This window comes from Pseudopodoces humilis, chromosome 2 (assembly GCF_049639895.1).
Source record: "Pseudopodoces humilis isolate 2021_Gansu_Grassland_sample_001 chromosome 2, ASM4963989v1, whole genome shotgun sequence".
NCBI classification, from domain to species: Eukaryota; Metazoa; Chordata; class Aves; order Passeriformes; family Paridae; genus Pseudopodoces; species Pseudopodoces humilis.
The window spans coordinates 97,407,108-97,463,836 of NC_142201.1; the positions used below are offsets into that span (position 1 = coordinate 97,407,108).

Sequence of the window (56,729 nt, forward strand, 5' to 3'; positions counted from 1 at the left end):
AGAGCTAATCTATAACAGTTTGTGTGTGTCAGTCATCTTTTAAGGGACCCTTTATGTTAGTCTGTGACCTTGTCTTGTGATACTAAAAACTGAACCTACTGAAGACAATGCAGTGTGTAATTAATACAGGCTTATGAGGCAGATTTCATGCTCTACGCAAACTTTTTCCTACCTTCCTACCAAAAGGCAAATTCTATCCCCTGATGTCAGTTAACTGATTGTTTTTAAGAAACACTGTATTTGAAGCATGAAGGTTGTTTTAAAAATTAAGTTTTTGTTTTAGAAACACATTGCAAGGATGAGAAAGTTTTGTTCCTAATTTGGAGAATTTAAAACTGTTAGATACTAGAGGCTGATTTATTTCCCATGAATTAGGCAATACATATTCACAAAGTGTATGACTGCATACAATTCAAGCAAAAAATGGAGGCACTTCAACAATGACACAGTGTGACATGTCATAGACACAGCTAGACACTTATTCAAGAAATCTAATGGAAAAAATTTTTATACATTTTCCTCCCACAATGACTCCTTTATTTGCAGCAATATGCTTTCACACTTGTCTAATAATGCTTGCTCCCGTTACTAAGCAAGAAACTTGATCTCAATGTTATCAGCTTCTTTGCCTTGCTGACACCTAGTGACCAGACCAGCTCATGTGAGCTGAGAAGTCAAAACTCTTTTAAGTCTTTATTCTTTCAAAGCACATTCTAATTTCAAATATTTTCTATCTTTATGTACTTTGTGTGTCTCACATATTCTTTTTAGCTTAAGATCCCAAAGAAATAATGCTTATAAATAATTCAGGACACACAATGTGCCTCCTTCCTCTGTACCTCACTTTTACCTAATGCAAGTCAAATTTGGTACAGACTTGACCAACGATGCCAAGTCCTACATTATGCAAACATACTGATATTGGCTCTTTCTCCAGAACTCTTGCAAGAATGTCATCAAGACAGCACATAAGATCAAAGACAGACACCGAAAGCATGGTATAATGCTAACAGAAACTAAGCATTGTTAGTTCTGTGTCTTAGACAACAATGCTCCCTTTTTATACAAAGTCTGCGCTATTTCCTGAACTGGACCTTCAGCACCTACAATTCAGTTCTCATTCCACTGAAAGCTGAATGTCAATATATTAATAAATTTAAGTATATTAAATGCAACATAAACTTGAGTTCCTGAATGACATAGGTTAACCTTATTGAAAAGCATATAGAAGAAACATGAAATTAACTTTTCACTTAAAAACATGACACAGCATGTAGTGTTGCTCTTCTAATGTGCCTAGCCCAGTAAAGGACATCATAACTCTTTTTAATGAAATAGGTGTTTAGAGATCCTACATGTCTTACCTCTGAAGAAGATCAAGAGATGATTTTTTTAGTACTTCATGCTCTTCAGCAACTGCCTGCAATTTCCTGTTGTGCTGAAAGAGCTGTTCAATATCAGTCTGTGCCTTTTCAGATTCTACCTGTTGAGCTTGCAGCAAATCATTTAGCTCTTCATTTTTTCGTTTTGCATCCTTCAGCATTGCAGCAAGAGCTCTTGCCTTTGAGTGGAAAGACAGCCCCAAATAAAAAGAAAAAACAAAGCCACATACATTAAAGGGAATTCTGTTTCTCAAGCTGTATTAGGCATGCTTGAGGCTATAGATCTAACACCAAAATGTCACCATCTACACTAAGAGAATAAATTCTCTCACCTACTATTAACTACAAATAATTTGGTTCTCTAAATTCCTTTAGCTCAATTTATAGATAAGGTGAGGGAAGAGGGAAGAATAAAGTAAAAGAGGATACATTTTAGCTACGGATTTAGTAACCAGTAGCACAATCTTTATTATAACCCTTAAAGAATATAAATTATTCTCACACTTTTCAATGTGCAGCTCAAATACAGACACCACAAAAGGAAACTTTATTTGAAAGTTCACCTCTGACCAGTGAATCAAAAGACACAAACAGGAAACAGTTTTTTATATACCAGCAAATTCTATAGAGAATTCTAGTAAGTGGGTTTATTAATTTTTAATATTGCTGAATTAATGCTAATGGTTAATAAACAATAATAAGCAGAGTAGGCTGGTTTTGTTGACTTCCTGTAAGGGAAAGGACACTAAAGAAAACTGTGCCAAAGAACAATCCAGAGGCAAACAGGATGTTCATGGTGAAAATTAAGACTGCCCTAACTTGCAAACGCAGCTAACAGATAAGCAGTATAGTTTCCACATGCATCACAGTTAAAGCTACCCAGGAAATCACTACTCAGTCCCACCTTGAAGCTCCTCTACTCACCTCAGATTCAGCCTGGGCTCTCTGACACCGGTACTGAGCCATCAGCCTCTCAGCCTGAGCCAGAGACACTGCCTTTACTTCCAGAAGATCCTGCAGCCTCGTTTCCTTAGACTGCATATAGGGAGAACATTTCTCATTAACACTTTCTGAAACTACCAACCACAGCATCCCCACACACATTAGGCTGTACTCACGGCTAATGCCAACAGCTTCTGCTCGTAGACATCCATTATGTCAGATATCCTCACATCAGCCAAGGGCTCCTTCATCTGTGGAAAACTTTTCCAATTACTGATACTGGAAATTTCTACTTATACATGTATGCCTAAAGAGCTCCACCTGCCACTAGGCTTTTTAAATTCTCATTTTTGTATCTGAGGCTATCTACCCAAAGATATCCATCTGACCCTTGAGAAAAGTTTGTGAGCAATTGAACCTGTTAGGCTTAATAGGAGTCATCTACAGAAGACTATCAGTCCAGCACTATAAAAAGGTAAAATCACCATTTGAAGATCATTCCCCTTGGTCTAGTCTTTGCTGGAGAATTAGCAGGCCCCTCATAGGACACCTAAAAAAATCTGCCCTAACATTAACAGCACAAAATGCATATGGCTAAAACTCCTTGTTCATACTCCATGGCCTTCTCAACACACAAATGAAGAGAAAAGGCCCAGGAAAGTTTTTCTAGGATACTCTAAAGGATACTATTGAGGACCTACAGAACCTACTGTGTTAACCCAGCAACTTACTAGAGGAAATGCACTGTGTGTGGCACAAGTCCTAAGTGTTTATTAAAGGATATGCCCAGTCAAGTGAGAATGCTACTTAATGATTTCAGGATATTTTCTCTTAGTCAGTGCTGCTGTAACAACAGTCCTGAGCAGCTGTTCACAGATGCTGACGCACAACCAAGTGCAAACTATGCCAGCTGTTCATACACTGAACACCTACAGAAAAGCCACCACCTCTGCACCATCCTGAACCACTATGTAAGAATGCTGTTTGCAAATTAACAGGTGATCCTGTGGAGCTCCAGTTCTCAGCTCGTTTTTCTGTCCCTAAAGTATAAAACAAAGTACTTGCAAACTTAAAATAGCCAAAGGACATAGAAATTACTCTAAGAAAAGCTCTAAGAATGAAATTCCCTTCATTCTCTCTGAACAGTGATACTGTTCACTATGAAAAGTGTTTTCTCAATTATATTTTTACAAGCATTTGAGCTTCACACAGCATACAGACAGAACTCAAGTACTGGATATTTTAAGTGAATGTGTATATTGATTTTGAATTACTAATTAGAAGGTCTAAGAAAAGAATTCATCAACTTTTTCCCTTAAAAAATACAATCAAAGTAGGTTTGCAATCTGTAGCATTACTGGAAGCTGCTGCATTAGTGCTGTGTAGGTACCTGTGGTTGCTTTGATTTACATCAATATAAACACAGCAATGCACCCACAGACTGTCATGTGCAGTCCTGAAAAAGATGATCAATGAGAGCATATAGTGGCAAAGTAAAAAGTAAGCCAAGGAAGACTCATCTGACCTTTTTCACTGTTATTCTGGCATCTGACTGGAACTGGTAGCTCTCTGAGTTTCACTTTTATCAGTTACAACAAAGAGATAAGAGTTGCAAAGCTAAGGCTGGAGGCAGTACCACCAATACAGATATCAAGCTGTTATCAAGAAGCTTTCTATTCCTTTTCCCAGTTTGCATACTGTTCTTTTAAGCCAAAAGAAAACAGAGTCAACAATCCACCTCTCAGTCTAAAGCAGCTACAAAGCAGCTAACTTGCTTTGAACAGAAAAGGGAGAGGAGATATATTCAGTATCTGCCAGGATGGCCCACAAAGCAGCAGCACATGGTATGTGGTGCCTGGTCGGGTGTCTCATTCACAATGCAAGATGCTGCAGAGAGAAGTAAAAACTGCCTTCTGAAATAATAACAGCACCTTTCCAAGAAGGCCACAAAAGCTGAATTGCAAATGCTAGAGTCAGCTATAGCCAACAAAAGGAGAATGTCAGTGTGTGTGTTTAGGCACACAAGAGATACACCACACTTTTCTAAAGCAGCTCAGCATCTCTATTTTATTACAGGCTATATCTTAGGAAGCAGAGGGAGGAGGTTCCTTGTATGTCCCAGCTTGTCTTGGCAGTTGGACTGTACCTGGCTCCTGCCTCCACATCTGACAGCTGAGGTGACTGGAACCCACTGGAGAGGGCCCTCAGTAAGGAGCTCTGCCTTCAGTAGTAGCTCAATATAGCATCTCTAAATTCTGCTCAGGAGCTCAGTAAAAATAGCACATTTCAAACAGGCAGGAATCTAAACAAAACTTAACTGTAACACATACAGTAGTCTGACACTTTGATTTTTATTTCCATCCCTCCCAGTAAAAAAAATGTCAAATGTTTCACAAGGGTATATAAATTCTACTAACCTCTAGTCCAGAATGAAGTTTTTGTATTAATTCCTCAATATTTGAAGCTTTGGATTCATTACTTGAAGGATAGGATGAAGAACACCTCACTGAAGTAGTGCTGATCACAGGTGATTGAATTTGGATTCTCTTTGCTGTGTGCTGCATTTCTTGTTGTCTGTAGGCATTATTTGCTGCAATGCTTTCACCCAGCCTGTATAAACATGAGGCTATTAATGACACAACCTGCTACAAATAGCATTACAAGGAGTGAAGAGAAGAACAACTTCATAACAAAATTAAGTCACATTTGCATTACCACACATTACAAAGATGTGTACTGGACATGGGCTCAAACTGGCCCAAGATACAGAAAAAGGAAAAAAAACCTGTGTATCATGGCTAACTTTTAGAGACAAATACAGAATCTCATCAAAAAGGTCATAGTGCTCAGCTCTTTTTGAGCAAGAGATCACGTCTCTTATGAACCTGAGAAACAGGTTATTTCACCTGTTATTATTCAACTTATCTAGGCCACTGTTTGTCTAAAAGAAGATTGAGGAAGTATTTAGTAATAATTTTTATTGAGCATAAAACTAAGATTGAATCAAGAAATGGCAGAATGCAACCAACAAACCTCAGTCTACAATTTTTCTTGTCTGCAATTCTATTTTACAATACTGTATTGAGTACAGCACATTTGATTTTGTAAAAGTAGGCAGTTAAAAGTGATATCTGTTTAAATCTGTATAGGGAAGAGAACTCAAAAGCTTAGAAAAAAGTAATTTCTGCACCTATATTCCAGTGTCTGTATGTAATTTGTGGCAGGTATTTTCAAGGCAGGTACCAATAACATGTTTCAAAAAAGAATGGTAAACAATAAGAGCTGATTTTAGAGGCACCAACTATAAAATTTTTGCTCTTGATAAATTCCTTAATTATTAAGCTATCCCAACCACTTCATTGAAGTGCTGTCTCAATTGCTTCCTAAGTGAGCATAGCCTATTTTTAACTTGCATTTATAGACATGTTATTTGGCTGTTCCATTGTACTATTCCAGACATATCTGATTGTACAGATCCTTCATTCCTTCAGCCAGACATTTCATTACAGGCCATTATAAAAATGTTTCTTATATCCACAAACCCATATAATTATAGAATAAAGGTTGAAAGGGACCCATCTACAGACCACCTAGTTCAACTCTCCTGCTCTTAGCAGGTTGCCCAGGACTATGCCTTGTAATTTTGACTCTCTCAAAGGCTGAAGTCTCCACAACTTCTCTGGGCAATGTTTTCCAGTTTGACCTCACCTTACTATAAAAGGGTTTCTTTTCTGATATTTAAAGAAATCAAAAAGTTTTTTTCTTTTAATTCAGTTTGTGCCTACATCTAGTGGATACCACTGAGAAGCCTGGCTCTATCTCTTTTGTTCCATTCTATCAGACATTTCAACCCACTGATAATAACCCTGCAAGTCTTGCCAAAAGTAAGCAAGCCTAACTCTTGCTGTCTCACCTTGTGTAATACATGCTCATACCTCAAACCCTTCACTAGAGTCACTCTAGGATGTCCATATAGCTCTTGCTCTGGAGAGCCCAGGCCTGAACACAATACTACAGGTGTGGTGTCACCACAGCTGAGCAGAGGGGAATGATCACCTCCTTTGCCCTGTCTTCAGGACTCTTCCAACAGCAGATCAGGGTGCTACTGATCATCTTTGCCATTCTTGAAGACGTAAGTTACATTTGTTTTCTTCTAGTCTTCAGGAACCTCTCCCAATCACCAGCAATTTTCCAAGACATTCTGGAGTGGCCTTGGAATGAAAACAGGCAACCCTCTAAGCACTCAAGGGCACATCCTGTCAGGTCTTCTGGACTTCTGTACACCCAGTTAGTTTAAATGTTCCATAACCTGACACTGTGCCACCCATAGTATGCCTTGCCTCCTGTAGGCTTTCCCATTGCTCTCAGGGACATTGCTCTGCCTTTGGGAATCCTTGTTAGTGAAGATCAAGCAAGGCATTCAGTTTGTCAACCTTATCAAAGTCTTGTCTACAGGTCCCCTGCCCCACTCAGCAGAAAGGCACACATTTTCATGTCTGGCTTTTGCTGCTGATGTAATGGTCTTTCTTGTTGCCTTGACATCTGTCAGGTTCAACTCCAGGTTGTGATACAATTTAAAATCTTTTTTTTTGGATTTTACTACATTTATGGGAGTAAGGATTCCATCAGAGTTCCTCAATACTTTTTCCATTGTTTAAACCACCTTAAATACTACCTGAACTGCCATCTGCCTGTGTCTTACCCTAGTCTGATCTTTCTTGGAAGCTACTGCAAAAGGGTGAGCAAAGCTTTAGGAACTGAAGAATGACACATCTGATAGAGTTCATTAGAGAGAAATCTGACAGAATATTAGATGCACCCCAAATTCCAAGCACAGACTTCAGACAAATAAGTACTTAGGGACAGGAGTCAATTGCTCCTCTGCTCTCTAGGAGCTGACATAAAATGAACACTATCAGCATTGTGAAGGCTTCCTCTGGCCTCCAGGATCACTGCTGTTTCATAAGTGCACATAAAACAGAAACAAAACAATTTTTCTAAATTTTCTGTCCCTGATGAGCTGAAAATAGTACTCCAAAAAACATGAATATCATTAAGCCCATAAAAATGTCAAATCTAACCAGAGTACCACAAAAATAATTACACTATGGCAGGAAAATCTGGTAAGGGTGCAGCCTCAAACAGTATTTTAAGCCCCACTTGGACTTGCTCTCCATGGTTTGATGTTAAAGCAAATGTCAAAGGCGTAATCAAGCGCTGATCCTAAAAAAGAAATTAATTTGGTCAAAAAAAGATACAGCAGACAACAATAACAACAACAATATCAAGGCCCATAAGCACAGAAATGTTTTATTCAAAACTTAAGTTACCTTCTTAAAGTTTGCCCTTCTAAGCAAACTTAAGTTACCTTCTAAGTTTGCCCTTTCTGAGCCTGAAGTCCACAGAAGACAAGTGATTTTAAAAATAGTCTATACTTCTGAGTATTTGAAATAATTTTTTACATTAAAGGCAACACAACAGGTAAAGAGGCTGGTTAATTCCTGCAAGTTTTCAAGTGCTTGATACTCAACATGAAAGGTCACTAGCTGAAATTATAAAGATTAATCATGGACTGTAAAGCTCATTGTTACCCATTAAATTACACAATTCCCATTCTAGATGGAAAAATCTCCAAAACAGCAAGAAGTGTTTGACTGTCTGGATTGCTTTTCCATCTATAATGTAAATTACTAGTAATTTACTGTAATTAAGGTATTATCTGACCAATAAGTACCAGAAACTGTTTTGGCCATGCAAAGTTCCAAATTAGATGTACATATTTAATAGTAACCACCCCACAAATAATTATATTGTTGTGGTAAATGTTTTCTGGTTTGCTGCCTTAAAACTGAAATCATAATGCAGTCTTAAAGTCTTACCAGGCAGCTAAAATATGATTTCATATGCATTACCAAAACAGATGACTGGAGTAAAAGCAAACTACTGTTTTAGAAGAATTAATAGTGAAACAACCTTTAGGAATTGTGCATAAGGGACTGTATTTTCTTAGAAGCTTTACCACTTCAGAGATAACCATGCAAAACAGTTATAAGTAAAACTACTGTAGTGCAGTGACACTTTATTTCACAGATACATTTCATAAAACATTTTAAAATCATACCTGTAACATTTTGTAGAAGCTGACCTTCATACCAGGTACATCCTGCTGCAATTTCCTCATAAGATCAAGCGTTTTCAAAATAATATCAGCAGCAAGTTTGCTTTTAAATATCCAAGTAGAAAAGCAAATTGGATGAGAAAAAGGTGAGATACATCAAATCAGTACTGACAAATTTAGTCAATTTAAAAAAAAATAATAAATACCTTCACAAAGAAAATAAATATATCTAGCAAGGCAACAATGCTAGAACCAAAGACATCATATTGAGCTCCCTGGACATGTGCCTGAGCTTCTCCAGCATGCCAAGGATGGCAACAATGAAGACCAAAAACACCACTTCCAAGTTGAAAGTGAGGAGGGTTTAATTATAGGTCCAATTATATTTCACTGGGTTTTGGCCATGTAACTTATAGCTATATTGACTTTTAGTTATAATGACTCTGAGCTGAAGGAATGTGTATTTAATTTTCAGTGCAACAACTGCCCTCCATAGTGATGTGTGATATTTTGGAACTATATAAAATCAAAATGATAAATTACGTGCCATGAGCAGTTCTAGTAAGCTTTAACTTGGATCAGCCTGAACTACTATATGAGGTATAAGGTCATTGTTCCAGATAAGTGGATCTCCAGCTTATGCCAAAAACATTATCTGAATGAACTGACCAGCAAGATTACTTCTTATTCCACAAAAATCCTGGGTTTGATTTAATATCGATATTGATTTATATGCATTTAAATGATACTTACAACTAGCATATTATTTCCATTTCAACTATATCATAACTCTCACACCAGTCATGCTTAATTAGATTTTGGATAAATATGTGTGCTCACCACATTTTAGAGTCCCCCAATTTTGTCCCAAAACCGGTATCAATCCCACTATAAGGAAACTGGTGTTCTATCAGACACGTGCATTGGGTGGCAGTCAGAACCTTTGAGACATGCATTTTCAGCGTGTCATCTCTGCAGAGCAGTAGGGAGAGTTAAGAATAAACTGGTATTGGCATTGGCACCAAAAGGCAACATTTTGTAAAAATACGGGACACACAAGTTAGGGCATCAAAGCACAAGAGCCTCTAAAAATGCTTTTAATACCCAACAACATCAAGAACTGAAATCATGCCTAACTGAGACGTCAAATAAGCTTCACTTTTCACACAATTGTTGGAAACAGACAGTGAAGGAAAACCTCAGTAAAACAGGTGTCATAAAGAAACACAGTGAACAAAAGGCAGGGACCAGGGAGTCCCTAATACAAGAACCAGGTACCTAGAAGTGATCTAGCAGGAACTTCTCCACAGAACTCAGCTTAGATGCAGGACTGTACCCTGCAGTCATGCCCTTCTTACAAAACTTACTGTGGACACTAAGGACTCAATGAGGAGTGTAAAATTGTATCATTCTAAATTATTTTGCTTTTTTTCTCTTACCTAAATTTGTATTGTATTTGGCTGGGAGTTTCACTTGACTTGACTAGGCAACAATACTACATGAATCAAGAAGATGGCCACCCAAATTCCCCACACAATTTACATAGAAAACACTCATCTTCATTTTTGATCTACAAAGTGCTTCTGTTCTGTTGAATAGCCACAACATTTTATCCTGCACCACTGTATTACAAAATAATTTCACAGCAATTAGAAAGCTACTCTAAATCTTGCAAGATGACACTTCTAAGTAAAATTAGGGCAGTTACTGTCATTAGAAGTTATTCAAGTGACCCAAGGTGGACATGTCTTTTAACATTAAGAGCAGATCACGGTGGAAGAATAATATATCAGCTGCCAATAAGTACATAAAAAGGATATTTGTCAGGACATTAATAGCCTTGACCATTCTTTCACACTTTTTCTTCACTAATAGCTCATCCACAATCTGCTCTGGCATCTGAAGATGATCAAGAAGAACAGGCAGCAAAAGATCCATAAAGTGTTCAGCTGATTTGCCATTCTTACTGTTAATAACATCCTGTAAAAAAGACATTTCATTTTACGTCAATATTTAAAAGTACAGCACAAGGAAGCCAAGCTTACTCTACCCCTTCCTGTACCGGTCTGTGTTCCTGCTTTCTCAGCCTCTTGCTATTTCAGGTTTAAGATGGCTGACCAGTATCATACCGGAGGAGGAAGTTTAAAGGGAACAGAAACAGCAGGAACTTCCTCATTTCTGAAAGTCCTAGAAAGGAATTCTGGTAGTTTTCTAGCAGCCTCATGAATTCATAAACTGCCATGTCTTCCACTTACAATGCAGACATATTTCTAAAATACTTCACGTCTTTAAAAGAACGGTTGTTGTATGAAGTACGTTTATTTCAATGTAACTATTTTACAGTGAACTTTATTATTATATTGTATTATATATATAAAATAATATCTATTATATTATTTATTTATTGTTTTGTATAAGCTATTTTTCAAGTCAAATTATAATAGTTGTTTAAAAATAAAAGCTAATAAGAAGCTTTTTAAACTCAGTTATCAGTCCTGGTACCTCAAAAATCTCTTTGAATAGCTGCAATGCTAGACCTGAACAGTCTTCAGAGCCTTCCAATGGTTGGTTTGACAAGTGCACCAATGCAACAGATGGTTCAAAACTCTTGGAGTGAGTGACAAGTCTGGTGTTTCCAGAGACTGGCAAGCCAGCTGGTTCCAGTATCGCCTGCCGCAGGGTGTGACGCAGTTCTAGCACAGAGCAGAAGGCAAGCAGCAGCTCTAAGATCTGTGTGAAGTGAAGAAGAGTTCAAATGCTTTTAAACCAAGAACTTATACAGAAACTGCAACTCCCATAACACAACTCTAAAGAGATATGCAAATTCTATTCAACTCCTTTTAGCACTTGAAAGTTTTCTGAGGAATAATTTTCTTTCTTTAAAGCCAAGTCAGCAGCAGAAACAGTTCATTGGAGTGGTGAAGGCTTGTGTCAGTATTCAGTGTATTGCTTTCTTCAGACATGACTGCTGGCTAATGATACAGTAAAAGTACAAACATGTATACACTCAGCATGAAGAAAGCTATCAAAGAGTAAACATTCTGAGACAGGAATGGATGCACACCCATTTTCTGAGCATGGAAAGAGAAAACCACCCTGGAGAGCTCCTTGTCAATATGCCTCTCTAAATAAACCAAATAAACAACAACAAAAATCACACAGAGAGAAACAGTAGCATCTATTAATAACTAGTATGTGTAACACATTCATAGAAAAGAGCCCCAGATCTGTTTCACAAATATATTTTCATTTTCACATTTCATATTTTAGCCTTTAGTGACAGATAGCAAATGTTTCATTCACGTAAGGTAGTAGTGAGACAAAGCTGAATGTAACAGTTCACTGCTTAAACAGAAGTGGCATCTATTCAGCTAAGGTGAGAACACTTATCTCTGCATGTTTGAAATTAGCATCAGGGTTCCCTGATCACCAATTGAAGTTTGAGTAGTATTAATTCAAGGTTTAGAGAGCAAAGGGGAATACACTGCATTCCTGGTAAATACCAAAATTTCTTATTAACCAAAGCACAAAAGGTGTTTATGTTGGCTTTTTGCCTTTATATCGGTTGCCTGAAAGCAGACATACAATCTGGCCAAAACCCCAACATTACAAATTCAACCTGACAGCCTTTTGAATAACTAGAAAATATAAACTTGTGAATTCTCTAGGGCATTAAAGAACCCTGAGGTCAATGTATCTCATCACCAACCCTTGTACACAAACAGAAGAGAAACTTGATTAGGATTGTAGCCTCTTAGCCTTTAACTGAAAAAGTATAAATACCTTAGATGATGAATCAGGATCCCTTCCATGAAGAAGGTCTAACACTTGACCAAGGCAAGAGGTAAAGTGCTTGTATCTACAGCATGCATAGAGAAGAAAAAAATTATAAATACAATTGAAATTTCAGCACATTTAGACATTTAAATCAAGTGATGAATGAAAGTGCCCTCTATTCTTCTTACCCCCAAACACCTCAAGTACAGTGATAGTTTTGATAATTTAATTTCTACAAAAGAACAAAACAGAAAAGAACAAAAATAAACAGCCCAACCATTAAAAAAATTCTAACAATGAAAGCAAATTCCTTAAAATAAGTTCTGATTTTTCACCTATTCCTACTGCTTGATTTAGATTGAAAATCAGCACCTAAGTTCTGCTAGTGGAATTTGCAGAACTACTAGAGTACTAGAACTACTCTCCACAGAACAACTCTAACACCCCTCCCCCTGTAAAATTATTACTTCTTGCAACTTCAACCATACTATTCCACTTCAAGAATATATAGCACTTTAAAAGGCAGGATAGCTACTCATTTTGTTGTCTGACTACCAATACTGTCCAGACAAAAAATTACAGTACAGGGTGTTCAATATTTCTTCAGTGACAATGGAAAAAACAGGGTTTGAGTCTCACTTCTGTGTCAAACTAGTAACTCAACAACCCTTTAGGTTCAGATATAGCAGTTATAAATATAATCAGCTAGCAACATTCAAAAAGCATCTTGGGATTTTTTTTCCCAGTGTTTGGTTTAGAATTCAAATAGCATACAACAAAGAAACAGAACTAGAGCTTAGGAAAAATACTTTTAGGAAATGAAGCCATACCTGGCAAGATAATCTGCAACTTTGGGGTTCTTCAGAAGATCCATGAGTAGATCAACAGAATATTTTCTCGTCAGAGTATCTCCATTTACAACAATATTGAATATTAACTGAAATGTCTGATGGATATTTTGAGCGTGAAAGAGCTGAAAGGAAGAAGAAAGTTATGTATAGGCACATATTTTGTTGGGTGTCTTGCTTATTGAAATTAGCTGGAATTAGAATTTTATTTGGTCAGTGTGGCAGTTGGTTTTATCTACAACTTAAGAATAGAAACAACTTCAAAGACTCACTTACTTTTTCTCCTACTTCTTCATTTAGAGTAAGGCTTGATAATATCGAAAGTGCAAACACAACCATGGTCAAATTGCTATGGGCCAAGTAACTTATTAAGGTACGATAGAAACTCTTCACATTATTCTACAACAAAAAGGAGAAACAAAGGTATTACAAACCCACCAAATTTACAGGTTTGACATATTTATACATAAGCCATACAAATAATGAATAATACAAAAATAAGTTAGTATGGTAAGTTCTCTAGGTAAGCTATTTCATTGTTCTCTACTGCACAATACTGGCATTAATGTTAATGTTCTCTTCCAAAATCTGTAAGGAAAAATGAGAAAAAACACCCCAAAACAACAGAGAACCAACCAAGGAAGAAATTCCATTATAATTTAAAAGAAAGATGAGAAAGTAATTTTGCTAAAGCCTATAAGAGAAAATAATCACTGAAAATTGACTCCCATCCCTTCTCTGATTAATGATCAGAGCTGACAATAGCTTCTCCTGTTTTTTTGCCCCCTGCCTCTCCTCCAAGGTAAACAGAACAACATTTACATTTATGTAGATTCATTTCTCTTTCTGAATTAAAAAAATATTTGCACTGATTTATGAAGACGCAGGAACCAAACAGTTCAGATATGTATATGTATTTGAGAATTCAAGGGCCCTAACATGAAAATCAGTGCTATTTTATTGATTTATCTTTTGAAAGGCAAATCTCTATCTTGCTTACCAAAAATTCATCTACTATAGTTTTATTTTAATTACATTTAGTTTTTCTACAGAAGGGTGACCAAATTTTAAATTCACCTTTCAGCGGCAGAGAACAGTTGATAACAATAAACGCATAAAACAAGCCAGGGCAACAACACAGCAATGTAACAAGGGAAAGAGAATACCCAACTTCCTGTTCTACTGGTTATTTTCTCCAACATGGGAGAAACAACTGCCCATTTGGCAGAACAAGCAGGTCAGGGTTATCACTGAGAAAAAGTGTTTAAGAAGTACTAAGGTAATTACCTAGAGTTAATTATCTTCCCCTTAAGACAGAGAATCATGACACCAAAACAAAGCTCTTACCGAAGATTTTATTTGACTTTGAATAGACAAGTTGTGACGACAGAGGTTTGCCAGGAGTCCTAAACATGGTACTGTTAACTCATCTTCAGTGGATTGACTTAAAAGAAAAGTCCAAAAGATGTTTTCATTGAAGCATCCTGAATTTAATTACAAGAAATTGTACAGTGGGGGCTGGGAGAGCTGGGTGGTTGGGGGACTTTTAGTTTGTTTTGTGACGGCAGGAGCTTGTTTTTTAATGAGACACCATTTCACCATGCAAAACAAAATTCAGATTGTAATTCATGCTGTGTGGGCAGCTCTTAACTGAATACATCTGGAAAACCCCAAAGTATCAGAGATCACTGCTATCAGAGGTCGTTTATTACACATACTGCTAAGATTCATTAGATTTTTTACAAGGGCACTTGAATCATATTTTTATTAATCTAACAAGTCTGCTTCTAGTGACAAGCATGAATTTCCTCCCGGCTTTTCTCTTAGCTCCCTGCTCCCAGAGGTGTGGAGGTGGGCTGAGGCCAAGTAGTATTCCACCACCCAAAGTCCCAATCACTGCATCTGACAATCTGTAACAAGGACATGGTTTTCAAAGGAAAGTCTGTTAACTTCAGAGCACAGCTCACTCTGGAGACCAGGTTAGTACAGTACTCTAATGGCCTTCAGAAAATTTAGAAACTTAGTTCATTGTTTCCCATAAGAAAAGACACCGAGTACACACTTACACACGATGCATTAGAAACAAAATCAATCCATCGATGTTGGTGCCAGCACAAAGGATGGGAATGTTGTAGGTTAGTCTCTGCAGCAACTGAATACCCTGAGGAAACAGAAAGCTGTTCACATGCCTGTCCTACACCATCCCAGAAGGAATGTTGCAAAAGAGGAAACTGAAAGGACAAATATCAAAACATCATAACTTTTCAGACTCTAACATTAACAACAATTACACAAGCTGCTGCAAGCACATTGTAATGTCCTAACATACTGACGTACTTAGTAAAAGCCCAAAAAGATTATTAAGATTTTATATTGACAGAGGAATTACCATTTCAGACCATTTGATGCCTCAAGTTTTAGCTTTCATATTTTTCAGATTCTGTACTGCCTTGGTGTGTAACTCTGAGCTACATATTAACAGTTAGTAAGTTCTCTTCACAGGGTAGATAGACAAAACAATCTTTTTCCAGCCCAAGAACCAAGGACACTGTTGCAGCTTCAAGCCCAAAAAGTATAAATGGCAAATTGAAGAGAGCAAACAAGGAGGATGGGACTTCATAACCTGAAGCAGTGATTGGACAATTAATTCTTTCTCTTGTAGAAAGGACGCTTACAGGAAAACAGGCTTGCTCTAAAGACTGCCAAGAGATCTAAGGGTAGCAAAGTCCTTCATACAGCACTCTTCTGGCATATAACTGAAGTCAATACACTCAAACATGACAAAAATCACAGCAGAGGTTAGCAGTTAAAACAAAACCTCGCAATTTAGACATCTAAGAGCTTAAGGTCTGAAGTTTGGATTTATCTGGTGGCTACAAAATCTCTCCTACTGACTGGCCATCACTTGGATCCCTAGATCTTGCGGTACTCCTAGTGTTTTGACAATTAAGCAAACCACAAGAAAAGGGATATTTACTGGATGCCTAACTTATTTTCCACAGAATAAGAGCCACACGACTACTAATAAATTAATTTTCTGCTTTTCAGGAAAAGACAAGTGACAGTAGGCAACAGCAAGTATTTGCTGAAAGCTTAGGGGACAACCTGGGCTTATTTGAAAAAAATAAAGAAAACTTTAAGGGCAGATTAAAATTGGTGAGATCAAACATTCACTGTAAGCTTCGATTAGTACAGCACCTGGCATACACTGGCAGATAGCACTAACAGCAACAGAGGAGGCCATACATGCTCTGCAAACCTCCCATGAAAACAGGCAGCCACACCTTTCCTTTCACTCCTTCACAGTTACCTGTCAAGGTACTGATTAGACAAAATGATCTCCAGTCCTGTGTTATGAAACAGGCTTGTGTCAGGAGAAACAGCCAAATACCTCAACTGGAAATCAATCTTCTGAGCTCTCAAGCAGTGACTTCTTGAAATAATTTTTTAAAAGCAGCATTTTTTTTGGTTGGTTGTTATCTTTTGCTTTGTTGGATTTTTTTTTTTGGTTTTTTGATTAGAGGAAGTGTGAAGTACATCAAGATTAAAGAGAGTACAAAGAACTCTATAAATAGTTAAATTCCTGTCATACCCACCTCATTCAGCAAATACAGTCAACAAATATGATCAACTTTCCCTTGACACATTATTTCCAACAGAGTTTTTGAAGAGTTATTATATGCATACAGTATAATGTTTATTATGCAACAGTAGCCAAACATTATTAAGCATTAGTTCCTTTACCTGTAATAAGACTGGGTCACTCAGATTAGTAGAACTTCGATGAACCACTCCTGCCAGCACGCTGGTCAGATTGTAGGTGTCCTGGAGAGCTTCTGTGGTCTCTGTGTCTGAAGCTGGAGTTTAGGAATTATTAGCAAAAACCCCATCTAATAGCAAAAGAAACTGTTGTATTAGCTACCAGCTGAAGCAGAAGCCAGTCTCTAACCAGTTCCTCATATATGTTTTAAAGGTAACCACAAATAAATGACAGCTCCCATGCACTTGCCTCTCTACCTCACTTCTGGACTTACAGTTACAACACTAATCCATTTCCTTAGGATGCTTGGAGACTGAAAGAATAGTCTACCTCCTACCTACCAAGTTTCATTTCTGAGATCTTGAAACCTGTACTTCAAAGGCTTTGATCTTAAACTCAATGAGCTCAGTTTCTTGCCTCATGCTATGGTGGAAAGGTAGACTCAAACTGGTAAGTTGATAGGGTTATCTAGCATTAGTTACATAAATAAATAGAAGCTAGTTCTGCTTCTATAGGCAATCCTCAAAGAGATACAGCAAAACAGGTAGAGCAAGAGGACTTAATTCTTAAAATTTTCCGGACTGAACCCCAGCAACAATAATTTTACAGTAATTGTTCCAAAAACATAAAAGGAAGCCCAGAGTGGCTTAAATTCCATGAATCAGAGAAGATTAACAAGGGAGCATCATAAAGGACTCAAATATTGAAAAACTACTTGTATATGATGAGAAACAAAGCAGTGATGGGATAACTTTTCTCTGTATATGTAGGTTGTGCTCTGAGCACAGAGCTCCCTGGACAATGAAGTCCCATTTCTAGTAAGTAGAGGGGGAAAAGACCCCAAAAAGGCATCTCAAAACACAAGCAAAAGGCAGCAGAACTTCTTTTGCAGGTGGGAAACCTGATGCACATAGGCCAGGCTATTGGAGAGCTCACACTGCCAGCAAACACTCCAGTGGGAGAGGTAAACTGAGGTGATGACAGTTGAGGATGTGACATGACTTCTCCCTAACCCTGCATACCCTAGCCAGGTTTCTCACTTGATAAAATACGTAGTCTTTTCCAGCTCCAAAAATAAAGGACAAGAGAATAATTTCTCACCCTACCCAGTGGATAAACAAATTCTGACAAAGCATGATCATTGTCATTCACAGGGATGGCTTCAAATCTCCTTCTCACTGCAAAACTTCTTAACAGGTGGCTTAGCCAAGCACTCCACTACGATGAAAAATACTTTCTTTCACACCTTATGCTTCTTCCAAGACATTCATCACCACAGAATCAGCATCTGTCTTATCTTCCCTTGCCCAGATAAGATAGAGATAAAAAAGTTCAGATGCAAACCTTACCTAACTGTGATAGCAAAGTAACCACAGACAAGGCCAGAGAAGGTTTTATATTAGTGTCCTCCAGGAGCTCTACAAGGCAACTGACACATTCACTCGGGAGAATCTGGTTTGAGGCGAAAAAACGGGTAAGCTTCAGTCCGGAGATAACCTGGAGATGAAAGGAGAGAAACAATCTTACTTACTCAACTGCAACAATGTAACTGATACAGAAGTCCAAGCAAAGAGTTGTAGGAAATAGATTTTGTCCTACTTGACAAACTGAGAATGTAAGTCCCATTCTAACGGGACATTTATGTTCACATCTGCTGGGGAAAAAAACCCCAAAAACCAGCAGTAAAAGAAAAAAAAAATCTGTTTATCATTCCTTTATGCATGGAAAGTACAAGTTTATTTATTTTGAAAGAAGAGCCCAACAGATGGCTCAATACAAACACGTAGCAATCAGCCTGCCTTACGAAGGTGTGTACAGGGACCCAAAGGTGGCACTCCCCGGGGAGGAGCTGCAGCAGCAGTCAGTGCTTGTTTTGGGAGCACTCTGTGACTGGGATGAGAAAATGGAACCTGACCTCGAGGAACCCGATATAAGAAAAAGCCAAAAATTATACACCTTCACACCAATACAGATAGACACGATTTATATTTTACATACTGGAAACGCATAATGTTGATTTCGTGTATTCCCTCTCTGTCTCTTAAAAGAGATATAGAGAAGAAAACAAAACAAGATACTAACTCTCATATAAACAATCTAGCAATCAAATAAATTTCAAATTTATAAATATAATAAATAAATAAATAAATAAAAATAAATCAAATTCTAGCAATCAAAATATATCTGAATTTGAAACAGGTAACTCGGAGATTAATTCAAAGGCATAACACAAAGCTGTACCTGAAGATCAGGGAAATGCACTGGCCCACCTCCTAAGCAGAAAACACGTTTGAATACGTGTTGCACCGAACTGGAAAACTCCAGACACGAGACCAATTCGTCATTCACACGCTATTTTTTAAACTTTGAAATGATGCATGCGGGCCAGAATTTTGGGGATAAAGAAAAAAAAAAGTCCCTCTTAACACATACAACCTGCTTGCCCTGGGTGCATATAGACTCACAACACACCTTTGTAAACACACCGTAAAACATTATCATAACGGACACCACAGCCACCCCCCGGCCCCGGGACGGGCGCCGCACTTACCTCCACACTGCGCTGCAGGAGAGCGGCGTTGTGCGCTGTCTTGGCAGCGCGGTACTCGGCGGCTGCGAGGAGCAGCGCCTTCATACAGCCCAGGGCGTCCATGGCGGCCCGGCCCCTCAGACGCTCCGCACTCGGCCCTCACTCGCATTTCCCGCCGCCGCCGCCATCGTGACGCAGCGACCAGTGAGCGCGAGCGGCCGCCGCGCGGCACCACGGGAGACGCCCCCGCCGCCATCTTGCTTAAGGGAGGCAGGGGCGGGCAGCAGCCGCGGCTTGGGAGAGGTGGCGAGAGCCGGGGGAGGAGCCGGGGGAATGCGGGCAGCGTGGGCGCTTGGATCGGTGGGGGCGGCTTTAGGGCTCGCCTGCCGTCGGGGCGATCCAAAGAAATGCTTTTCCTAAGCGGAGCTCTCTCTGGTTGGGTAGAGCTGGTTCTTCCAGCCGTCCAGCCTCTGGAGGGCCGCCTCCGATTGGAGCTGCCGTCGGTTCCCACCTGGCGCCGGCAGCCCTGCTTCGCCTTCCTGCTGTCATTCTAGTCCCCATTATCCTTTCGTCTCCTATTGGGGCCGAAATATTGGGGCCTTAAGGCCGGCCAGAAGCCAGCCTCCCCTCCCGCCTGAGGTTCCCTGGCTTCTCCCGCGGAGTGGGGAAGTTTCGGCGGTGTCGATGACAGGCGCCGGACCCGCGGCCTGAGCTCTCGTTCACCTCACACAGCGACCCCCGCAGGCCGCTGCGGGCACAGCGCCCGCCCGCGCTGCCCCAGGGATCCTTTCCTCGCACCCCCTGCAGCCGGAGCGCCCCGGGACACCGCGATCGTGCCCTTCTCGCATCGGGTTCTTCCTTACACCACGTGCTCGAACCTTTCGCGTGTACAAGTGTCGAGTTTCAACGAGGATTCTGATAATATTTCTAGGTCTCAAAGAGACATGAGCACTTGATGTTTGTTAGAAAGGTTTTTATTGTATAAAAGCATCAGTCTCAAAGGCAAAGAGTTCAGAGCGTTAAAGTATTTGCTAAAAGTTTTTGGCATAAAGTCCCGAGTTCTGAGCAGCAGCTCTCTGGTATAAGGTCCCGATGTTCAGGGTAGCAGCTTCTCGGCGTGGAGTTCTGCTGTCTTGGGCTGCAAAAGCAGTTGGTGATGATGATGGTGCTGCTGTTCTTCTGATTTTTTTTTTTTCTTCTGTCGGTCGTTCTTCTCTGATCCCCTACGCAGGGGACTAAATTCATAAATCATCCAATCAGCTAAAAACACGCTTCTAAAACAATACATTCTACACCAATCTGAACTTAATTCTAACATGTGAAATCTTTTTACCTAAATCTTACGTATAGGGTATTATCTGTTTACGTGAATAATTCTATCTGTTCTATTCTAAGAATGCAAATTATATTTTCATTATGTCTAGAGCTAAGTTGAATTTGTGAAGGGTATTATCACTGAACTTTAAACTGGGTAATAAGGCTTTTCACTGGCTAACACAGGCTCTTAGGGCACTTAAGCTATATTTTAACTTACTTAAAACTAAAACTTACACTTTTACTCTATATCTATGGCTTAATATATTTTAATTCTTTTCTCTCTCTGAGAAGAAAGCTCTTCTTCTTCTCTCTGAGAAGAAAGAGGAGCTCAGAGAGGCTTTTATTTTGGATTCCAACATACAAGAGGTTCCACTCTCTCACTGCTCGATCCCCCGCCATGGACACACATGCACTCACCCACCCACCTTTTGGATGTTGGTGGGTAGATGCTGCCCTGTGAAGCTTTTGAACATGTTTTCTCAACTCATACACAGATTGTTTTCTGCCATATTAGGCCTGCAAATATGTGTAGGAATGTCTATATTGGCCTCTATATTTTCCTGTACTGTTAATAGGACAAGCATTGCTGTAAAGCACAGGTGAGCAATGTGAATGTGATGTAAATACCATTGTGTCCCTTTCTCCTCTTTTAAGTCCTTGATCCTTCTCGTGTCCCCTGCTTCAAGGGAACGCTGGAGAAATGACTGGAGCATGGTCTTGGAGTCACCCTCAGTTCTGGATGCCGCACCAGGAGCTGCTGTGAACCTGTTCGACGATGATTATGAATCTGAGTACAAAACAAACTGCCAAGTGCCACCTGAAAGGTACCACAGCCTGGCCCTTGTCCCCTGCTCAGCCTTCAGAGTCACTCAGTAGGCACCATGAAGCACAGGATTCCTTGGATGGGATTCCTTGTCACTCGGCCTTCCCAAGGCTGAACATCAGTGTGGCTGAGTGAGCACCTGGGGGACTGCTGGGACTGTCATTGCAGAAAAACTACAGTGCCATGTTAAGGACCATGCTGCTGGAGGTGGGGTGTCTCAGCACAGCAGTTCCTCAGTCTGGTACGTGTGATAACCAGCTATCAGACAGGCTGCTGGATTGTGCAAGGAAAGACACTTCAGTTATGTGCTTCTACACAGCAAGGGCTGGTGTGTTTATGTCCCAAAGTACCATTTTTCATGGACAACTACTTTCTTTTCAATTAATGAAGTTTTGGAGGCATTTGATTTCTTGGCATTGCTAGGGTTAATAAATAGCTTCAAGTACTACAAATGAATAGCTTCATGCTACAAATATTACTTGAGCCTGGAGCCAAAAACTCTGCAGCACTGTTAAATTCATAATGAAGTTCAAAGCACTGGAAGGTCTAAAATACTTTTGACAAATAATGGTGTGGGAGAAACATAATAGAAAAAAAATCTACCTAATGTCACCCATTAAAATACATAAATAATGTGTGAAGGGTCTCAGACATACAAGCAATACAAATGTCTTCCTCACAGCCTCAGATGGTCAGGGAGTCTGTAGCAGTGACTGGAAGACTAAGGACATACATTCCAGTTCTGGCTGTGGCTGCTAGTCGCCGGCCACCTTCAGAACAGAAGTATTTATTAAATATTTAAAACTGAGGGTAAGATTAAAGCAAATTCTTACATTAAAAAAAAATCAACCAAACATCAAAAGACATATACATAATACAGCACTAATGGCAGTAGAAAATGAAATGGAGTAAGCATTCCCATATTAAAAACCTGTTAAAACAGAACCTATTAGAAAAAGGACTGTGTTCATGCTGACATGCATGTAGAACTTGTAGTCCTTTTGTAATCTGCCAGAACCATTCCTCAACATTAAAAGTATTCAAAGCCATTTTCCTCTTGTTGGTTAATTTTTTATGGCATGGTTTTAGCACAGCATTTTTTGTTTTAATTTGCATTATTCAAATGCAAATACGGAGTACTAGTATTCCTTGACATTGCTGAAATACTATTCTCTCCTGCAACAATGAGGTAACATGAATTGTTGGAGTCTGGAATACAGAGTGTGTGCCTTTGTTTCTGATACTTAGTTTTAAGATCCAGAAAAACACTGAATTTCATATAACATGAAATTCACGAGCATGTTTTCATGGTGATACATGAGAACAAATGTTAAAGTTAGATAGAAAAAGCTAAAAGTGTAAGTGTGTAGATTAGAAAGTTTTCTTAAATCACTGGGTGAAAAAGTTAGTTTAGAGAACAGGAGACAAGATGGAGGATTTAAGGTGCTGTCTCTTGTCCCTTCTTTCTTCTTCATGTTCTTCTCCTAGAGGTTTTTGGGTAGTAGTAAGTGATTGGACAGAAAATGCCGTAGTGCAGCACATAGGTGAAGAGTTATTGGGTCATTAAGAAAAATAATATACTTGTCTATTTTTAATTGGGTAAAAATAGGTATAAAGATAAAAGAACTGCATACTTCAGGGCCATTTTGTGCATCAGACACAAAGTGTGCCACAAGACCTTGTTTGTACCATCAGAAGAAAGAAATGTACCAGATTACAAAGATATAACCTTGTGCAGCCAGCCTAGAAAGACCTGTCAAGTTTTGTGATGACCTTTTAATAAACACAAGAAACAAGATTCTAATGAGCTTGGGAGTTTTCTTCAAATCATAAGAACTGAGATAAGCAGGGCTCCCCACAAGGGAGGATCCCAAAAGAATTCAGTCCAAAGGAGGCTGAGAAATCCAGGAAGAGAAAGAAAAATACAAAAGAAATGCAGCAGAATCAGAGAAACAGGAAAATGATTTTTTAGAGAAAATTACATTAATCATGTGCAAAATAACAGAATTTGGGAGTTTTAAAGCATTTTACAATGGCAAAAGTTTTGTCATATATGGTTTTTATCAACACCTATCAATTCTGCCATAAATTACTGCTTTATGCCCATTCATTTAATGCATTTATGTTGCTGCCTTCTAACAGAATGTTCACTCTAACAGTCAACATCTTGGACAATTTGCTGGCTAAAAATGACCAGAAGACATATACATGGACACAAGATACCCCCATACCTGTGTGTGTGTGTATGTGTCTGTAACAAAAAGTACTTCTTTTATTGCTGAGCAAACATGCATAATAGCTTGTACTGGATATACTGGTAGAAGATGCAGCTACTGTGACAGTCTGCAAAAGGAGGAGGGTAATTCAGATCCAGAGCAGAGGACACCCAGCTGGAAGCTCTCCCCAGCTGAGGCGCTGTGTCGGGGCACATCCTGGAACCACGGCTTCCCAAACCATCATGTGCAGATCCTTCAGGGTAAAACAGTGATGTAATCACTGCCGTCATCAGCTTCTGTGAAGTAATCAGCACAAACAAAAAATGATGTTGTTGCAAGGTGCTCTTCTGAAAGGCCATGGGATGCAGCATGGCCTGTGACAGGGCAGGTATCAGTAACTCAGTTCGGTTTCTCAGTGTTCTCTCTGCTATTGCAGGGCCAGTGTTTAGGCCCCCTGTCCTATGGACTGGATTCTCCAGGAACACACCTGCAGGCAAAGCCTGCATTGCCTTTTCTGAACCAGCAAGCGCTATTGTAAACAGTTGTATCCACATGAGACCCTCTCCTTCCTGAGGAACAGTCAAATGTTAGAGATCATCCATTCTTGGTAAAACAGATCAATAGCCTAGATATTTGTGACCCACTTAACACATCCCTTCTTGTGTAAATAAATACCTAACAGAAAAGTTCTTACCCCAAGTAAAGGAGGAAAGCCTGAAAAATCTTGTTCTCTCTTACACTTTGTCAGATTGGTTATGGTTTTTGAGAAGCCAGGGAAAAGGCAGAAATTCAATGTTTGGAACTCAAAGCTCCACTGTGGAAACCTATTGCTCTCCAAGCAGCTGCCCTCAGAAAAGCTGCTTCTAGGCTAGAAAACAAAGCTTAAATATTTCCAGCCACCAGGATTGTGACCCCAGTCCCCTGAGGTTCCACTGGTCGCACTGGAGCGCTCAGTCCCATGTGTGCCACAAAGCCAGCTGCTGTGAAGCATGTGAGGGATGGGACAGGGAAATAAGGATGCTCGCTTTAGGGAGCACTGCCATGCTTTGGGCAGTGCCTGTGTTTCAGAGAGAGCCATCACAACATTGTCATAAGCTCCCTCTGTGGGCATGTAATAATGCAGTCTGAGAGGTAAAGGACAGCCTAAACCCCCAGTGAAGTGCAAGGGCCTGGTACCTTGGCAGAAGCACATTGGGTGAAACCAGTTCTCAGCCTTCTGCAGCCTAGAAGCATCAACATCTATGAATGAGAGAGCTGTAGGCAGCTTTCTTCATCATTGTGTATCTCTAGCAGTTTTAATTTGTTCATTTGTAGTGGGTGAGGGTAAGTAACCTGTGAGCTAAGAATAATCATTTCAGTAAACATAAGAGAGAAGGGAGGATGTAAAGCATCTGTCCATGCAAGAAATTTAACAAGTATTCACCACAAACCTGTCAATGCCATCATCCTTAAAAAACTCACAAAAGCAGAGCTAAGTTTCTCACCATCATAAATGCTGTCCATTCCTGACTTGAACGTCTGGCTTCTCTGCATGGTATTCGGTTTCTTCACTGGGTAGCAGAGGTTTGTTACCAGTCCTTGATTTGGCTTTTCAAAAGTGTATATTAAGTCCTTTAATGTTTTGAAGGTCCTCTCTGGAGCACCTTCAGAAGTCTGTAAGAAAAGGATAACAAAATGTGTTTGCAAGTTTCCTTCACATTAAGTCCCCTAAATGAAAATAATGATAAATTGTTTCTTATTTACCAAGGAGCTGTTTTGTAAACAGTTTTGGTGACAGAATACTGCACTATCCTTAAAACACTAGGGACACTTGTTTGGAGACATGGTTGTGGCACTAAAAGTAACCTCCCTCACCACCCTTTTTTTAAAAAATGAACATCAATTAAGTTATCAATGTAGATGTATGCTGCAGCGATCCATTACAGCAGAGTGTTGAAGAGCAACAGTATTCCACACTGCACTCTGGTCTGAGAGCAAAAGCTTAGGGATAACATATTTAGTTCTCACTTAAAATCTTGCCTTTAAATAACTAGATGACAAACAGAACACAAACTTTTACAAAATATCAGCATTGGCAAGCAAAGGTTGTGTGCAAAAAGCTGTTCTTTAAGTGTGGGTTCATATGACAGGACTGAACTGCTCCTGCAGCTCAGCCCTGAAGGGATCTACGCAGGGACTTTACAGTGCTGTGGCTTCAGGGCAGTGACAGACAGTGAGCAGCCTACTAGTAGTCATTAGAAGAGACCAGGGCTTTGGTTTCACTTAATCTCCTAGCTATCAAAGAAACATGTATTCATTTTCTCTGGTTTTCTGCATCCATCATCTTCTATTCAGCCCTGGATGGACTGGGTGCTAATGCCTCTGTGTACTGGACTGGCTGTCATGAGTTAACTTTTTTCATAGCAGCCTACATAGTGCTGTGCTCTGAATTTGTGACTGAAACAGTGCTGATAACACGGCCACGTTTGGCTCTTGCTGAGCAGTGCTTGTGCAGCATTAAGGATGTCTCTTTCTTGCACTTGGCTCCCCTGGGGAATAGGCTGGGCGTGTGCAAGATGCTGGCTATCCCATCTCACCCTATCTGGCACTGTACTCAGCTATAAAAGTTTAGGGAAAGGGAGGACAATTGTGGTTATGTGTGTGCTGAGACCCCACTTTGCAGGTCGCCTCCTGATAAGAAGGAGCTGCTAAACTTCCTTGCTTGTGTGCATGACTTTGCTTTACCTATTTACCTATTATACTATATTTGATCTGGTCCAGGAGTTTCCTCACTTTTGCTCTTTGTGTTCTCTTTCCCTCCCACCCTGTTGTGCTAAGGAGGGAGGGAGTGAGCAGCTGTGGGGGTGCTTAGGTGGTTGGGGCCAGCCTGCTGCACTCTGGAAAGCCTATGGCTGAATCTGGCCTTAAAAAAAACCTCAAACAACCTCTCCTCCACCATCAGTACATTATTTCATGCAATTATTTTAGTAAGCCAATGTAATCTGAATTAAAATTTTTAAGAACTGAATTCTTCTTTCATATTATTGGCAAAACTTTGTAAGGAAGAATGGGTTTGAAAAGTCTAAAAGTAAATCTGAGTTACCTGCTGACAGGAATGACAGCATAACCCCAGTAGAGTGGCTAAGGTCCAAAACAGAATATTTTTTGTCAGCAAACCATTCTTCTTCATGAGAAATTGTGTCTTTCATACACAGACAAGACCACTAATAAGCAATAAATTACCAGCATGTGAGAGCTTAGAGTGTTCTTTATGAAGTGATTTCCTCATTCCACTTAAATGCTGCTTAACATTGGCAGTCCTCTTGGCTGTCCTACTACAAGCAGGGGAGTGAGCCAGCTTTTAGGGTGTCCTTTCACATTCCTTAGGGATTTGATTGATGCATTAGTCTCTTACACTTGTTTTACTTGAATTAGCAGCATTATTTGTCATTGTCTCTTCAGGTACCTCACAATCGCACAGAATTACAGATTCTTTAAATCAAAAAGATCATTGCAATATCCCAGATCCCTATGAGATGCTGCATGCAATAGCAGTGCTTTCAAGTAGAAAAAGGTAATTAGTAACAGGAGAAAGTAAGAAAAGTAAGAGATATTTCATCTGTGCTATCAAAAAGAAATGGTCAAATGAGAAAGCAGCTGGTTAATAAATAACAGAGAAGCTTAGGTTATAAGGAAATTCTGTAAACACAGGAGCTTCTTTTTGAGCTCATCTATAGTAAGGATTGAATAGAGAGCAAACTTGGAAATATGTTCTATAGTATTGTGTTTATGGATTATTTTTTTAAAATCTATGATCATATACTAAAATGACAGTAGATTAAAATGATCATTGATCATAGATTAATCTAAGATCGTTTATGATTTTTAAAAAATCTGTGATCATTAATGCAGTCTTTAGAGACGTAATGGGAGCTACTCACCTGTATTCTAAGATATCCTTGGGGTTCCCTGAAGATACGGTAAGTGTAGATGATGTCCTCAAACCTGTGAAAAACATTGTGTTCATAATACATCACATTAAGAAAGTGGACATATCTGCAGATAGTATTAAAGACATGAGAAGTGCAGTAAAATTGCACGAGGCAGAGACAGAAAAGCTAAACAGATCCTAGAGATTACAAAAGGAGTGAAGGTTTAATATCTTGAAATACAAGATTACTCTCACCAGGGTTTTCAAAGAACATATGAACTAAGCCTAACACAGGCTTTTAATAAGCATAATTTGATTCCACAGACATCACCTTTTCTCATGTCTCTCTTCCTTACCACTCTAACCTTCATTTTGCATTTCTGTCACAAGAAGGCTGTTGAATTCTTGGAGAGACGTTGACAGAAAATAGCCTCCAGTCACCAGCGCCCAGAAAATGACTGTATGGCTCCTACTTCTAAGAATAATCTTCCTTTGCATTGGTTTTAGCTATTGTTATTTTTGATAATATGCAGGTGTTTGGACACTGAGACTACTGATGTCTTTGGATATATTTTGTCAAGAGAAATAAAAGCTTTATCAGGAACCACAGTAGCAGCAATTCAGGAGGTGAACTGGAGATTGTGACTGTGATCAAAAAAGGTAGCAGAGTTGCAGGAAAATATACATGACAAATAAGTGAGGAGGTTGGGGAGAGGAGGGAGCAGCATTTGAAAACAAGTTTTTTTAACTGGTGTGCCTGTTCATCAGGAGGACTTCAGCTGTGCCTATGTGGCAGTGTGAAATGAACAGTCATGAGAAGGAGAATCTTGGGGCAAAAATCTGGCTCAGGGGACTTGCAGAGAAATGAAGGGTTACTATGAAAATAAACTATTTTATTCTTAAAAAAAGTTACTATGAACTGAGATCAGAATTAGGCTTCCAGTTATAACAGATTTATTTTAATTCAAAGAGTGGTGTCACAGGGATGCATATTTTGGTTTTTGCCTTCTTGAGAAGGATTTTACCTGTGGAAATCCACATGATCCTTGCTGAAGAGAACTTTTATAAATGTGAGTGCTTATTCTTTGCACAGAGACAGAGAAGTGAGAAAAAGAAATACCAGGAACTGATCATTTTTTAAACTTGTTCGTTCTTTGCTGATCAACTAAGTTTTAAAAGACTACTGCCTGGATATTATTCAGCTGCTGTAAATTTTACTAAATTAACATGAAACTACCATTAAAATGGAAACTTCTGTTTCTTCATTAACTACTAAATGCTTACCAAGAGCTAGTAATAGGGTACAAATAAACGTAATGTTTGGTCTGGAAGAAAGGCGAGGTGAGAGGGAGAATGGCATGTTGAACAGTAAGGAGAACAGTAGCAAAAGCAGTAGGTCTGAACTGAGGCACTGTCAGAGACCTGAGATAATCCTGGATGAAAGAGACTGTGCTGTGGAGGAAGGTGCATCAGCAGAACCGTACCTTGCCCGAACAGAGGAGAGGTGCATTTGAACTGGTCCCACCATTCTGACTCCCAGGCCCTCCATGAGAGTGCACTTCCCTCCCATATCCCAATGAAAAAGGACAAGAAAGTTTGTTTGCTGTAGCAAGTGGATGAGTGTCTCTGTCTGCAGATCAGTTAATTTGAGATGGGTTTATCAGTTTGCACATCAGCTCTCTTAGGTGCTAAACAAGGTGTCAAGATGCAATTCAAAAGCTGCATTTGAACATCGAAGAGTTTCAGTGTTGGCTGCCCCCAGTTTAAAGGCAGTTTGCCTAGGGAACCATTGCCAGACAGCCAAATTTCTGAGGCAATTCTCAGCCAGGGCACTAATGCCATCCCATGTGCTGTCTGAACACAAGCCTTGCTCTGACCTGTGCAAGCCACCATCTGTGCACCACTGCTGCCACTCCTGCAGTTTAACTATGACATTTGTTCATGCTGGGATTATAGTCAAACCCACTAAACACTTCAGTTTTTTATCAGCTTTTAACACTAAAACCCACAGAAGCAAACTGGAAGTCACATGATTTTTCATATGCCTGCACAGAATATTGTGGCAGGCAGATGTGGCAGGCCAAAGTATGCCAGCAAGACATCACAAAGCAAATCTGCTTTGCCCTCAAAAACAGAAAAAAAACCAAAACGAGAATCAACAGTGTTGGTGCGGCACAAAGCTTAACCCAGGTTCTAACATTGTCATTTTTCCTCTGTGTCAGGTTCCCCTTTTGTCCCTCCTGACAGGGTATGCATCCGTGTTCCCTCCCATCTGCCTGCCCTCCCCTCACCCGCTGCATTGTCTCATTCCACACCATCCTGAGAGCAGGTTTCTGAAGCTCCCTTGCTGAGGGCTCTGTTTGTCCCCCACTTGCTATTTCTCTTCTCCTCATTCTGTTATTTTGCAGACCTCCTTTCTTCTAGCCACCAACCCAGTAGTACTCCATTTCTCTCTCCCTTTTTCTCCCCTCTCCATTGATTTGTTTCATAATAAATTAATTTTTAATGATTAACAAAAACATCTTACCCTATTTAATTAATTAGATGTGTTAAAAGGTTTTCATGTCACACTCAAACATATCTGCAACGAGAGTGCAAAACTTCATAGGCTCAAACAAAGACCTAGATTCTAGTTTTTAAACTTTGAATGCATTATGAACAGATCAATTATATATGGAAAGTGTAAAAAGGGAAATAAAAGTGCTATTCCCTACAGAAAAAGAAAATAATAAAATTTTAATTGTAGTAATTACAACTTTGGACAAGAAATAGCAGTTTTCTATGCCCATCTTGTCTGTAGATTTGTCATATGAATTCAAACAGAAATTTGTAATTTTCAGCCTCACCCTAAGTTGTTATATCAGGTAAAATTCCTTTGAAACACAAGGCTGATCTTTCATCAGATAGAAATTCTACAAAGATGGAAGTGTTTTGTAACACACCATGAGACTTTTCAGTGTCTCAACAGTACTAAAATGCTGTTTACTCATTATTACATAGGCAGCTACTTTGAGTAAGGCTCTTAGCACATCTTGGCAGGCTGAGCTACTTTCTCTAGGCTCACCTTATTGTCTGCAGAGAGAGACCAGCATCACCAGATTATAATTCATTTATCATCTGTTACATAAAATGTTTTTTTGGAAATGCCACCCTCTCACTAGTCACTACAGAGGAAACCTAAAGCAACCTAAACCTTGAATACATAGACACACTCCCTTGGAGTCTGTTAATATCAGGGAAGAACTATTAATGTTAGAGAAGATTATTGTTGTCTTTGGATCCAGCTGAAACCTCATAAAAAATCAGTATTAGGATACTTACAAAACACAGAGACACAAGGCTCCTTCCACACTCTCACTCTCCCGTATTAAATAGCTGCCATTCTTTTTCTTCTTGCTCAGCAGCTCTTCACAGGTTCTTCTTGTTATCTTTCCATGAAAAAATGGGAATTCCATGGACAAAAGAAAACAAGGTATCTTGCTTTTCAAAACAATTCTAGAGCAAGTCAGAAGCCTGGCATGAAAAGACTTATTCCAAAGGCAGCTTCCTGCAGACATCTGAAGTTGGAGGTGCCAAGGACACACTGGAGTTCATCTGTGCTGTTTACTGAACTGTCCCCAGTGAAGTGGGTTACCTCTGCAGCTTGACAGCTTGTGAGCTCCGTGGAGGCAGGAAAGGGCTGGTCTACACTGGTCACATTCCACATCAAATAGGAACATACTTTTGTCACATACCAGCAGATATGTATCATGCCTCTAAACTGTGGAATCACTAAATTGACACTAACGTATAGTTATATTTTTCAGTTAACTTCTATGTTTTAGGTGGTTCAAAGCCCAGGAAATAGGGTCCTATGCCTTAGGAATAAGTCAGGATGGTATAGGAGAGGATAAAATTATCTAAAAGCACTCTTGTATTTTTTCAGGTGACTTTGAGAAGAGAAAATTCGTGTTTGTGATGTTTTAATCAGCCTCAGTCATGAAGCCATAGAAAGTGCCAGGAAAACTTGGCAATTCTCTGTCCATGTAGAGGTTTGAACAAATTTTATCAAAATAAGCTGTAGAATGACGCAAGGTGTTTAATAGAGGAACAGTGTGAGATGCAGGGACTGTTGACATCTTGATCAGAGAGAAAACAAGCTGTGAATACTGATAAGGTAAGCTAAATACCGATGGAACACTGTAAGCAAAAACAACCAGGTTTTACATGCAGCTGTTACATTCATGTTTTTTCTCTGACAACTTTGTACACACAAAAACCTTATGTGAACATTTGTGTGTTCAAATGCATCATGCTAAGACCATTTCCAGATGGTATCTTAGTTCAGGAATAAAGTACCCCTAAAAAGGTACTGTTTTGTCTCAAAGAAATGTAGAGACTTAAGGAGGAAAGAAATACCAAGAGATGGCAAGCCCAAGGTCATGCTGTCGCTGAAGTCTGTCCTGCAGTGACCACAAGTTACTGATAAAACAAGTCCTGATCACCAAGGGGATGAACTTGTTAATGTACTTAACTCCTCCAGTTTCAGCTATCTGCAGACAGCTGCATTTGGAATAAGTCTTCTTTTATCCTCCAATGGGATGGAGATAGTGATATTGGGAGGGAAATACCCTGGTCTTGTAGGCATCCTTAAGAATATGTGACAAAGATTCTCCTTTGTATCAAATTTGTATTTTCCTCAGGTTAAAACTGTTTGTGGCTTTTTTTGTACACATTGTATAAATAAACAATTCCCATGAGGTATTGTGAGGTGAATGGTTTTTCCAGAAGGCCAGCTCTGCAATTGAAGAGCAGCAGCTGCTCAGCACTATCCTGCTTCAGGCAGGTTCTCTCATTGTATTGGAAGGAAGGTAGACAGGAAACAACTGCAAATTCCTCTTTCGAGAAGGCAATAAATAGATGTTCTTCACAATTTTCCCTGAAGATCTCATTACCTAGGTGCAGAAATATAAGACAGTAATTTCAGTAGATCTTGCAGATCTGAATGTAGAAGTAAAAGTGAAACAGCAACCACACACCACCGGCTGATGTCTTAGCAAAGTGTTTGATAAAAACAAACAAACAAACAAACAAACAAACAAACCCACCTTAAGAAGGAGGAAGTGATTGAGGAGAAATGGGGCTGGGGTCTCCTTCCAGCAGCAGTCACCATCCACGGCCCAATTACCTTCCTTCTCAGTTGTCTCCACAGATCGCTGAGAACATTCAGGAATTAACATTTAGGAATTAACATTGTCCTTTTACCTCACCTTACCTATCTCTTGTATTCAAATGGACTTGAAAACGAGAGCTTGATTTAAAAGCAGGAATCATGGAAATATTCCAGAGAAAGGGGTCTGGGAGGGAGAAAGGAGACAGGCTGTAAATGTGGTCTGGTTGGTCACTAAATATATGTGTGGGTGCAGGTGTGTGTTTGAGGGCTAATCCAGGGCAAAAATGCAACAGGACTTGCAGATCCTAGCCTGGGATACCTGTTGATGGATGCTGTGTAACACCTGGAATGTGGGGGATTTCCTTGTCAGTCACCACAGAGCTGCATCATGAGCCTCACCACAACTTGTACCACACTGCATTGAATCTTTACTGTGCATGTAGGGATCACATAACAATATATTTCCATGAGCTTAATGCAGCTGTAAACTCTGAGCAAACATTTCCTAATACAAACATTTCTTGTTTAACAAATCTTGCAAGTATTTTTGGCTTACACAAACCTGCATACCCAGGCTGCCTTCCCAGCCAAGTCTGAAGAGTGGTAAGAGATATGACCTGATGATATTAAGTCTGACTAAATGTTTGATGAGAGACCTGGGGAGCTGGAATGGCAGTGATGCCCCAAGGCATTGGTTGGTTGAGACAGTTGCACCAGGCTGAGCCTCTGGGAATCTTAATGACACCAAACCAAGCAATAGCTGTTGTGAATCTGTGCTTAAAGTCATTTTACTCCATTCCAAAATAAAATTGGGTTGTTCTTTATTTCTCATCCACTTAAGGAGATTTCACAGTACCTAGCATAGCCTCCTGCAGTGACTATCCTTTCAGACGACAAAGAACAGGAGAAAACAAAGTCCTTTTCCTGAGAAACTACCTCTTGGCCTGCTCCTACCATAGCATGGGGAAAAAGGTGGAATTTTATTTCCTAAAAATCTTCTGTATGTCAAAACAATTACATCTTTTAGTCAATCTTATGTTTTCTGAACTTAATGCAATCACTTCCTTCAGTGTTTTTCCACAAGCCACCTTTTCATGCAATTGTTCTCTTTACTTTTTTCTGACACCACTTAGGCTACTACTTCTGTAAGATCTGATGCCTATAAATAAGCAGTCTTTTCATTAGAAGAGCAGGATAGTTAGCCGCTCTTCCCTTCACAGAACAGCTGCTAGAGAAACAAGACCTGCAACATTTTGGCAGCAGTGCTAAGCCCTTGTTGACAAGATTAATATATCTAGTTGGTTTTCTGCCATTCCACTGCCTGGACTGATTTTCTTGTTTTATTCTCTCCTGTTATTGTAAAACTTAGCAAGGCCATTTCATGGCGTCACCTCATGTTAACAAGCACAGTTGGAGCCCTTGTTCTGCAGTGTCTCCTGGCTGCAGCTCTAGCACAGCAAAGCTCTTGTCGGTGTCTTCTGTAAGGACAGGAAATCTGGGGAGAAGCCAGGCTGCATGACAGCCCTGAGGGTCAGACACGCAGTGAGTTGTCAGGCAGAGTGTGGGTTATCAGAGCTAAATAAAAGCTGTGGTCAGAAGCAAAACCAGAGTGCTTGAACTGTTTTGAGTAAAGCAAGGAGCTGAAGGGTCATTTGTTATCTGGCCAGAAAGAAAAGAATAGTGTCATGGTTTAGAAGACAGGTGTCTGCTAGGGAGGGCAGGAGCCTCCATTGGAATGAAAATGTGGACCCTCCATTTGAATTACTGTAATTTTGAAATTAAGGGGCTCTCATGCAGAGATCTGGGGATAGGAATAGCAGTTCTTTACCAGTGTGTATAACAAGGCACACAAACAACAATAACTACAGCATTAACAACAAAACAGAACCAGGGACCCCGGGACAGCCTTCTCGGCCGAGACGGGAAGGGATGGAGGAGAGGCTTTGCTTCACAAACCCCTCGGGCAGTCAGTCCCGGTGCTCCTGCAGGGCTCTGAGGAACACTCAGCTGGAACAGCAGGGATGAGCTGAGATCCTGGGCTGGTGGATCAGCAGCTCCAGGCTGGCACTGCCACACGTCCCGGCAGGACAGGGTGTGTGAGGGGCCTGCAGATGAAGAAGGAGAAGGAGACGAAGAAGCAGCAGCTCTATCTGGGTGATGGCAAATTCCCTTCTCTCCGCAGCAACAGCTCCCAGCAAGAGTTCTGCTCTGAAGCTGAAGAAACCAGACAGTCCCCAGCTGCCCCTGCCCTCCCATCCCCTTCCCCCTAGCCCAGCCAAACTCCCTGGGTTTTTCAAGTACCCACCAAGTACCAGCAGCCAGATTTCCCCAACTAATGGGCAAAAAATTCCATTGGTGTGAAGGAACAAAAAGAAGGACACCCAACCCCCAAGAACCAGCCACAACATAAGAAAACAGGAAGTAAGTTGAGTTCTAGCTAAAGCTCTCGAAAATGTGAGTTCTTGTTGTGCTGTGTCACTGGGCAGTCCCAGTCCTGTGGCTTACTCTGCCAACAGAACCAACAATGTTTTTACAAGAACTGTTACAGCAAAAATTTGCATTTCATTTCAATTTACAACTTTAGCATGATATCTACACCTGTAGATAGGTGTAGGCTCTATTTTTGCAATGTACTGTGCCTGGATACAAAGGGATTTTTTTTGTGGTACCTGTTGATGGCAGGATTTACTTGAGACTGAATGAAAAATCATCATGATGTAAATTTAAGAAGAAAATTCAACTAGTGTGTCTATTACGTAGAGATTGCTGCTACAGCTATCTGCAAAGGCACCTGCCTCTCATTCTCCCTAACCCTTATCTGCTCTCCTGCTAGTTTTCATTATTTTGCAAATAATTGGAACAAAATTTAGGAAATTAGATTATAGTTTAGCATTTCAGCCCAAATCAGTGCATATAGACCCTCAATCTAGTTAGAGAACCTTTGTTCTTTTTGACATAAATTAGTAGAAGCCAACATTTATCAAGAGCTTTGGGTTTTTACAGCGTGCCTAGATTAGAAGTGCTGAGCCAGGCAGGAACACATTTTCTGTCACTTGATTAAACGGGGGAAAAGGAAGGACTTGAACTACTGCAGCCGAGCTATAACAGACTCTTTTGCTGATGGAGTTCTCAGTTCTGCTCCATTTTGACTCCCTTTCACAGATAAAGTTTCCCACTGCTACTGTTACTACTATCAAATTCATATTCAAACCCAAATGCTCCATCTCGCAGCATGAAAGCTGAGTGCAATGATTCTCTGGCTTGGTGCCTCTGAAAATGACTCCACTGCACTGGTTAAAATAATCATGAAGAAAGAAGCAGAAATGAAAATTAATGGCACGAACACTTCAATTTTTCTTTGGAAGTCTGGGAGTTTATCAACAAAGCTTACTTAACTCCTGTAGAGGAATGAGGGGTAAGAATTTGTGCTTACATAAAGACTGTTATAATCTATCTGTATAGATATGCTCCATTAAAAAGGAGGAAATACACCTTACTGTGCAATCATTTGTGGTTCAGCTCAGTTCTGCAACCTCACACTTACAGTGTAAGTGTGGCAAGCCCTCGCTGTTTTGTTTTGTTGAGTCTGTCCTCCTTACAGCTTAACACCTCACTTCTGTGATCTAGAGAATACATCTGTTTGGATATGAATTCACAAGGACCTTATTACTCACCTGCAAAGAAAAGAATTGTTATGAGACATCACTTAATATATATGCAGAAAGCAAATGTTCTGCAGCTGCAATTAGGACCAAAAGAGAGAAACTGCAGTGCAGAAACCCTTTACATGCTAACCCCAGCAATGACTGGCATGGCTGCAGGGTGTCCTGGGTACTCCCATGGGACAGTGACCTCACCCAGGAGATGCTTCCAGTCAAGGTCCATCAGGAAACTGTCAACCCAGGGATGACTGCCTGGTCCCAGCCCCATGGAGAAAGCCCTGAACATGAGTGTAAAACTGTGCAAGTGGAACATCTGGATTTACAGCAAAACTAGATTTTATCCACCAGTTTCCTTGCAAAATTGGAGATTAGTAGTCTCTTACTAAAAGGTGATTTTTAACAGCAGAGCTTTCAGCAGACCATCAAGTAGATCTGTTTTGTTGCACACCCTCTGAGAGCCCTATTAGGCCCTTCCGCTCTGCAGCCCTTGCTCTTTACTACATGCTGGGCTTTTTGTTTTAGTGAGGAGTTTTTTCAGCAGTTTTACTGATGAAAAATATGGAAGATCTGTCATGCTGGTTTGTCACTTCATGATCCATTAAATTGCCTTTTCAAACTGAGAGCTGCTCTGTAGGTTTCCTCAACAACTTTCATAAAATGACATCTCACTCAGCTTGTTACGGACAAATATGGAATGGTTACATCTAATGCTGGGATAACAGCAGGTGGGGTAAACTTTGGCTTTAGAAAGGTACTCAGTTGTTAAACTTTAGATTCCCCAAAAAAAATGAGAAATTCCTTTCACAGTGAGAGAGAAAACAGATTTCTGGATAATGTTACAGAATTTGTCCAGTTATTTATTTTAAACTACAACTAAATTATGTATAGAAACTAAGAAGGAACCAACAAGCTAACTGATATAAACCAACAAAACAGAGAGATCTCATCTCTGTATTAGCATATGGTATTTAGGCAATACACATCCCTCTACATCTATCTAAAGAGAGGCAGAGAGGGTTTTTACCACCATTCTTAGTGGTAAAAAGCTTTACCTCCACTTTATCTTCCCCCTTTACCTCCACTCTGTGAAGGGATAGGACCTGTAATTGAGACCAATCTCAAAAACTTCTGTGGGTCTTCTCTGTATTTTTGGTTGGAACATACTGTCATTTTTTCCCCCTTTTTACATTTCACACAGCTGAGTTAAGAGAGAGAGAAAAGAAGAGGAAGGTTCATTTTGTCATATCAGGAAAGAGTGAGGCTGATGGGTACGTGGTCACCCTGTGGCCAGTGGTGATTGGTAACTCCCAGTACATTGCATTCCTTTTGCTTTGACTTTTCTGTCTGGATTGAGGGCTATGACAGGATGCTGAGGCTAGCCTCGAATTTTTATATGTCCCTCTTTCATGAATCAATTCCAGCCTTGTATGAAATGCTCTTACATGTTAAAGAACAGTTATGGAAGAGAGCAAGGCAGGGATTTACACACCCACCTCAGCATGGGGCTGCCCTGGTTTCTTCAGGGATGGCACTGTGGTGGTGCAGGAGGAGCAGGGTTGCCCCGTGGGCCACACAGGAACTGCAGGAGCAAAAAGCAGTGGTAGGGCTTCCTTTGGCTCCAACATCCTCAGTGCCCCAATGCAGTCACTCTACCAGCTGTCCCAGGGAGGGCTGAGACTTGCCATGTGTGATGGTCACTGGATGCAGATATGCACAATGGCTCTTCCTGCAGGAGCGTAATCCTGGGTTGGCTGTGATAGTCATCAAGTTTCTAGCACCATTCTACCTTCATTTCTCAAAGAGAAAAAACCCTTTCATAAAAATGAAAGATAAAAACAAAATAGTGAGATGAGGGTCTGATAGCTGAACATCCTCACGTGCTCATTCCTGAAGCAACAAAAAGCAGGGTCTCTCTCTCTCTCTGCCAGGGGAAGGGTAATTTCAAAATGTACTTTCAGGAGAAATGAGGGTCTGATAGGTCTGCCAGTGATTTTCCCTGAACCCACACAGTATGTTGTTGTTATCATTCAGTTACCCAGACTCCATTTTCACTCTACTTAAAAGGGTAAAATGAAGATTTTAAGTTTGCATGCATGGTATGCAAAGAAGTCATGTATTCAAGCATCATGCATCTGTAGCAGGACATTCTGCCTAGGCTAGGGTACAGCAGCTTGAATTTTGCCTCATTTACAAGTTGGTGGTGATGGACTGAGCAAAGAGGATTTTTGGTGTTGAAGAATGCCGAGACCATCTTGCTAAACAATCTCAATTTAGACCCATCATGAGCAAGTGTCAGACAGGTGCTTCCTGGCTGAGCTGACACCAGTACAGGTGTGCAGGCCCTGAGAGGAGTGTGAGTCACAGAAGTGTGGAGTAGGAGAAACCCATGAGCTGATAATACCTCTTTCAACAATAAAGCATATTTTGAGGAGTAGGTGTATTGGGTCTGGCTGGGCTGGACTTCATTTTCCCTTAGAAGCTTTCATAGTGCTGTGCTTTGCATGGGCAGCTGGAAAGGTGTTGATAACACACCAGTCATGGGGCTGGGGGCCAGCAAGATCCTGAGAGGGGATGCAACTGGGAGAGCTGACCCAAATTAACCAAAGGGATGTTCCATACCACAGGGTGTCAGCTCAGATATGAAAGCTAAGGAAAGCAGGAGGAATGGGGTGAGCAGCTTTTGCTGTTTACAGTGTTTGCTTTCTGGAGCAACCACTCCACCTGCTGAAGCCCTACTTTCTAGGAAGTGGCTGAACATCTCTTGTGGATGGGAAGTAGAGAATAAAGTTCTTTTTTTCCTCTTTGCTTATGCATGCCCATACTTTCACTTTTGCGTTAGTAAACGGCCTTATTTCAATCTAAGAGTTGTTTTCCATCTTATTCTCTCTCTCCATGTCCAGCTGGGAAGGGAGAGAGCAGCGGTGGAGTGGCTTGATGGGTACCTAGCACCCAGCCAAGGTCAACCCACCACAGTGGGCACACCACCACATAACTGTGTATGATTGACAATCAATTATTTTATACTAGAAAAGACCAGTCCCACTTTTTCACAGAGGGGATTTCTAGCATACCTCTCTAAAGTGTGTGAAGATCCTCCTCTTGCTTGGCAATGTCCCTTAAGGATACCCTCAAGGCTGGGTGAAAGTGATTGCCCATGGCCATTGGTATGGGTGAGCTAGCTCTGATATTACTGATATAATAAGAAAGACACTATATTTTTAGTTTTATTCTGTAGTAAATAATTCTGATTAAAACCTTTCATGTTTTCGACCTTTTGTCTTTTCACATTTTTACTTTTTCAATTTTTACCTTTTTACCTAATCATTAACAATTAAAAAAAAATCATTCATTTTATTAATATTGAATACCTGGCTTTCCATCCTTAATCCTGCAGGACAAACTTGGATCTATTTGGTTCTATTTCACCTATATAGTTCTTTGGACATAAACTAATGACCAAGTCTGGGGGCAGGACTGGATCCAGTCCAAGGTGTTGGACTGCACCTTGACTTCTCTCTGAGAAGGAGTTTAGAAAGCATGATGATACATCCTGCACCTTGTGACTGAGCAAGAGGCTCTCCCTGATAAACTTTTCCCAAAGTTCCTGTTCAGTTGTGTGACAGCATCCAGTGTAAAGGTTGTTGTCCCAGCTCTGAAATGGCTTTACAGACACTGAGAAGGGTGGAATGGGGGATTGCCAGTTCTGGGGAATTGCTGGGCTTCCCAAATAACTGGCAAAGCCTCCAAGCCTCCAAATCTTCCTCTCCTTTCTCCTTCAAGGCACCAAGAATATGAAGTATAAGCACAAATTACAGCATCTCTGTGGGCCCTGGTTTTCCAAATCCCCAGAAGTGGGGATTAAAAGAAACGTTTGCATCTTCTCCAGAGGCAGGAGGCATAACCCAACTGATTTTGGACACCTGACTGAATTATACAAACTATGGCCATGAACCATGTCACCCAACTCTCAAAACTGGCTCTTGGGCCATTTGAATCTAAATTGTCTGACACAGATGCAGGAGACTATTTACAGGGGCAGATTGAAGCTCCTGCTTCAGGTCTCTGGCAAATTCAAAGTGGCTTCTTGTCATTAGAAGACATTAAAAAAAATCTCTTAGGTTTAATTAAAAAAAAATAAAAAAATCAGAATGTGTTACTTTTCTCCTCTGCTAATCCTAGCTTGTTTACCTTGGTCTTTCTGGTAACTGGCTTTTGCCAAGTGTTTTTTCCCCCCACACATCATGGAGCAGAGAGAGGTAATGCTTTTCAGACACTCATGCCACTCTGCCTGCCTGCCTTCCTACAGGTGTGAAGGTTGTGTTTTCACAGCCAACACTGAGCACACAACTTCCCAACACAACCCTAACCAGAAAGGCTGGAAATGCACAATACTCCCTATGGGAGGCTTGCCTCCCACCCCAATAAAAATAGCAAGGGAAAGCATGTGTCACCTGCATTCCCTCTGAGGTTCCCCCAGCTTATCTCCTGAGTGCATAGTGCCTTCTGGTGTATAACACCACAGCTGCACTTCAGCATAAAGCACTTCAGGGGCTCAGGCTGGCTGCCAGGTTAGTTTTGCTTAAGCCTGCCTCCACCAGTCCACAGTCTTCTTTGCATTTTCATGTGTAAGACTGGATTTCAAAAAAAAGCCCCATGAAGACAAGAGGTAGGCTCGTGACCAAAACTGGATATTAATAACCACAAAGTAAGCTGTTGTTTCAGTGCAAAGCAGTATTCTCGAGGCATAATGTGTTAAACCTGTTTGACAACAAAGCCTCTGCTCCTCCAGTATCAGCCCTGAAAGCTGTCTGCAGTCTCTAGATGGCACTGTGACTCTTTATAATGATTAATGTCAAATGACCAGCCCTTGTAAAAAAGTGCATTGCCAATTGAGTAAGAAGTCACAATGCACAAAAGTGCATTGCCAAGTGACTATCTTACATCCTCTTTATATATCAGACATGTAATAATAGCTGTGTTTATAGTGCCTATTTACCTCTTGGGTCACAGCACAAGCTTGTGTTTCATAAAATACCTTCCTCAGTGTGTTCACAGTTAATACCACACATACAGCCAGCTGGTGCTCTTAAACTCATATGTTCTTTCTTGAGTGATCTGAATTATCCAATTAGAGATTCCTTCCCTACCATTCAGTCCCTGTATTCTGGACATAGCAGTACCTATAGCCAGGTTGTTATGTCTGATAAGAAGCACAAAAGTGAAGGGTTGATCAGCTGTTCACAATTGCAGGGTATCGGTGTGATGAATCAGTGCTAGAGAATTTACTGCCAGCCATCATGTTATTAAAGGCATGGAGAGAAATATTATCCAAAGTCTTAAATCAATAGAGATAATATTTTTCCTGCTTCCAGACTGGAAATGAATATAATCTAAGAGTTTTCAAATATAAATCAGCTTTCTAATCTACATTACTATTCAGAATTGCCACTTGCAGAAATACAAATGTAGGTGATGGGGGACAAACAAACCAAAAGCATGTTCAAGATCACAGGGATCTCTTGTATTCTCAGACTGGCATTTAGTCACCTCCTGATTCATAATGATAAAAGCCTCTAACATGATTTCCTTAATGGAAAACAGCATGATAGCTGTCATGATGAAAGATCAGTCTCAACATTTTGTATGAGCATTCTGTGTATTTGGGCTGCAGTTAGATATTGTCTCTAAGAGCACTACAGGATTAGGATGAGAGAAGAACAGTTTTCACAAAGAATTTTAATCTGTTCCAACCCACTGAGAAGTCCAGTACATTGTATAATCCTTTCTTATTTGTGATAAATACTTTCAAATAGTGGTATGTTATCATTATGTGACCACACTATGTTTCCAAAGGAGATATAAATAAAATTATAATGAAAGCACAACAGTTGGAATAAAGTTATCAAGTGAAAATGACAGAACTCTTTGTGGTCACATACCGAGGAAGCCTAAGACATTTTATCCTCACCTCTGGGATGCAAAAGTATGGATCTTTCCTAAATTCAACTCAATTGTTTCTGATTTTCACAAAGATGATTTCAGTGCTATAAACACAAGGAGAAGCCTAAGCCAAGGTCACAGGGCTTAAGTCAGTCAATTGGTTCAGTTTCTGTCCTACAGAGTGGATTCAGGCTGTATTCAGACTAGGTGTTAGTGATTTCTTAGCACAGCTATCAATGAAGATGGCAAGAGGACTGGGAGAAATAATGATCACCACTGAATTCCATTAAGTCCTAGAAAAATCTCTCCATGTATCAAAATTATTTATAATATCTATCAGGGACCAGAGAGCATTATGGTGTAAGGATGATCCAGACAAATGTTACCAATAAGTAATGCTGGCTCATAATTTTGTGTCTCAGATCTCAGTGGGAAAATGAGACACAACTATAAGATATAATTAGTAAATTCTTGAACAGATGAAGTGAGGAAACTTTAAACTTTTTAGCTTTAAGTTAGTTTTCAAGTGCTACGTTGAATTTTTCTAATATCCCCAATGTTCCTCCAAGATTATTTGCCTGTTTTGGACAATTTCCATAGCAACAAGGAGCTTACCAGAACACCTAAGCCCTCAGAAATGGGATTGAACATTCCCTGAAGCAAACTCATGTTACCTGGTGCCAGTGCAAGGTGGGAGAGAAGTGATGGCGATTTGAGGTCCTCTTCTGCGGGATAAAAATGATCAAGCTCCAGTTGCTGCTGGTGCAGCGTGTACATCTGGTGGGCTTGGACTGTGGCCCCTGAACAGCCCAGAGAGGAATGTTTTACATCAACAAGTGTATTTTTTGTTGTTGCTGCATAAATATGCTGCTATACAAGCAGCAGCATGGTGGAAATAGCAGTTACAACTGATTGAATTCTGAAAATCCTCTCCAACAGCTAGGCATCATGTGCACTTCAGCTGTCATAGGGCTTATGGAAATGGATGGACCAAGGCAGGCCTAGAATTACAGCAGTAAGTCAGTTTATACCTGCTTCTTGCCTCAGTGTCAATGAGACTGTGTTCTGACCTACATTTAGCTAGAAATTGGAACTAAATGAGAAGTTAATCTGAAGTAATCTAGTTTCTGTTTTGCAAAATGAATACCGTGGTTTTACTGTCCACATCCAGAGAAGAACCAAAGTGAAAGCAGTTTTTGTTAATGGAACAGCTGTTGCATTTTTTTTGGCCCTATCTCCCATTCCCCACATCTTCATTCAAACACAAGAATAAAGCAACTGATGGTACACCTTACTGTAAATATGGCACTTCAATAATTCTGCACCTCATTTGTCATTTTATACTAGGCTCCTTTGGAAATCTGAAGATCTATTGGTTTTATTCATACCAGAAAGTTACAACAGATGACTTGCCAGTAAGGTCTACTTGTTTCTGGTTCTCAAATGCCATTTACTTACAGATTTAATGCCATTTTAACACTCCTGATTCCAGAACACCAAATCACGTCTGTCTTCTTGCTACATTACAGAAAACAAAACCCTAGCTTGTTCTATGCCAAGATGAGAAGTATATTTTATCTAGGGAATAGGAGTAACATCCAAAGACAATTCACAAATCTGGTTTCCAAATCAGTGGAAAACATAAAAGGTCATTATGAAAGATAAAAGTTGTTTTGAGGAAGATTTGAAGGGAGGAAGATTTGAAGGGAGGGAAGCCTTATTTCTTATGTATTTGTGCCATGAAGTTCCACTTTCGATTACAATCCACCTGTTTAAGGGGGTACAGATTTTTATTCAAAATTTCTTATTTAAAGGGTTCAGATTTATGATTCTTTCATGATTTTGACTGAAAACCCCCCCCCAACATAAACTCTTTTGTTTCAACTCAAGGATTTGAAAATATTATTTTTTCAAGGTTTGAGATTTGAGTATTTCAGAACTTTGCTCTGGGAAGCAATAATGATTTAACCATTGCCCTGCTTCACAGTAAAATAAATTAACTTTTAGCCAATTTTCCTACTGGAACATCAAATTTTTAAATGTCCCGATTTGCGCTGTATTTTTCTTCTTTTTCTTTGCATCTGCCTCATCACACACCGCAAGCACAGAGACAAGGAAACAGTTAAATACCTACTTTGAGAAGCTTCTCTGATATCTGCTCGATGTTATAAATCACTATCTGCACTTTGACTGTCCTGGAAAAGTTATGTAGACTTTCTTCATGCAAAATGAGACTGGGAGTTTATACAGAAAGCAACCTTTGTGTGCCTGTTGGGATAATTCAGATAGGGGTACAGTAATCCCTTCTAGATGACAGCAGAGCATTGGCAATGTTTGCCCTAGCCATCTGATTAAGCACTCCTGTGCTTCTGAACATGGGGCCTGAATATTTTCCTCCTTTTTCTGATTGTTCAGTTCCAAGTAATTTAGATTTCTTACAATTTGTTACTAATTCAACTACTAATTTATTTCCCTAAGGGAAATATATGCATTGTATTCTGTTTTATCTGGACACTCTTCATAGGCCCAGGCTGTGTAAAAACTTCTAAAATCAAGGCACTTAGTACAAGCTTTCAGCATTTTAACTTGGAATTTCCCTGGGGCTTCCCTTGGCTTTTACTTGAATCTCATTTTTTCCTTTCTTTGCTTATGATATGAAGGGATTAGTTGAGTGCAAGTAATTACTGCCAGTCAACAGTTTCTCTTGTAGTTCCAGCCTATTTGCTGTGCCCTGAGTCTCAGCAATTATTCTTGGTTCTTTCTCTGTCCAAGTGTCTCTTTGTTTATCTGTAAGAGGTCCTGTACAAGAACAAATCTTGATGAATGTTACTGAATCACTAATGCCTTTTGCTGCACCTCCTTCAGTTTCCTTGTTATTCAAATGCTTCTGACATATTTTGTGGCTCGTGCTTTGCTTTACATAAATCTTTTTAAATCTCTATTGCAAGTGCTCACAGAAAAAACAAAGCTCACCTTCGCTTGTTTACTTTCTTAATATAGGTTTTACGTTTATGCATTTGAAAGTAAACACAAGAAAACACCCAAGCCATTAGCACAGTGATGTTTCCCGCATGATGGAATTAAAGGGGATTGAAATGTGCTGGTGCAAGTCCAGCTTTCTGAATCTGGAGCTCTGCTCTCCAGAATCACCTGAAATTGTTGTGGTAACATCTTTTATTAGCTGGTGGCCAGTAGCTGTCTTAGCACTGTCTGGAATTTCGTTCCTCAGATGTACTTTTTAGTGTTGCTGTACAGCAGGTGAGGTTGCATTTGGTGTCAGCTCCTTTGTGCTTTGGTGTTTCAAACGCGAACCTCAGTCTGCTGAAGGCCACATCCAGGTTACACGGGCTGACCCACACCTCGGTGTGGCTCTTGCTGCCTGCACTGAATATGCATGCCAGGATGCTGACCACAAGAGTCTTGTCTGCTTTCTGGTGGAGGCCAACACTAGCAGAAGCAGTAATCACATCCCAGCTGTAGCTCCCAGGTAGGATATGACAATTTTACACTCTGATATAGAAGTGTAAAGTCATAAATATGTATAAAGGATGTTTATCAGTTCCTGACCTTTACTTCAAGACTTCAGAGATTTGCAGAGACATAAGGGAATCCTGTTTGATCAAATATTAGATCCTGCTCTTAAAGAGGGAACAGTCAAAACCATTTTTTTCTGATTCTGTATTGTTGTGTGAAATACTGCTGAAGTAGCAGCCAGATACTGCTTTGCTTTTTGGGCTGTTACTTTAAATCACTTAGAGAAAATATCAGCTTTGGTTGCATCAATAAATAGAGGAAAGGTCTTGTGACTTCCAAATTTGGCAATCTGTAATTTAGGCATAAGATCTCTACCAATACAGACATCCTGTCATAATGTTAGTCACTGCTAAATGGAGAGGGAAATTAAATTTTCCTTTTATTCCACTGCAAGTAAGGAGGTGATTTGTGGTATTAAAATGATGGTGCAAACTTGCATAAATTATGGGACTCAAAGCCCTAAAACATTTGTCCTCAGTAATTTTCTGCTGTTACAAGGTAATTATTATTTTACATTCAACAACTTTCATAATTTTAAGCCTATTGTAGACAGCTACAATTGAGTGCCACCTATATGCAAGTCAATCAGATACATTTTCTATTACTTAATTATAAATCTTTATTTCTGAATTATATTTATTGTGGAGTAAAAGTAGAGAAACTAGAATAGCATTGTTTCCAATTGCAGTGAAGATGGAAACCAAAGGCTTTGTTTAAATGGACTGTTCAGATTGCAGCATATTCTGGCTGTGTTATACAGGCTGTTCCAGGGGAAAAACACAATAATTTTTGTGCAGAGACAGCTTCTGTCTCAGGTTTCAAATCAAGCTCTGTTTTGTATGAAGAACCTCTTTTGAGCAATCACAGTATTTCCTTAGAGAAGTGAAAAATTATGCATCAAACTGAGGATGCTGGCTAGAAAAGCTAAAATGCTATTCTTAAACCATTTTGAGCAAATTATTTAGTGCTTATTTTGCTCTGTAGGCACAAGATTCAACAGCACGTGACTGAAATTAAGGAGCTGAAATTAAGAATCTTTCTGATTTCTCAAGCTAATCACTATAACCCATTTTAAAGCGACATCTTTATATGGCTCATAATGCCTTTGACCTCTGTACCCCTACCCAGCATCTCAGATATGTTCTTTGTACTTAGAGTCAGACTACCACACATAACCTTGCTTGTGTAACCAAGGCCAAAATAATTCCATCTGTCAGTCTTGAATTCCATAAATTATACCACCCTTGTGCTCTGAGGCAAAGAATAAGCTTTCAGGCAGTGTTGCTGGTTAATGAATTCAGCCCTTACGTGTGTTACACAAGGGTCATCTTGCCATACACAAAACAGTGATGGGAAGAACAGGCACAGCTTCTTCTTGGAAATTTCTCTGACAAGCTTAGGGCACAAAGCCAGTGCTTTTCAAAAGATTTCCTCTTCATGTCAGTGTTTTAGCATGACACTTTCTAACAGTCCTGTTCTGCCAACTTCAAAAATGTATTTCCTATTGGTGTCCTAACCTTTCCCCAGTTGCCCAGAATGACTTCATAGGCTGACCATGATGATGTGCTCTAGATCATTAAGGAAGAAATGGGGCTTTCTGGTCCAATATGAACCATTTGTTCTTCATGTGGCCTATCAGGCTGTCCACTGCAGACAAACATGACTCAAGAAATATATTATAGTTCAGATAGAGCAAAACAGAGAAATATGGCAGAAAACCATTTCTACAATCACACAATAGTTAAGAGTTTTCAAGAGCTTTACACAACTTACCCTTGCTTTTAAATAAAACATGTTAAATTATAGTACAAAAAAAAAAAATAATGCAGATTGATGTTGGAGAATGTGCTAAGACATGTCCAAGCATGGCTTGGAATTGTCCCCTCTTTTTGCTTTTGGAATGGAAGTGCCAAACCATCATCTTTCTGGCACCATTCAGGATCAGATCTAAGTTTTGCTTATGCTTCATATCTGTGTATTGGTTGAAGGAAGAGCTTGGTGACAGAGATAGTGGGCAGCCCTTTGCACCAGAAAGAGTTCCCAGAGTTTAACTCTGCATTGCACTGTCATTGTCCTTAAGCACACAGATCCTGCTCAAGGAGTTTATCCATCAGACTAATAGCTTGAGCTTGATTTGGCATAAGCAAGCCCAATAGTAAAACGTCCTCAATAAAGCAGGACCATTTGGACGCTTTATTCCATGTTTTGGGACTCACTGTAATGGGACAACCTTTACAATCGTTGCCAAAACTTGGAGGATTAAGCCTTCAAAGAGTATGTCATAAATGCTAAATCAGCTGAGAGTTGGGCTGCAGAACTAAAACATTCCTCAACACTTAGAATGAAAACTTTTTACAACTCAGACTTGAAAAACTCCTTCTCCAAGGAGGAACAAGAGGTCCAAAAGAGATAACACACAGCATTAATGAAATTGGAGATTATATCTCTTACCTTTGATGAGCAAGTAGTTTTTTGTTACCAATCCCCTGTAAATTCAAGCATTTCAACTCTCAGAAGGAACTGCTTCCAATGAGTAAGCAGTGGCAGGGATGAGTGAAGATTAGATGATTTGCACTTGTGAGATTTTGTTTTCTTAACTTGTATTGGTTGCAAAAGGTTGTTGTTGCAAAAGGTTGGGGAGTTTTCTGTCTGTTTAACACACCAGTACTCCCTCAGGATGCCCCTTTGGACTATGCAGTATTACTGCAGCCATGCTGAGGCCCCCATTGCAAGGGGCTTGCTTACAGACAGACCTTGTGGATTCCTAAAACCTGGAAACAAATGGGGGAAGCTCTGATGGCTGAGCCCTTGAATTGAAAAAACACAAACAAAGCATCAGAGCAAGGCCTCTGGTTACATGTTGGACCATGAAATATTATTTCAACATGAAAGAGAGTTCTACTAGGTGAGTTGTGACCAAGTCAGAGAGGTTCACTAGCAACTAAAACCATGATCATTATAATACTCCCATGTTTCCTTACCTCAGGAAACATCAACTAGAGCCCGTTGAAGTTTATCACCCCAGTGCCAACATTTTAAAAACACAGATTTTGATCAGTAATTTTCATTGCCTGCAGCTCTAACATTCAACATCAGAATAAATGGTAACCCTTGAGATATGGATTTACTGATGCAGCTGGCTCATTCTATGTCTAAATGAAACGTGATCTCCCTAAGGCTAAAAGTTGTTTTAAAATTATTTACCGAAAGATTGATGGTATCCATGGGCTTATTTCATTACCTCATTACTTACTTTGTTAAGTTTTCCCATCTCTGCCATCTCTTACCAGCCTCTCTAAGAATGATTTAGCTTTATGTTGCCTCTGTGGTTAGCACATTAGTTTTCCACTGAGAATACCTGCATAAGCAGCTGAAAAACTTGCATACTTTCTGCATAACCAACAGATTAGTAGAAAAAAAATCTAAGATGCACTTTGAGTTTTTATGGGAGGTTCCACTTTTCTAATTTGGCAGCCACATTAAACAATATATTCATAATCTGTTTTTGAATTGTACTTTTTGTAAATAAAACTCATTTGAATGACTTACATGTCCAGTGTGAAGGTATGGGACTCATATACTTGTTACAAATATATGTATTTTTTCCCTGCTGGCACTGTATGAACTTTTATTTGATCATTATTACATTGCATATTAATAAAGAAATTAGTATAATTAGTGCTTTCTATATATTACTAATGGACAGGGGCAAACTTAACTTGCATTCTTTTCTTCTTGAGCATATTTGGGTACTTTCTTCAGTGAAAGAGCTGATTTTCAGGATTCTTTTACCACAAATTTGTTTATTTATTAGTAGCAGTCATTAGACTTGTTGAATTTTCCTATTCAATGTGGTATATTTAAACTTTGAGAACAACAGACTGACTGAAAGTATTTGATTTTTCCATGCGATCTATCATATAAAAATAATATTAGTACTGAACAACGTTTTAAAAACCAAAACCAAACCAGAAAACCAAACCCAAAACCTTATACAGTAGTTGATTAAAAAGATTTGCTTAATGTTTTGTCTGAAAACTCTTTCACCTTCCACTTTTTTAAGGAAGAGAATGATTTTAGAATGGAGGAAAAGTTTTGTTGTGAACTTCATGCAAATCAAGAATGAAAGATCTATAGATAGATGTAATAGAAGTAAACATTTCTGAATCCAAAAACAAAGGAAAAGATGAGTTCTTTAATCACTGATTAATAGTGACATGCTAACAGAAAAAATCCAGCAAGATGTAGGTGGGGTCAGGTGGTGGTAGGGACATCTTCATTTGGGTAACAGTGATCCAGCTCTCAAGAAACTGCTCCAAATATGATCATTCATATACATTTATTTAGAATAATTGTCTGTGTGTTGAAGTCTTTCCTTTGAAATTGATCGTATCAGCATTCAAGACAGAGAATTTAACTACTTAGTTGCATTGCACTGTTCTGTACAATAACATTCCCCAGCCTGTTAAATAAACATTTATAGCCTGGGAGGAAGGCTCATAACTAGCTGTGTTTGTTTCTAATCAGTTACTTTGGTGGTTTCTGAAGAGTAAAGAGGTGCTTGATAGTGACACATCAGCATTTCTCTTTGGCAAGTTCTGCTGCTTTATTTGCAGTAAACAGCTTCTTGACAGCTGAGAACTGCTCTAAGTGTAATCCAGCTGAGTGCTCAAATGCATCCTTACCTTTAACTATGCAAATATCCTTGCTGAGTTGATAGGTGCATATAAGACGAAATATATGCTACTGAATCATGACCAGAATGCACAAAACCTGCAGGATTGCATCTCACAGGGCTTGTTTTCATTGCCTTTGATACTCACACTGGAATTTATGGGAATGTCACTTTTAAGACCAATACAGGCTGCAAAGCATAACAGCTTGGTCTGTGAAAGTTAGCAATTTAAAATCTCAGAGTGTATACTGTATGTTTGACACTAGGAATCATACCTAGAAAAAGTGAGATTTTACAGTTTAGAGCAAGAATCCCAGCCAGAAAGTTACTTTTAAATGCAGAAGATACTATTTTTTCCAATAGGAACCTGGTTTTTTTTTTTTGGTGATCTTTATAGAACTAGCAGAGTTAGAGAACTTCTTTTACTGGATAAAAAAAAAAAAAACAACCCAAACCATTTGTTTGATAAGAACATCTATTACAGATCTTACATGGTTATAGAACTTGGATGGAATTAATTTTGCTATTGAGTCAAAAATATAGGCTCTTACTTCTGCTGGTACTCACAACTTTAAACCAATGAAGAATACCATAATGGATAGGAGTCTGCTAAAGTGGTGACAAAAATAGCCAGTGACTCAAACTGAAAAGGATTTTAGGCTTTTGGGACATGAAAAACACATAGGGCTAAAAGCAAGACCTTGACAAGGCCAGGATCATACATCCCCTTTTTCATAGCTGGAACAAGCACATTCCCCACAAACAGCCTATCTCTGGATCCAAGAGATTCAATAAATAACAAGTCAATGCCCATGGCTACAATCTAGGATGAGCCTTGATCTGCAGTACTTTTTATGGTTCTACTTGGAAGACAAAAACATAATTACAACTACCTCACTGTTGTCAAATGTTTTCATGTGTGCAACTATTTGCGGAGCCATTTCTATTGGCACAAGTGGGAGCCAGGACATACTTTTGTATTCAATTGTAGGATAAAAACAGCCTTCAGAAATTCTGCAAAATTAAAGGAGAGATTTGTTTGGTTCAGGTTATCCCTCAGTTTTCAATACCCTTTTCATCCCTTACATGCACTGAGGGCCTCTATTGCTTACACGTTACCTTTTCTTTTCTCTTCTAGGTTTTTGCAGGAGTGCAGTAGAGAAATTTATCTGATGGGGCAGGTGGGAAGAGGCTGAGCAAGGTTTAGGCAGGAACGAGTAGAAGTGAAATCAGAGGTGGGATAAATCAGATTCTTCTTCCCTGCAACTTTCACAGCTCCAAACCCCTCAAACAGCCCAGTCTACCTATATTTTAGAACTTCCTTTCAGTCACAGGTAGCATAACTAAAATCCTCCCCCATTTTCTCACATACTCAGAGATTGTGCTGTATGAGGTACAGCAGGGTGGAACCTCAGTGTTTGTTAGCACTGGAGTGAGCAGAGAACTATTCTGCATTTCAGTGTCTATCTCTAAAGCAGCGGTGCTGGCTCTTCTCTGTATCCTAAGAACATCATGCCTATATATTCTCTTTTACACCTGGATGCTGCAGTGAAAACAGACCAAAGATAGACCTTGTTATGTGTGAAATGCAGTACTTTGGGGGTAACCTGCTCCTTTCATGGACTGCAGGCTCTCCTTTATACTCAATTTGCATAGCAGCCGCTGGCACATCCCCGATCCATCTTCATCAGTGTGGAACACCGAGGCTTCTCCTGAGAGCTCAGCTGTCTGCTGTAGGCAGGCAGTGCTCTAAGTCCATACCAGACTGCTCCTTCATCTGAAGTGAAATGTGAGATGTATTAGTCTTCAACTGACTATGCCTCACTTCCTCCTACCTCCTCCGCCCCCCAAAAATTGTCTTTCTACTTAATATGCATACATAATTACACTGAATTGATTTCACTTGAATTTGAAATAACCTCTGCATTAGCTTGGCTTTCTTAAAACCCTTCATTTTCAACTACACCTTTTATGACCCAAATCTGAATCTGAGACTGGGCTTTTTTTTTCCTTTTTAATAGGAAAGACTGGTATTTCTTTGTAAAAACAGCTGCAATAATGGTACATTTATATTCTGAGGATGAGGCACATTTAAACTTCCAGAATTCCTGTGCACCTGTATTTGTCCCAGTTATGTAAAACCTCACATTCTTAACCAGAAATTCAGTTTTGTGATAGAAATCTCTAATTTGGAATACTTCCATAGTTTAACATGCCAAAACAAGACTTCTTGCTGTCTTTGGAGTCCACTTCATCAGCTTGGCTTTTGGTCTGTCTACCTCTGCAGCTGAGTGTAAGAGTGTCTTTTTCAGGTCACAGCTTGTGGTTCTGCTTAGCGAACTTGCAGCCATTTCAAAAAGCTTTAATAATTGTTGATAATTTTGATCATTTTCATACATATTTCATAGACTGTTGAACTGCTACCCCTTCCCATCTGCTATTTACTTTCATCTAGTTCAGGTGAGCATTGTTATTCCATGTAGGACTAATGCAGTACAATGGAGGAATCAAACACCAGAAATAATCAAAGGAAATGGTTTACTGATTACCAGTGGGATGCAGATTCCTTCTCACCATCTGGGAAAATAAATAGTGACTTTTTTTTGTTTTCTTTTTCCAGGATGATTGCAACGTAAGAGAAAATGCACAGTTTTATGGGTCACAGGAAATGCTAATCAGCCCTTGAAACGTCAAATATTGGCTGCCTTCAGACACAGCACTTCAGTAATTAAAACTTAGTTTATCAGTTCCAAAGGGAAAGTAGCATCACAAGCGACTTCTGCACTATAACTGCATGCTGTACCCCTGCTGCTAGGACAGGCCATGCTTTATCTGGGAAGACATTTTAGAGCTGAAGCAAATAAAAGTAGTTTACCTCTATCTGAAATCTTTGTCTCAAATATGTTAAAAATTGCATTTACACTGTGGGATTTTTTTGTTGGTGGTTGTGTTTTTTTTCCCTAACACCAAGAATAAAACACATCCTGATTTAATCATGAGAGTTCAGGAGCTGGGTGGGATTCTTGGTCAAGATCTGGAGCTCCTAAACTTCAAGCCATTCAGCAAGGCAATTTCAATAATCTTCAAGTACTCACCAAGGGTATTGTTTCTAGGCCATCAATTCAGTTCTATCATCACATCTGAAATTATAGTTACAAAATGTTTTCCAAATGTCATGTGTGTGAGCTTTTAATCTATGCTGAATGGTTGACTCTATTTCACCAGCTTGTTTTTCAGAAAAAGAAACAGGAGCAGAACCTTCTGCAGCACTCCTCATTCATCCACAAATTAAATTGCAGGCATCCCTAATAAAGGAGCATCGAAATTAAAACCTATTTATTTCAAAATAATTGAAAAGTCATTAAAGTGATCTTCACAACCTTATAAATGAAAGGTAATTATAAAATGGAAGTATGATATATGTAATTAAATATAATATGATAAAAATTTATGTTTGTTGCTCAACGAAGCTTTCAGATTAATTACTATGCCAAATTTGGGAGAATTGTACTGATTAAAAAGGGAAAAAGAAATAAATAATGTTTTCCCCATAGAAAATATACCTGTATATAAAATATACATATATTTACATAAATATATACACATAAATATACTTATATAAATATACATATGTTTATATACATAAATATGTATATAAAGCAAGAATTTACTCTAAAACCCTAATTCTCATGAGCTGGCTGAAATGCTACATCTTTTGTCCATCTGCTTCTTTTTCCATGCCTCTTGCACAAGAATGTGGTGATTGTTCTGGCTATGAGCATTAAAAGGGTAAATTGAATTTTATTTGTTCTGCAGAAGTATTAATGTGTTCTTTGGTCTGTTCTACATGCAGCTATCTTCTTCCCATTGTCCTAACCTAAAAATCACTTTTCACTCATTCCAGTAATTATTACACATAAATTTGAAAAAACAATTATTTGCATCACTTTTATTAGTTGTGTCCCCTCCCAGACAGTTCTGTAGGCTCTCAGCTTTTGGTGAAGAAATCTCTAGCTTTTTATTTTTTGCTAAAATACTTGAAGGAAAAGGTACAGTTTTCCTGAATCAAGAAACTAATGTGGATAGGGCTATTTCTGGCTATAACATTTGAAGAAGTGAATCAGAATTTAACATTTTCAGAAATGCTCCAGAGCTTTAGGAGCACAAAGGTGTGCTGACTGCTGTGAGTATTTTGCTGCTGTAAAGTATTTCACAGTTCATGTAGCACAAGCACTGCCTGCTACTTAGAAGTATCCTTTGCAGCTCCACATTAAACTAAGCACAGCATTAACTTTGAAAAATTTCACTTTGAAATCTCTAAGCCCTCGAATAGCTTGGAAAAATACAATAGCTCTCTCACCCTCTGAAGAAACAAAGAACCAGTCAAAGGACTGTCCCACAAAGATGCTCTGGCTTGGAGTTAGGTTTCTCCAGTGCTTTGACACTTATTAAAATTTGAGCAGGGTTTTATACTTTCATTATCTCAGTGTAAGGTGCACAAATCCCTCTCAGGTGAGAGCACAAAGCAGGAACCTGCTGCTGTGCCCCCAGTGGGCAGCGCCAGTGGAAGTGCTCCAAACGACAATGAATCCTACGGCACCTGGCTCTGTAGAAATCACACAAACCTTCTTCAGTGGGTGATGGATAGAACAGGACTTTGGATATCCAGCTCTGGTGCCTGATCAAAGCCAGACCATTTTTGGATGCTAGAGGTTTAGTTTATGTAGGTTTCCCTAAAAAAACTCTTTTTACAGAATAAATCAGATGAATTACAAAATGAACAGGATTGTCCCACTGACCTGCACACAAACCAGTGATGTTAAACTGGTTGTTGTAGGACAGCAGTATCTCCACACTCCCAGGCTGTGTAGTTGACAACTGATGTACAATATTAACAGTCCTGCTTCCACAGTCTTAACAGGGGTTTTAGGCTTAGAATAGAGGCTGTTTTTAAGTACAGTAATGTTAATAAGCGATTACACCAGGATATAAATGATTCTTTAAGCTACCACGAAGACCTAGGAATAATTTTGAAACAATAACTGAAGAACTAGAGAAAGAGAAGAGCATCACACATGAATCTTTTAAGGTTGATTTCCCTGCACAGCCTGTGTTAAATATGGCACATCAGCACTACTTGCTTTTATATTCAAGTCTCTGTCTGATGCTGTGTTTGAAGTCTACTGGAGCAGGCAGCTCCTAAACAACACCCAGAAGAAACTAACCCTGCATTCTGAGCATGCACAGGCTGAAGCTAAAGACATCATCTCTGAACATGATGGGGAAAACAAGTTTGAAGGCAATCTTCTGAGTGGAAACCTTGGTAAGTGAAGATTCTCCAGCGAAGAAAAGAGAAAAAACCCCACAACTCTCTGGCATGCAATGAAAGAATGTTAAACTCACAATTACCTTAAAGCCTCAAATCTACAACAGCAGTCATGGACACTGAAAGTTTGTGCTTGTCCACAGGCTGAGACCCACTATGACCACAAATAATTCCCAAGTTTCCTTACAGTCCTATATATCACTCCTGTTTCGGCATGAAGGCATACCCTAGTCATGGGCTTGGAGCAAGTAAGAGACCTGTGGCTGCTAGAAATCCTGGTAGTAGCAAGGTGGTGGCCAAATCATCTGTTTCACATCTCAGTTCACTCAAAGTGACTTCTTGTTTATTGAAGTTTCAAAAAGTTTATATCTTGGAAATGAAATCCTGTATTTGTTGGCGCATGTATGCCATGCAATTAGGAAACAGAGATGGCATATGCATGGATTTTGGTTTAGAGCTTGCTGAGGTGTCAGTCTCCACCAATGGCTTCCCTGTTTACTAACCTTCAGCCTTACAAAGTGATCTGAAGCAAAAAGGATTTCTAAAGAAAAGGTGTGTACATTTGCTATTTAGACTCATTTATTTTTTAAAAACATTCCTGTCACAGGTCACAAAAACATTCCTCCTTTCTAATCTGTGGATCTGGTTTATAACAATGAAATCTTTTCACCCCTTCTTCCCTTTCCCCCCTGTTTCCTGAATCTGGGCTCTGCTTGTAGCTGTGACTGATACTTTGACTCAATTTTAAGAAAGCAGGCAAAAAGTTACCAGAACTGGATCTCAATCTTAAAGCTGTGCTACTTTCTGTTTAGGAGTA

At 39.6% G+C, this 56,729-nt stretch overlaps 2 protein-coding genes across 2 annotated transcripts in view; both read right to left on the minus strand.

The window, feature by feature from the left end:
* The window catches only part of CIP2A (cellular inhibitor of PP2A), a 24,618-nt gene extending 5,070 nt beyond the window's left edge, over window positions 1-19,548 (minus strand). Inside the window, exons 1-17 of the mRNA XM_014253307.2 lie at window positions 19,379-19,548; window positions 18,177-18,324; window positions 16,812-16,924; window positions 15,134-15,228; window positions 14,415-14,511; window positions 13,344-13,466; window positions 13,050-13,192; window positions 12,226-12,301; window positions 10,945-11,172; window positions 10,263-10,422; window positions 9,283-9,424; window positions 8,446-8,545; window positions 7,429-7,547; window positions 4,742-4,934; window positions 2,501-2,575; window positions 2,307-2,417; window positions 1,365-1,561 (exon numbers count right to left, since the gene is read on the minus strand). Of these exons, the coding sequence (XP_014108782.2) occupies window positions 1,365-1,561; window positions 2,307-2,417; window positions 2,501-2,575; window positions 4,742-4,934; window positions 7,429-7,547; window positions 8,446-8,545; window positions 9,283-9,424; window positions 10,263-10,422; window positions 10,945-11,172; window positions 12,226-12,301; window positions 13,050-13,192; window positions 13,344-13,466; window positions 14,415-14,511; window positions 15,134-15,228; window positions 16,812-16,924; window positions 18,177-18,324; window positions 19,379-19,480 (2,222 nt within the window). The 5' untranslated portion in view covers window positions 19,481-19,548. The remainder of the gene's footprint in view (window positions 1-1,364; window positions 1,562-2,306; window positions 2,418-2,500; window positions 2,576-4,741; window positions 4,935-7,428; window positions 7,548-8,445; window positions 8,546-9,282; window positions 9,425-10,262; window positions 10,423-10,944; window positions 11,173-12,225; window positions 12,302-13,049; window positions 13,193-13,343; window positions 13,467-14,414; window positions 14,512-15,133; window positions 15,229-16,811; window positions 16,925-18,176; window positions 18,325-19,378) is intronic.
* Window positions 19,549-23,505: 3,957 nt separating this feature from the next.
* Window positions 23,506-31,572, minus strand: SH2D1B (SH2 domain containing 1B). Its single transcript, XM_005523979.3, has 4 exons — window positions 30,945-31,572; window positions 27,634-27,697; window positions 25,198-25,366; window positions 23,506-24,009 (listed from the first exon to the last, which is right to left on the minus strand). The coding sequence occupies exons 1-4, from the start codon at window positions 31,178-31,180 to the stop codon at window positions 23,969-23,971; spliced, it is 510 nt and encodes a 169-aa protein (XP_005524036.3). The 5' UTR covers window positions 31,181-31,572; the 3' UTR covers window positions 23,506-23,968.
* Window positions 31,573-56,729: the final 25,157 nt, after the last annotated feature.

Coding starts and splice junctions, on each gene's coding strand:
- SH2D1B (XM_005523979.3), bottom strand. CDS start 31,180: ATGTCTGCAGGAAGCTGCCTTTGGAATAAGTCTTTTCATGCCAGGCTT. Junction 27,698..30,944: donor GCCTTGTGTCTCTGTGTTTT/GTAAGTATCCTA, acceptor TGTTTTTCACAG/GTTTGAGGACATCATCTACA. Junction 25,367..27,633: donor AAGGATATCTTAGAATACAG/GTGAGTAGCTCC, acceptor CTTTTCTTACAG/ACTTCTGAAGGTGCTCCAGA.